A 64,028-nucleotide genomic window follows, 5' to 3' on the forward strand; every position below is an offset into this window, starting at 1 on the left:
GGGTTTTTGCTCTTGGACCAGCCAGCGTGAGGGTCTCCCAGGCCCGCACTCGGGTCCCTCCCCGCGGGACCGGCTCCAGCAGGGCACAGAGTGGCGGGAGCGGGGGGCCGCCGGCACGCGCCGGGGGCGGGGCCGAAGGGCCGGAGGGGCGGGGCTGGCTGGCTGGCTGCGGCGCTGGCGCCCGGGAGGCGCAGGGGCTGAGTCCCTTTCCACCTGCCGGCGCGAGCACAGCGCCATGGACGGCCGCCAGCCGGGGGACCGCCGGGCTGAGCCCCGCTGAGCCCACCGGGCCGGCCATGGGCGACCGCGAACGCAACAAGAAGCGGCTGCTGGAGCTGCTGCAGGCGGCGGGCACCGGCAACTCTCACTGCGCCGACTGCGGGGCGGCGGGTAAGGGCGCGGCGGCCCGGAGCAGGACCCCTGCCCTCCTCCCCTCCTTCCAGACCCGGTCCCGTCCCGGGCGCCCGCCGGACTCGGGCGTGACCCTTCTGACACCTTCGCACCCAGCCCGCGAATCTCCGACCCGCGCCCCTGGCCGAGCTCTCCACATCCGATGCGGCGCCCACCCGAACCCAGATCCCCTGACCTCCCCACTCTGGACCCCTACACTAGACCCGGACCCGGATGCCCTGACCGTCTCGATCGCCTCCCAGCCAGACACCCCCCCCCTTCCCCCCCAGACCTCAGTCCCTGACGTCTTCATCCGGACCTGGTCACCTCCCACGCTCTCGGACCCAAACATCCCCCACACCGAGGGGTCCAGGCCCACGGCTCCTGACCTTCCAGTGACCCCTTCCCTGCCCCCGGACGCCCCGGGTCCTCCCACGTTCCTGTCGCGCAGCGCGCGGACCCTGCGGACGTCCAGGGGCCCTGCGGCGCACTTCCCCACCTGCAGCTCCCCAGCTTGGCGTCCCGGGGTCGGCCCCTCCCTCCGCGCTCTCTCGGTTCCCCGGAGTTTTGTCACTTCGACTTCGTGCTCGCCGTAACTTCTCGCCCCGCATCCCTACACTCCTTCCAGGATCATCCTGGTCGCCGCCTGCCTTGGCCGGTGGGCTGACCAGAAGGTTGCATGCAGGTATCTTAGTTAACAAGGTGGCGGGGGGGGGGGGACCGAGAGAGAAAGGTTTCCCAGCCTGGGCAGCGCTGGGCAGCGTTGGGCACCGCCGCATGAATTCTAACCGCCAAGCCCGCCTCTCCCAGCACCCCCAGCCCAGCCCTGGTCTCCGTGCCTAACTCACCATACAACTCCCCTTCTACCCTCTTTGCCCCGCAGATCCTGACTGGGCCTCCTACAAGCTGGGCATCTTCATCTGTCTGAATTGCTCCGGCGTCCACCGCAACTTCCCAGACATCAGCAGAGTTAAATCCGTGAGACTTGACTTCTGGGATGACAGTACCGTGGAGGTAGCGAGGGGCGCGCGTGGACAGCCTTGGAACCGCAGAACCGGGGTGGAGGCGGTGGGTAGGGCGTCCAGAGCAGGAAACTGAGTTCCAGAGAGGAGCAAGAACTAGCAAGAGAAAACACAGCCTGTTAGAGTGCCTGCCTAGACAGAGGCCCTGAGTTCAAGGCCCTGAGCTTGTTATTTCCCTCAGTTTCCACATCTGTATTGTAAGGATACCACTACCCCTTCCCCCGGTTGCCATAAGGATTAAATGTAGGCTCAATGCAAGTCCAAAATAAATAGTCAAGTAACAGCTGCTGTTATCATTAGCTGAAGTCTTGGACTGGAACAGTATACTGATCATGGTCTGCAGTCCCCCTTCCGGCCCCCATAACCAGGAAGGGCACCATTTTGCTCTCCTGACCTATGCAAATGGATGCAATCTGGATGACTATACCGTTTTTGGCCAGAAGACCTTCAGAGAACAAGCAGTTCTAAACTGTACTGGTTGGCTGAGGATTTCAAGGACTATTGGAGGAGCAGGCCCATGTTTACAGAGAGCCCACTCTGTGCCGGGCCCTGTGGTAGATGCCTTATTCGTCGGACACATAGTTACTGTAAGCTTACTAGGTGCTGGGTATTAAGGAAAGAACAATGAATGAGATAAAGTCTCGTCCCACGGGGAGCTTACACCCTTCTAGTGCAGGGGAAAGACAGGAAACCAGTAACCAGCACATAGACCTGAAGGTTGTTTCTTTGTCCTTACAACCCCCCTGTTAAGCTTTCTTCATTTTTGCAGTTGAAATCCCCGAAGCTCACAGGGTTAAGTATCGCCCAGGGGTCACTCAGTGAATAAACGGAACAGCTGGAATGTGAAATCTGCTCTGTTGGGGTCCAAAGCCCATGCAAATCCTGGGTCACAGCCCAGCAGCCCCAGGGGAGGGGAGAAGGGTTCACTCTGCTCACAGGATGTGAATTAGCAACCTGATGTCTCTTCCCACATGGGCCCTAACCCCAGATATGCCACCTCTGTTACTGAGTGCTAACTCTTGGCCAGGGCCACTCTTGGCATGTCTGCCTCTGGGTACCTCGGGCGTCATAGGACCCCGGTGATCACCCTGACTTAAGTACTCAGTGGCGCCAACTCTGACTTCTTCCATCCTCCAGCTACGTCTATCCGCTGCAGGCTTGCCGGGACTGGTGCTGGTGGTCCTGGCCATCTGTGGAGGGGGTGGGACAAAGTACATGTGCTTTGGAGTTGGACAAGTTTGGGTTCAAATCCTAGCTCTCCACTTTCTAGCTGTGTCACCTTGAGTAAGTCACCTAACCTCTCTGAGCCCCAGTTGCCTCACCTTTAAAATGAGGATGGCGGTATTAAAATTGTTGAGGGGATGGAATGAAGTAATGGGTAAGAAGAACTGTGAAGTTCTCTGCCAGCATGAGGCGTGGTTGTTACTGCACCTCAGTGTTCTGGCCTGGGTCTTCCCAGCAGCGTGAATGACCAAGCCTGGGGTGTGTCAAACCCCAAGTAGGAGTGTCTCCTGACTGGGTCTAGGAGCCAGTGGGAAGAGTGGCCTTCTGGGTAGACCATGGTTTCATTTCACATTTCTTCATGTTCTAATATTACCCCAACTTGCTGCTGTCTTGCAGTTTATGACCCACAACGGGAACCTCCGTGTGAAGGCCAAGTATGAAGCCAGAGTCCCTGCTTTCTACTATATCCCCCAGGCCAACGACTGTCTGTGAGTGGGTGATTTCTCGATCTCACCTCCCCCACCCCTATTCCATTTGTCTGTGGTGGTCTTGTCTTGTCTTGTCTTTTCTTTTCTTTTCTTTTCTTTTCTTTTCTTTTCTTTTTCAACGTTTTTATTTATTTTTGGGACAGAGAGAGACTAGAGCATGAACGGGGGAGGGGCAGAGAGAGAGGGAGACACAGAATCGGAAACAGGCTCCAGGCTCCGAGCCATCAGCCCAGAGCCCGACGCGGGGCTCGAACTCCCGGACCACGAGATCGTGACCTGGCTGAAGTCGGACGCTTAACCGACTGCGCCACCCAGGCGCCCCTGTGGTGGTCTTTTCTATGGACCTGGTGGATCCAGAAAGACATTTGGTACTGTCATGGAGAACACGTAGACGTGGCCTAGTTCCCTCTCTGTCTTTATTGCGTGGATTGTCACTTCACTGTCTGGGACTCAGTTTCCAAGCTGTGAAATAGGGCATTTTCTCTGTGATTCCTTTGCCTCTGATGTTCTCCTAGCCTACTGGTGGTGGCTAACTTGATAGAGAAGAAAAACGCTGGTATTTTAGTAGAGCAAATGTGTTCCAGCTACTTCCTATGGAGTGTTGTGCCCAAGGCTGTCCCACAGGAACTCAGCATAGCTGCAACGCAGCTGTCTGGCCCCAGGTCCCTAAGTAGTAACCATATAAATAAGAGTAGCCACTAATATTCATTGAGCTTTACCTAGGTACTTGTGCTAAATGCTTATGGGCATGAATTTGTTTAATTCAACAACTCTGAGACAACACTGCCTTGATCTCCATGATACAGATGAAGTACCTGAAGCTCATAGAGAAAGAACTGGGACTGACTAGCCCATCTGACACCAGGGCCTGCTGTTGGGTACCATGGCACTGGGGAAATTCAATATAAGGGCAGGAAGCTGTGAAGCATCACGAGGTTTCAGGTCCCTACACGTGAAGGGTCAGTGTGACTTCAGCCTCTGCAGGACTGACTGCCTGAGGCTTAGCCTCCCTCCCAGGGACTCAGCCTCACTGCCAGGGTTGCTAGGCAGCGCACCACCCCCACCCCCAGTATAAATGTGAAGAAGGTACCCTTTGGGCAGATATAGCTCATGGGGGGTATGGCTTGCGGAGAGCAGGCTGTATTTCAGCCACCATTGTCTTCTAGTGTCAGCAGGAAGCTCTTGGCCAGTGCACAAACTATACAACTGTACTTAGTACCCTGCCATTTCCCAATATTTAAGCAACCCAGGGGCTACTGATGCAGCATGGAGTGGCAGGGGAGGCACAGTTTTGCACTCAGAAGATCCCAGTATTGTTTCCTGACTCTACCACTCTGTGGCTGTGAAAAGGTGGACAAGTTACCCAACTTCTCTGAATCATGGCATCATCATCTGTGAAATGTAGATAATGATGCCCATATCATGGCATGGTGGTAGAGATTAAATGAGATAATTTGTGTAAAATGTCTCACAGGCCACATGACAGGCTAGTTTTAACCCGTTTCTTCGGAATGCTGTCTGGTCCCTGGGCCAGCTGAGGGATGTGCCAGGCTTAACTCAAGAGGGTCTGGCTCACCTTGCCTCACTGCTGCCACTCAGCCCTTTGCTGCAAAGAGAAAGGAACAGGCATTTGATGAACACCTACTATGTGCTCAGCTTTCTGCCAGCACTACAGACACTACTTGCTGTGACTTTAACCACAGCCCTGTACCTTACCCGCTTTTAGCAGAACACTCACGGCCTCTTCCCTGTAATTCTAAAGGTCCTCAAAGTTTCCCACCTCTAGGACCAGGCCTGGGGCCTCAGTCTCCATTCCCTCTCCCGGCTCTGATCCTGTCACTCAGGATTCCATGGTGGGCTTGGTGACTCTCCTCAATGTGCTGGGTGTGAGGGCTGTGCATTAGGTAGGACTGTTGGTGGTAAGTGACAGAAACCCAGTTTAAACCAGCATGAGGGGATTTTATGGGTTCTGGGAATCAGACGGTAGGAGGGACACAGGTGGAGCCACCCTCAGGAAGGACAAGCCAGGGGCTCAAACGCTGTCAGGCCTCTCCTACTCTGTCTGGCTCTCATTCCTGCACCTTTTCCTCAGCCAGGCTTTTTTCATAGAGCTGGGAACAAGGCCACTTCCCGGTCCCCGGCCCCAGCTCTCAGCCTGACCCAGAGAGGGCTTCCAATCTATCCCTCTCTTGGTTTTGCTCCACACAGCCCAGGGCAGAGCTCTGATTGGCCAGTTCAGGCCAAGGGCCCAGCTCTAGGTCATTCCCAGTGTCTTGGAAGTAAACCTTGGAACATTTCCCTGGAAGAGGCAAAAGGGAACCAAACAGTTGAAATAAGTTTCCTGCAGGGTTCATGGAGGACAATATCTGATTAAGCTAACATTAAACTCCTACTATGTGCTGATCGTGGTACTAGGCCCTTTTATATACATTTAAACCCCTCCTAGACCCTGAGGGGTAGGTAGGTATAATATTATTGACATATTCCCAAGCTCAGAGAAGTTAAGTAACTTCCTGTTGGTCACACAACGGATAAATCGTAGAGGAGGATGAGGTCCCAGGTGGTTGGACCCCAATGTCACTGCTCTGTCCAGTGTGGCATGCCCAGACTTTGTGGGAAAGCCACAGGAAGAGGTTCATGGACTCCCCTGGCGTCAGCTTATGAGCATGCAGTGGGGGGTGGCAGTGTAGATGGTCCCGGGGAGCCGGTTGACCTAGAGGGCTGGGCTGGGGTTGGAATAGCCCAGTGGTTTTCATAGAGCCCCTTGGGGGAAATCTTTTTCCTCAGGAGACACTGGAAGTATCTAAAGGCATTTTGGGGTGTCCTAACTAGGGGTGGGGGACTATTGGCATCTAGGGGATAGAGGCCAGAAATGCTGCTAAACCAGCTACAGAACACAGGATGCTGGGGCGCCTGGGTGGCGCAGTCGGTTAAGCGTCCGACTTCAGCCAGGTTACGATCTCGCGGTCCGTGAGTTCGAGCCCCGCGTCGGGCTCTGGGCTGATGGCTCAGAGCCTGGAGCTTGTTTCCGATTCTGTGTCTCCCTCTCTCTCTGCCCCTCCCCCGTTCATGCTCTGTCTCTCTCTGTCCCAAAAATAAGTAAACGTTGAAAAAAAAAAAAAAAAAAAAAAAGAACACAGGATGCTCCCCCCTCCCCCACAACAAAGAATTAGCCCCAAGTGTAACGGTAACAAGGCTGAGAAGCCCTGGGTAGTCTGAGCAGACAGACCGTGGTGCTCCCACCCTGTGGTAAGAGGATGCACCAGACACAGTTGACCAAGGGCTCTCTCTTTTTAGGGTCTTAAAGGAACAGTGGATTCGAGCTAAGTATGAAAGACAGGAATTCATGGCCGATGGGAAAACCATCTCACCCCCAGGTAAGTTCTTTTGTGGTCTGCATTCTAATGAGTCCTGGAGAATAGAGTGTCTGAGTATCAGGGCCTAATCACGAGATATCTGCCGGCTTCACTCTGGCCACAGAGGCCAAGGTGTGGGTTCCTCTGCCTCTGAAACAGCAACATGTCAGCTGGTGGGGTTTTATGGTCTGAGTGGTGGAGAAGCATTTTTATCTCAGGTCCCCGCAGGGCCACAAGTGTGTATAGAGTCTTAGTATAAAATTGCAGGAAGACTCACCCGCTGGGCAGAGTAATTAGAAAAAGGCACCCCTGCTCCTGGTGAGGGTAGCCCCTGGTGTGGCATGAGGCTCGGGAAGGCACACGGGAGGGATTTCAGCCTCCCTTTCCACCTTTGTGTGGGGCACGACCTCATCGCTGGCCCTCGACCCCTGGCGGTTGCTGCCCAGCTGCTCTGAGTCCAAGCTGACACCGACCCAGAGTACAAAGTGCACAAAACCACTGTGAGGACCCAGCAGCAGCCGGTGTCAGCACTCCTAGCCACTAGGAGCACACGGTATTCTTCGGCCAGCGGGTGCCTGGAGGTCGCTCATTATTTCCGCCCTCTGGAGAGTTTCATTAGGCCGATGTCAACGTGAAGTCGGGCAAGACCATATGGGCGTCTTTCAGAATCATCCGTTTCTCAGGACTTAGCCTCCTTAAGGGCTTACTCTGTCTTGTGAAACAGCCAAAGAAGGAAGTTAGTGGGGGGAGCCCAAACAAAATCATAAGACATTGCGAATTTGGCTCCAGAGGGAACCCTGCGTGCTGCAGCTGATAGTGCTAAGTTAGATTTAAGAGGTTTTTAGCACAGGGTGGAGCGTTCATTCTCCCCTTAAGGAGGTAGAATCTTGAGGATGTAGGTGTTCACTCTTTCTCATCTTTGGCGGCCAAGGTAACCGAGAAGGGTTCTTGTGGAAGCGGGGAAGAGACAATGCACAGTTCCTGAGAAGGAAGTTTGTTCTCCTGGCAAGAGAAGGCCTCCTGAAATACTATACTAAAGAAGAGGTAAGAGGCCAGACCGGCGAGGGCTCCCCTCCCTGAGCCCTGGCTCCCACGCCCCCGGAGGCTGCATTTAAATCAATGGTGCTGAGCCTTATGGCTAGTCTCAGACACTGAGCGTTCAGCACTACATTCTGCCGCTCTTCCTTGGTGATGCAACTCATAGAGTCCACAAAAAAACACACCTTCTCTTCGCTTCAAATCGGATTAAGCCTTGGATGATCACTTGAATTTACTTCACCTATGCATGCACTCGAGAATTTATTTAGTGAGCACCTACTATATACTAGGCATAATTGCAAGCACTGGGGAAACAGCAGCGAACTAAACGAAGCTGCTGTTCTCACGGGGCTTTCATTCTAGTGGAAGGAGACAGGTGGTAAACCAAAACGTACATCGATATATGACATGTGAGGTAGTAGGAGGCGCTATGAAGTATAATAAAAGAGGGTGAAGAGTTAGAGAGGATGGCGAGAGCCTGGCTGGCAACACACAGTGGTCGGGGAAGGCCCCTCTGATGACATTTAAGCAGAGAAGTGAACAAAAGTGAGCAAGTCATGTGCATATGTGGGGAAAGAGTAGAAGTAGAGGGAACACGATGTGCAGAAGCCCTGAATACGGCCATGGCCATGGCTGGCACACACACCGCGTGCCAGTTAGAAAATGGCTCCTCTGAGACGGTGCAGCCCCGGGGCCCCAGTCTAGACAACCAGGAGCCTAGACTGCAGTTCTCCCTTGCACCTTAAGCCGGGGACTTTTTGTTTAGTGTACAGACTACTCGACCATAAGCCACAGCCCTGGCCTGAGTTGGGTGTGTGGTTGGTGGATTCGTAGGGCGTCAAGGAAACCAAAGTGGAATGTGCAGAGGGAGCAAAGAAAACGAGGGAAAGAGGTGAACCCATGCAGGTGAGGACCTTGTAGGGCCTAGTAAGACTCAAGATTGTTTTCTGTTTTTGTTTTTGTTTTGTTTTTGAAACAGCTTTATCAAGACATAAATTCACTGGGCGCCTGGGTGGCTCAGTTGGTTAAGCGCCCAACTTCAGCTCAGGTCATGGTCTCACGGCTCCTGAATTCGAGCCCCACGTCGGGCTCTGCGCTGTGTCAGCATGGAGCCTGCTTGGGATCTTCTGTCCTCCTCTCTCTCTCTGCCCCTCTCCTGCTTCTACACTCCCTCTCTCTTTGTCTCTCTTTCAAAAATAAATAAAGAATTAAAAAAATATATGTAAATTCACATAGTATGCAATTTGCCCATTTAAAGCATACAATTAATGGCTTTTAGTGTATTCACAGAGTTGTGCAACTGTCACCACAATCAATTCTAGAGCATTTTCATAACCCCCAAAAGAAATCCCAAACCCGTTGGCTGTAATCCTCTATCCACTCGACCCCCAGCCCCAGGTGACCACTGCTCTACTTCCTGTCTCTCTAGATTTGCCTGTTTCGGATCCTTCATACACGTGGAATATGTGGTCTTTTGTAACAGACCTCTTTCATTTAGCGTTATGTTTTTCTTTAAGTTTATTTATTTTGAGAGAGAAAGAGAGAGAGAGAGAGTAGGGGAGGGGGCAGAGAGATGCAGAAGGAATCCCAAGCAGGCTCCTCACCTTCAATGCAGAGCCCTACGTGGGGCTCAAACCCACCAACTGTGAGATCATGACCTGAGCCAAAGTCAAGAGTCGGAGCCTTCACCGACTGAGCCACCTAGGCGCCATTTAGCATATACTTTTAAGGTTCATTCATGTTGTAGCATGAATTAGTACTTTGTTTCTTTTTATTGCCAAGTGCTGGCCCATTGCATGGATATTTATTTCATCTGTTCACTTAGTTGATGCACATTTGCGTTTTCACTTTTTGGGCAAGTGTGAATAGTGCTGCTAATAAACATAGGTATACAAGTTTTCATGTAGACATCTGTTTCCATTTTTCCTGGGTCTATACCTAGAAATGGAACATACCTGGGTCATATGGTAACTCTGTACTTAATATTTGAAGGAACTGCCACACTGCTTTCCAAAGTCGCTGCACCATCATATGTTGTGAAGGTTCCAGCAATGTGTGAAGGTTCCAGTTGCTCCGCTGTTACCTGATTTTCTGCTGTAGCCACCTTGGTGGGTCTGAGGCAGTATCTGATTGTGATTTTGATTTACATTTCCTTGGTGGCTAATGATGTTGGGTGTCTTTTCATGGGCTTATTGGCCATGTGTACATCATCTTTGTAGAAATGTCCGTTCACTGCCTTTTCCTATAGTTTAATTATCTTATGTGGCTTTTTGTTATTGAGTTTTTACAGTTCCTTATTCTAGATAGAGGTCTATATTGGATAGATGATTTACAAAAAAAGTTAGGCTTTTTGGATTCTACTCTGAGATGAGAAGCCACAGGAAGGTTTTGAGCAGAGAAGTGATATAATTTGATTTAGACTTTTTACCTTTTGGGAATGAAAGTCTTGTGATGGGTGAACATTTTGTGGGGACAGTTTCTTCTTTTTCATTTCATTTATTCATTTTATTTTTTAAATATTTATTTATGTATTATTTTATTTTTTTTTAATTTACATCCAAGTTAGCATATAGTGCAACAATGATTTCAGGAGTAGATTCCTTAATGCCTCTTACCCATTTAGCCCATCCCCCCCTCCCAAAAATGTTTATTTTTGAGACAGAGAGAGAGAGAAAAAACACTAGTGGGGGAGGGGCAGAGAGAGAGGGAGACACAGACTCTGAAACAGGCTTGAGGCTCTGAGCTGTCAGCACAGAGCCTGATGCGGGGCTCAGATCTGGGACAGTGAGATCATGACCTAGGCTGAAGAAGGACACTTAACTGACTGAAACACCCAGGCCCCTCCATACCCCCCACCCCAGCCAAATTTTAATTTTTAGGTAATCTCTACACTCAATGAGAGGCTCAAACCCACAACTCCAAGATCAAGAGTCACATGCTCTTACCGAGTGAGCCAGCCAGGCGCCCAGACTTAAACTTTTTTTTTTTTTTTTGGTTCTTTTTTTTTTTTTTCAACATATGAAATTTATTGTCAAATTGGTTTTCATACAACACCCAGTGCTCATCCCAAAAGGTGCCCTCCTGAATACCCATCACCCACCCCCCATCAACCCTCAGTTAGTTCTCACTTTTTAAGAGTCTCTTATGCTTTGGCTCTCTCCCACTCTAACCTCTTTTTTTTTTTTTCTTCCCCTCCCCCATGGGTTTCTGTTAAGTTTCTCAGGATCCACATAAGAGTGAAACCATATGGTATCTGTCTTTCTCTGTATGGCTTATTTCACTTAGCATCACACTCTCCAGTTCCATCCACGTTGCTACAAAGGGCCATATTTCATTCTTTCTCATTGCCACATAGTACTCCATTGTGTATATAAACCACAATTTCTTTATCCATTCATCAGTTGATGGACATTTAGGCTCTTTCCATAATTTGGCTATTGTTGAGAGTGCTGCTATAAACATTGGGGTACAAGTGCCCCTATGCATCGGTACTCCTGTATCCCTTGGGTAAATTCCTAGCAGTGCTACTGCTGGGTCATAGGGTAGGCCTATTTTTCAGACTTAAACTTTTTAAAGGAGCACTCTGGCTACTGTTGGGTTCAGGGTGGGGCAGGGAGGGGGCAAGAGTAGAAGGAGAGAAAGCAGTTAGGAAGCTATTGCAATAATCAAGCGAGGAATCAGGGCGCCTGGCTCAGTTGGTAGGGTCAACTCAGGGTCGTGAGTTCGAGCCCCACATTAGGCACAGAGTTTACTTAAAGAAAATAAAAATAAATAAATTAAAAAAAAATCAGATGAGGAATAATGGTGGATTAGACCAGGCCGATGGTGAAGGAGGTGGTCAGAGGTGGTCTGATTTTGGAAGTAGAACCAACAGGATTTATGGATTGATTGGCTGTGAGGTGTGAAAGTAAGGAGAATCCAGGGTAGTTCCCAGCTTTTTGCCCTACAGAACTAGAAGGACAGAGTTTCCATTTGCTGAGATGGCAAAGACTTGGCTCCCTGAAGGGATGATCAGGAGGCTTTTTTGGTTTGAGATGCTTATTAGTCATCTAGGGGGAAACATTGAGAAGGAAGTTGGATATGTGAGTCTGGAAGTTTGGGGAGAGTCTGGAGCTGGAGTCCTCAGCACTGAGACTGTGTTGTTGTTGTTGTTTTTAATGTTTATTTATTTACTTTTGAGTGAGAAAGGGAAAGAGAAGCAGAGAGAGAGGGAGAGAGAATCCCAAGCAGGTTCCACGCTGTCACCTCAGAGCCCGATGTGGGGCTCGAACTCACAAACAGTGAGATCATGACACGAGCTGAAACCAAGAGTCAGACACTTAACCGACTGAGCCACCCTGGCGCCCCAGCACTGAGACTGGTTTAACAATGGGACTGGCTGGGATCACCTGGGTAGGGAGTGTGGGTAGATGAGAAAAGAAGCCCAAGGACTGAAGTTTTTTGGTTTGGTTTTGGTTTCCTATCCAAAAAAAAAAAAAAAAAAAATGTGTTTGCTGGGATAGTTTCCCACTCATCTTAATTCAGGGGGCTTTAGTGCTGCTTCTGTTGGGGGAGCATCCTCCTGTAAGTCCTGCTTGTTGTCCTGTAGGTGGGCAGTGGGGCAGCCAACCCACACCACCGTTTGTCCGCGGCTAAAGACTGTGGTGATTTTGTAGCATCCTGGGCACGGCACATCCATGAAGTGGGAGCTGGGGCTCTGCACCAGGGGGCTTCTTCTTGCGCTCCCTCTTCTCTTCCGGGGATGGGTGGAGGAGGTTCTTTGCAAGGAGCATGTTCTTGGGGGGTGGGGGGGTTGTCACCACTGGGAAGGAGCGAGAGCAGAAATCCTACAACCGAGTAGTTTAGTACTTGTTGCTGAATGACAAACCACCAAAAACTCAGTGTCTTAAAACATCAGGTTATTATTTTTTTTTAATTTTTTTTCAACGTTTATTTATTTTTGGGACCGAGAGAGACAGAGCATGAACGGGGGAGGGGCAGAGAGAGAGGGAGACACAGAATCGGAAACAGGCTCCAGGCTCTGAGCCATCAGCCCAGAGCCCGACGCGGGGCTCGAACTCATGGACCGCGAGATCGTGACCTGGCTGAAGTCGGACGCTTAACCGACTGCGCCACCCAGGCGCCCCAAAACATCAGGTTATTATTTCTCTCAGTCCTGTGGGTCGGGAATTGGGGAGGCCTTGGCTGCTGCGGTGTGCTCCGTGTGTGCATCTGCCGGCTCACTCACCCTGCTGCACCGCTGGGTGAGAAGGCCCAGGAAGCCTTCGCTCACGTGTCTGGTGCGTGGCTGCAGGTAGCCTCTGTCTCTCCATGTGCTGGTTCCGCGTTCAGGAGGCTGGCTTGAGCTTCCTTGCAACATGGCAGCTGGTCTCCCCCAAGCACAGGTGGGTGCTGCTTGGCCTCTTAAACGCTAGGTCAGGAACTACCTTGTGTCAGTCAAAGCACCTTGAGCAGCCAGCACTGATGCAAGGGAAGGGGATATAGACTCCCCCGCTTTATGGGTATAATGGCGCGTGCGTTCTGGGAGGGAAAGAATTGGTAAGGACCATCTTTGGAGATCATTTACCACACCGAGCCCTGAGACACTCCAATATTTAGAGGGCAGAAGGAAGAGACATTTCCAGCAGAGAATGTGAAGGAGTGGCCAACAAGGGCAGAAAAGGACAAGCTCTGAGCACTTTAGCCATGACCTGACTCCATTTCCTGTATGTAGGCCTTTTTATTTAAAAAAAAAAAAAAAAAAAAAAATTGTCCCTGTTGCTCTTCTAGATGGACCAGAGCAATGCCAGCAGGTCTCCAGTGTGACTGCAGCCTGGGGCCAAGTGAAACATGGTGGGGCGGGTGAAGAGTATTAACCCTCCAAGTGAGAGTCCGGGATTTCTTCTCAGTCTTCAACGTAAAGCACTGAAAAAAGTTGTAGGTGCAAAAGGCAGGAGGAGGAGAGGCAGCTGCAGAGTTAGGAGCAGCTGCTGTGATTTGGCCTCGAGGAGGGACTCATCCTTGGCTAGCAAAAGACGGTCTGTTTCCCAGTCCTCAGCCAGTTCAGTCTAAAACGGTCTAAAAACAGAATGAGTTGCCTTTGTTCTTTATTTCTTTCCCCAAAGGGAAATTGTTTAAGGTTTGTTTGTTTGTTTGTTTGTTTGTTTATTATGCGAGCAAGGGAGGGGCAGAGAGAGAGGGAGAGAGAGAATCCCAAGCAGGCTCCACGCTCAGAGCAGAGCCCGATGTGGGACTTGATCTCATGACCGTGAGATCACGACCTGAGCCAATATCAAGAGTGGGAAGTTTAACCGAGTGAACTACCTAGGCACTCCCAGAGGGAAAGTTTTTAAATTGTAGAGGTAATTCATTTTTTATGTAAAAATTTTGGGTAATACAAAAGAATAAATATAAAGAAAGTGAAACTCAACATAATAAAATAGTAATACCCAGGACACATTAAAAAAAAAACTGTACAAAGTTGGGTTGGGGTGCCCGGGTGGCTCAGTTGGATGAGCGTCCAACTTCGGCTCAGGTCATGATCTCGCGGTTTGTGGGTTTGAGCCCCGTGTTTGTGGGGTTGAGCTGTGCTGACAGCTCAGAGCCTGGAGCCTGCTTCAGATTCTGTGGCTCCCTCTCTCTCTGCCCCTCCCCCACTCATTCTCTTTCTCTCTCAAAAATAAACGTTAAAAAAAAATAATAAAAAACCTACAAAGCAAAAAGAAAAGGAGAACCCATTGGAAAAATAGGTAAAGAAAATAGACTGGCAGTTCACAGTAAAGGAAGCCAAAATGATCAATATAAGAGATGCTCAATCTCTCTGGCAGTCGGGGAAATGCAAGTTAAAGCCATAATAAGATATACTACACACTCACCAGAATGGCTGGCGTTAAAAGGGCTGACCACCCCATGCCCTGGAAAGGATGTGGAGAAACCAGAACTCCCATACACTCCTGGTGGGACTGTGAAATGATACAACCACTTGGGGAAACCATTTGGCAGTTTTTTTGTGGGTTTTTTTTGGTAAGGTTTATTTATTTTTGAGAGAGACAGACAGAGCACAAGTGGGGGAGGGACAGAGAGAGAAGGAGACACAGAATCCGAAGCAGGCTCCAGGCTCTGAGCTGTCAGCACAGAGCCCAACGCGGGGCTCGAACCCACAAACCACAAGATCATGACCTGAGCCGAAGCTGGATGTTTAACTGACTGAGCCACCCAGGTGCCCCCATTTGGCAATTTTTAATGAAGGTAGATACACACATAAGCATATAACCCACCCATTCCACTCCTAGGTATTCAACGAAGAGGAACAAAAACACACGTCCATAAAAAATATTTGTACGCAAATATTCATAGATGCTTTATGCATTAAAAAAATCACCAAAACGTGTAACGAACCCAAATGTCCATCCACAGCTGAATGAACAAATTATAATATATCCATAGACTGAATATCACTGGGCAATAAGAAGAGACAAACTGTGGACAAATGCAACAATGTAGATGAATCTAAGATAAATTATTCTGAGTAAAAGAAACCTTATGCAAGGGTGTGCACTATATAATGTCATTATAAGAAGTTGTGGAACAGGTGAAACCACTTTGTGTCGATAGAAAGGGGTATGTGATTGCCTGGGGTTGAGGTAGGGTGGGAATTGACTGCCAAGGGAGATGCGGGAAGTCTTAGGGTGATAATGATGTTCTATATTTGACTGTGGTGGTGCTAATGTGGGTATATCCATTTGTCAAAAATCAAGCTGTATTCTTAAAATGAGTGCCATTTATTATTTATAAATTCTACCCCAGTGTAGTTGATTAAGTGAAAATTGGCAATGATATCCAATTTCATATCCATCATATTGGCAAAAAATTTAAATCTGCCAGTCAAGTGTTGGTGGGGATATAGGGAAAGGAGCACTCCTCTGTTATTGAGTGTGTTATTCATTTCTATTATTCCGGATTCTATATTGAAGTAAATATTGGTACAACCACTGTGGAGAGCCGGTGAGCAGGATAATTTGGCAGTTTCCAGTAGGTCAAAGATGTATGCACTTGTGATCTACAGTTCCATTCCTAAATATATACTGCGACCTAGAGAAACTCTCACATATGTGTGCCAGGGACACAAGCTGACTGTAGCATCACTAATGATTGCAAAAAATCAGAAATAATATCTGTGAACAGGAAAATAGACTGGTAACTTTTGGTGTGGTCATTCACAAGAGCAAACTAGGTGGGTATAACTCAACATGAATAGAACTCAAAAATATAATGTTAAGCGACTAAAGCAAGACCTAGAATGATACATACAGTATGATACCATTTATGTACCTTAAAACCACAGAAAACAATACTATGTAATGTTCACAGATATGTAGATGTGTGTAAAAGTATAAAAAACATAGCTAGTGGCGCCTGGGTGACTCAGTCAGTTGAGTCTGACTTCAGCCCAGGTCATCATGATCTCACAGCATAAGTTCAAACCCTGAATCCGGCTTTGTGCTGACAGCTCGGAGCCTGGAGCCTGCTTTGGATTCTGTGTCTCCGTCTCTCTCTGCCCCTCCCCCACTTGCTCGCGCGCGCTCTCTCTCTCTCTCTCTCTCTCTCTCTCCCTCCCTCAAAAATAAATAAACATTAAAAAATTACAAAATAGATAAAAATAAAAAGTGAGCTAGAAGAATAAACATCAGACTCATGACAGTGATTGCCTGGGGGGAATACAGGAGAATGGGATAGAGTGAATAGGGGTGAAAGGGATTTTTGCCTTTATTCATAATATCATATTTCTTTTAGAAAAAGGAAGAATATTCACAAAATTAGATACTCTTTTTTGTGTTTTTAGTATTTCTAATAGTAAATATTCAAAAAAAAAAATCTTCCAGGGGCGCCTGGGTGGCTCAGTTGGTTAAGCGTCTGACTCTTGGTTTTGGCTCAGGTCATGGTCTCACGGCTTTGTTAGTTCGAGCCCCACATTAGGCTCTGTGCTAGCCAGTGCAGAGCCTGCTTGGGATTCTCTCTCTCACCCTCTCTCTCTGTCCCTTCCCGACTTGCTACTGTCTCTGTCTCTCTCAAAATAAATAAATAAGCTTTAAAAAAAAAAAAAAAGGAAAGTCTTCCAATAGTCTTTCAAGAAAACCATCGTTGAGAGTGTTGGTGTAAACATTTCTGTATTTTTATGCATGTTCAAATTGATATATATATATATATGGAATGTATATATACTTTTGTGTGTATGTGTGTATAATTTCTTATATTAGTAGGTTCCTACTATACATCCTGTTTTCTGGGACTTGGTGTTTCTCACCCATGGATATCATGGATGTTTCTTCATATAAGTAATATTGATCTAAATTATCCTATAAAAATTCGGTGGTATTTCACTGTATGAATGTACCATGATTTATTTATTTAACCCATTATCCCTCATGTATATTTAAATTCTTTTGACATTTATTTATTTTTGAGAGGCAGAGAGAGACAGAGCATGAGCAGGGGAGGGGGAGAGAGAGGGGGAGACACAGAATCAGAAGCAGCCTCCAGGCTCTGAGCCATCAGCACAGAGCCCGACGCGGGGCTCGAACCCACAGACTGGGAGATCATGACCTGAGCCAAAGTCGGACGCTTAACCGACCGAGCCACCCAGGCGCCCCATCCCTCATATATATTTAAATAACAGGTTTTCGGGGCGCCTGGGTGGCGCAGTCGGTTAAGTGTCCGACTTCAGCCAGGTCACGATCTCGCGGTCCGTGAGTTCGAGCCCCGCGTCAGGCTCTGGGCTGATGGCTCGGAGCCTGGAGCCTGTTTCCGATTCTGTGTCTCCCTCTCTCTCTGCCCCTCCCCCGTTCATGCTCTGTCTCTCTCTGTCCCAAAAATAAATAAACGTTGAAAAAAAAAATTTTAAAAAAATAAATAACAGGTTTTCTTCTTCTTCTACTACTGCCACCACCATTATTACTATTCTAAAAAACACAGCAACAAACATCTTTTGAGACACATGTTTGCATTGTGATGCAATTACTACCTTGGGATAGATTCTTAGATGTGAAACTGTGACTCAAGGCAAAATACTGAACATTTTAATAAATATGACCAAATTTCCCTCTAGAGAAGATTATCCAACAGAACATTGTTCAGTGATGGAAATGTCCTATGTCTGCCCCGTCCAATACCCTAGCCGCTAGCCACACGTGGCTACTTGAGCACTTGAGATGGCTAGGCATAAGGAACTGAAGTTTTATTTTTATTTAATCTTAATTTAAATAGTCACATGTGGTTAATGGCTGGCACAGGTCTAGAGGGTTTGTATCATTTTCTTTTTTCTTCTGTTAAATGTTTGTTTTCACGTGCGAGAGAGACAGATTGCAAGCAGGGGAGGGGCAGAGAGAAAGGGAGACATAGAATCTGAAGCAGGCTCCAGGCTCCCAGCTGTCAGCACAGAGTCTGACGCGGGGCTCGAACTCACCAACTATGAGATCGTGACTGAGCCGAAGTCGGGTGCTTAACCGACTGAGCCACCCTAGGCGCCCCTGTGTCGTTTTCCTCTCTCATCAGTTACGAACGAAAGTACTCTTTTCCTTTCCTTGCTTAGTATCAGTTAGTGCTTAACCTGTGTTCCAGACCCCTGCCAACAGAGTGGAGCGTGGGAGGGAGTGCCCCAAGGCCCCCACACCTGCCTTCATCTGTTTATCTGTTTTATTGGTTTGGCTTCCATAGAGGAACTGCTTCAGAAAAAAATCTGTGGCTAAAAAGTTTGACAAGTCCTAAGTTCAGGTCTGTCTAAGCCCCTTTCCAGCTCGGTGAAGCCAATCTGATTGAGCAGGAATGGTGGGATGACCTAAATGCAGGGAGCAGTAGAACCTCTGTGCATCTTGATATTAGAGCAAGAACATTTAAAAGCCCTGAAAAGTTACAGATTGGTTATCTGTTGGCATTAAGGCCTTGGTGAAGGTGGTGAGATGTCACCTGCTTCCTCTCTTTCAGGGTAAAGGCCCCAAAGCTGTCATCAGCATCAGAGACTTGAATGCCACCTTTGAAACAGAGAAGATAGGGAACCCCCACGGGCTGCAGATCACCTACAGGAGAGAGGGCCACATCAGGAACCTGTTCGTGTACCACGAAAGTGGGAAGGTGAGCCGAGCCGTGTGGCTACCCTAGCCTCCCGCCTGCACCCCAGGACTCTGCAGACCCGCCCCGCAGCTCCCTTGTTCAGCTGCTCTTGAGATTTGCTGCCCCAGTTTGCCTTCGTCTGTTGTCACCTTCCGGTCTGAGATGGCTGTGTGAGGAAGGCAGAGCGAGATTAGGGAGAGACACCCGGCAGGTACCGTGGGTGTGTCTGGACAGTACACAGCCACTCAGGGGAGTCCAGTTGGTAGGAGGGACTATGCCCAGGGACGGCCAATCCAGATAGGGCAGGGATTCTGAACACAGCAGGAGTGGATGGAAGACCAGGTGGCAGTGAATGCAGAGGCCTTGCTTCTCAGCAGGTGGTCCTGTGGTCCTGTACTAACAGCATTAGCATCACCTGGGAGCTTGTTAGACCGGAGTCTCAGTCCCACCTGAACCTACTAAATTAGATATTGCATTTTAACAGGCTCTCTAGGTGATCCTTAAGCACATTAAAGTTTAAGAAAGCAGGGGCGCCTGGGCGGCTCAGTCAGTTAAGCGGCTGAGCCTTGACTTCAGCTCAGGTCATGATCTCACAGTTCGTGGGATCCACCTCTGCCCTGGGATTCTCTCTCCCTCTCTCTCTCAAGATAAATAAATCAACATTTTTAAAAAACCGGCTTCTGTCAGAGAAGACCAAGCCAATAGTACAGGTCCAAGAGGATAAGCCGGGTCACAATGAGCAGAGTCATGTGACTTGGGAGTCATGTGCTAAGTGGAGGTGGGGGTAAAGGTGAGGTCTGACATTTTGTGAGTACCTGTTAATTCTGTGCCAGGCACTGTTCTTGGCTATCACTATACATCATTTATGTCTTCATTTTTTTTTTCTTAAGTAGACTCCACACCCAACATGAAGCTTGAATTCACAACCCCGAGATCAAGAGTCACATGCTGTACTGCCTGAGCCAGGCAGGCACCCCACAATACAGCATTTTTTTCTTTCTTTTTAAAAATCTTTTTAATGTTTATTTGTTTTTGAGAGAGGGAGAGAGAGAGAGAGAGAGAGAGAGAGCGCGAGCGAGCATGAGTGGGGGAGGGGCAGAGAGCCAGGGAGACACAGAATCTGAAGCAGACTCCAGGCTCTCTGAGCTATCAGCACAGAGCCTGACGCGGGGCTCGAACTCACAAACCCTGAGATCATGACCTGAGCTGAAGTCGGATGCTCAACTGACTGAGCCACCCAGGCACCCCGTTGCAATACATCGTTTCTTAACCCTCAAAACAATCCTGGAAATGTTTTAACCCTATGTCCCTGAGGCATGGGCACATTAACCCAGACTATGGTTCTTGGGTCCCGCAGTCCATTTTACCACTCTACGTGGCCCTGCTGGAAGGAGAATCCTTGGCAGCAGGAGCCAGAAACCTGACCCAGGGGCTAGATCTTCCCAAGCGGCACTAGCACTGGGATGCTGTCTTCACGCTTTGGGCAGAGTTCCCAGTGGCGCAGTCTGAGGAACAGGGGTTCGGAATCAGAAACTGGAGCCCTGGGTTTCTCCGCTCTGGGCTGTGTTACTGGGGCACATCCCTTCCCCTCCTCCATCTGTGTTTATAGATCAGAACACCCGCCTCCCAGAGGGGTTTTGAGGGTTGAGTGACCATGAACCATGAATGTGAAAGCATTTCAGTACGGTGAAATGCATTTCAAACATTAACCGCTGCTAATGATTTATTGGCACATGATGGTAACAGTTGTAAAAGGTTAAGAATCTTACGGGCAATTTCACATCTCTGTCACTTATTCATTCATGAATTCACTCTTTCCTTGAATGCTTATTGGGTCTTTGCAGTATACAAAGCACTGCTGTAGGTTTAGAGTGTGGTGGTGAACAGGGCAGAGCCGTGGGCAGGCCTCGAGGATCTCGGTCTGGGGAGGGAGTCAGATGAGGAAAGAGGCACCTGCTGATACCTTGTTGATGGGCTGTCAGTCATGCTCGGTCACACAGGAAGCACGTAAGTGGCCTAGTCTTGGGGGCGGGCAGTCAAAAAGGCATTCCAGAGGAAAGAGTTTCTATTTAAAAATTATGTGAATATGTTGAAAAAGAGGACACTCAAATCAGCTTAAAGGGAGCATGAATGGGAAATATACAAGGGTGTTTATTTTAAGGGCAACAAATCTGGCTGGGCCTCCTGAGAGATTAGAGTCAAGAACTGTGGTGTGTGTGTGAGAGAGAGAGAGAGCCAGAGAGAGCAGTGAGCCCTCTTAACAGGAGCACATTGTTCTATGACACCTGAGGTGCAAGTATAGTACTTATTTATTTCTCTAAATTCAAGGACCCCCAGGGGCACCTGGCTGGTTCGGTTGGTTGAGTGTCCTACTTTATTTTTTTATTTTTATTTTATTTTTTAACATTTATTTATTTTTGAGACAGAGAGAGAGCATGAACAGGGGAGGGGCAGAGAGAGAGGGAGACACAGAATCTGAAACAGGCTCCAGGCTCTGAGCTGTCAGCACAGAGCCCGACGCGGGGCTCGAACTCACAGGCCGTGAGATCATGACCTGAGCCGAAGTTGGACGCTTAACCGACCGAGCCACCCAGGCACCCCGAGTGTCCTACTTTAGCTCAGGTCATGATCTCCCAGTTCAGGAGTTCCAGCGCCTCACTGGGCTCTGTGCTGACAGCATGGGGCTGGCTTCTGATCCTCTGTCTCCCCCTTGCCCTCTACCCCTTCCCTGCTTGCACTCTCTCTCGCTCAAAATAAATAAATAAATAAAAATAAACATTTAAATTCAAGGACCCCTATTCCCCAAAGTGGCAAGAAATCTAATATCAACCCTCTTTCTTGACTTCCTCCCTTGGTTTTACCAGAATCTTGGGACTGGGAGACATGGAGGAGAGCCCTGGTTCTTGGTCCATGGTGGGCTCTCTGCTGTTGCCCTGTGTCCACAATGGATGCCCGGGGCCACCCCTCTGTGCCAATCACTATACGAGGGCTTTTGCTGAGGTGCCCAAGGTCTCTGATACTTACAGTTTCTGGCCCCTCCCATTTGCCCAGTTGTAGAGCATCTGAAAGCTTGGGTCTGGCCATTCTCTTCCCTTCAGTGCCCTAGCCTCTCTTTAGAGAGGCATAAATAGAAGCTGCAAACTCATGCCTGCAGGAGCCAGGTAGGTAATTGAAAAGTGAAGTGGATGGGGCACCTGGGTGGCTCAGTCCATTAAGCATCCAAGTCTTGATTTCAGCTCAGGTCATGATCTCATGGTTTGTGAGATGGAGCCCCTCGTCAGGCTCTGTGCTGACAGCATGGAGCCTGCTTGGGATTCTCTCTCTCTCCCTCTCTCGCTGCCCCCTCCCCTGCTCGCACACTCACTCTTTGTCTCAAAATAAACAAATAAACTTAAAAAAAAAAAAGTGAAGATGGCTAGAAGGCTATAAAGCAGGAAAACCTGTATAGAGGATTGAAACATAACTTCAGGAACCGAACAAACACGTATACAGGTTGGATTTGGCCCCATGGTCTCCAGTTAGTGACCAAAGTGAAGGTCTGGGTGAGTCTTTTCTGGAATGGCCCCATTCCTTTGGTGTCTGGGAGCTGAGAAGTTTAATTCCCAGGGCAAGAGAGCTCTGAACTCTGGAATACTAGGCCAGTGTGCTTGGCTGGCAAGAGAGAAATGGTAATTATGTTGCACTCCTGGGAAACCATAGTCAAATGAATTTCTCAATCACTGTATTACATCAAGGTGTAGCACTGCAGCTATTTGAACAATCTTTCGGCTCCCCCATTCCAAATTCTTGGGAGAAGGAACCTGGTAAGCCCAATTTAGCCTCTACCTTAGCCCAGCCCTGGCCCAGTTGCTGTGGCCAAGAAGGGGAGGATCTTAGCTGCAAATGTGGCTGCAATTTTGGGTGAGCAGTGAGTGGGTGAGAATGGGTGGGGTGGTTCTCACAAAAGCAGGGCTTGGACTGGGCAGAAACCCATCACAACAACTAAACTAAACTTGGGGATGAGTAGAAGCTCTGTGTGGGGGGAGGGAGGAGGGGTGGGCCGGGCAGAATGTGCGAGGACGAATAACATGATTGGGAGGGTTGCAAATGGTTTTGTATGGAGAGAGCTCAGAGGGCAAAGGAGTCATACTTAGATTTTTCTCCTGAGGGTGGCAGAGAGGGCTCTAAGCTAGACACGGTTGCATTGTCAATGAGAAAATTGCTCTGAAAAAAAAAAAAAAAAATCACTCTGGCTGTTGTGGGGGGGCACCCATTGCAAAGCAGCAAAGCCAAGGCAGAGCCTGCTAGACAGGTGGTTCACCAGGTGAGCGACGATGGTGGCCCACACTCGAGGATGCATTCCCCCAGTGTGATACAAGTCCAAGCCGGCTTGGGCCCAAGTTACATGAGCATTGCTACCGGAGGAGAATCCCCAGGTGCACCTGCCCCCACTTGGGAGCCGGATCTTCAACATCTGAGGACACTTGCTCCTCCAATTGTGTCCCACTGGCCAGCATCACATCACCAGAAAGCTTGTTAGGAATGCAGGATCTCAGGCCCCACCCACCCCCTAAACCCACTGGATCCAAAGCTGCACTTTAAAGAGACCCTCAGGTGATTCTTATGCATATTAAGCCATTGCGGAACTCTAGTGCAGATCACTTTCCTCCTCCCCCGGGGCTCTGGAGGTCTCCAAGTCAGAGGGTTCCCACCTGCTGGGGAGGGAGCGTCTGGGCTCTGTGATCAGCCCACTGGCCGCTGAGCAGAACTGAGGGTGTGTGCATGTGCTGAACCTGAAGACCCAGCCGGCTTCCTGCCAGCGGACTCAGCCCCCCTCCCCCACTCCATCTCACAGGCTGATGTCCTCATTTTTCTCCACAGGAGATAGTGGACTGGTTCAATGCCCTCCGTGCAGCCCGTCTGCAGTACCTAAAAACGGCCTTTCCTGAGCTCCCAGAGTCTGAGGTGAGCTAAATGTGGACCCCAGCCTCTGAGTCTCTTCCCTGTCACCTCTTTTCCTTGTCTGCTGACCCCCCAAATACTCAGAGGCTAGACTAGCTTTGTTTGTGGACAGGACCTCGAGATTTGGGGGTGGATACCTCAGAGGGAAACCAAAGACTCTTTCTTCAGGGGGTTTGGCCTCACACATGGCAAGGCAGCCTCCAAAATGCAGGTGAGACTCTCTCTTAGGGATGCATAGCCACTGTCCCTAGTGTCAAGGGGCTTGGGATTGGGGCATCTCTTTCTGACCCCTCCTCCCACTGAAATGTGCAAATGATCCTTCATGTGCTGCTTTCAAAGTGCTTTGCAGCCCCTTTTATCTTGTATTCCCTCGTATCCAGTAATCCCTTGTAGCAGCCAGTGAGATGGGGTAATCATTCCCATTTTATTGATGAGAAACTGAGTCCCAAGAAGGTCAAGTGAATACCCAAAGGTGCTCTTCCCATTCGAGTGTCCTCCCTTTGCCCTTTTGTGTTCTGGTCTCGGGAAGGTGATGGGATCTTCTCCATTACAGTTCTGACAGGAACAGTCTTCCTTCTGTGGCCAAGGTAACTGTGACCCTGAGAACTTCATTTTGGTTGTCCTCAGACATGTAGGGCATCTGTCTGCATCTCTCAGGTGTGTGGGGCAGAGGATGCTGCCTCGAGCCAGGAGGCTTGGGTTCTCAAGGATGCCCTGTCACTAACTCGCTCTTTGACAGCTGCTGGTTATGGCACTTCTCCAAGTATCGGTTCCCACAGCTGTAAGACGGTGGTTGGTCTGGGTCATCTTCAGGGTTCCTTCCAGCTCTGAGGTGCTATGGGCTGGTGTCTGCTTTAGGCCCTGCTCTTAGAGGATTTTGTAAATGATGGGGGTGGAGATGCCATATTAATCCTGGAACTTTTTTTTTTTTTTGAGAGAGAGAGAGAGAGAGATGGAGAGAGACAGAGGGAGAGAGAGAAAATCCCAAGCAGGCTCTGCGCTGTCAGCACAGAGCCTGATGTGGGGCTCGAACTCACAAATAATGAGATCGTGACCTGAGCCGAAATCAAGAGTCAGATGCACGACCAACTTAGCCACCCAGGTGCCCCCCCCCTGGTATTTTCTTATTCCAAACTGTTAGACCCTCCTTGAAAGCTTAGATTCTCCTTAATTCCACGGTTTTCAGGGAGCTAAGTTTTGGAAATGGGTGTCCACTCCAGGCTTGGTGATGCACCGAGATCACAACTCCCTGGGAGCGATTCCAGCCAAGGGTCAAGACCTTCCGGGTCTGCAGAGTCAGCACCCAGCATGGGTGAATGCACGCTCTGCGAGGAAGGCGTCGTGGGTGCTGCCTGCTGACTGGAGATCTTGTAGGACAAAGTGCAGACTCTCAGCCTGAGTCATTGGGCTGACTCTCCAACTTTGCTGACCCCTGCAGAGGAAATTGGTCTTTGGCCAACTCCTCAATGTCCTCTTGCCTCCCCTCACCCACTGTTGATCTCCACCGCCTCCCCCCTCCCCCCCATCTCTCTGCTGCCTTAACTCCTGCTGTGCCCAGGTATGTGTGAGGTTCTGGACAACTGCCTGGACCTGCCTCAAGCTTAGGGATGCAGAGGTCAGACAGCTGAGAGTTCCAGTGCGGAACGTGGTTCTAGACTAAGAAACGTGTGGCCTCTGAAGTCAGAGAAGCTGATGTGTTACCTGGGACACATCACCTCACCTCTCTGAGCCTCGGTCGCTCCTCTGTCACCATGGGGACAGCGCCTACTTTCCAGGGCTGTTGTGAGAATCGAGTGAGCCAAGGCTTCTGAGGTACAGCAAGCAGCACTCCATCCATGTGATCTGCCTTCTTCTGGTTGTTTCCCTAGGCCTAGCCCAGCCTTGCCCTGGCTCAGGTTCAGACTATTAAGCAGCTTGGGACTCTCTTTTCCAAATGAAGGAACTAAGGCCTGCAGAATGTATTTTAGGGAAAGGGGAGTTTATTTTCTTCACAGTTTTCTTCCTTTCAGACCTCCCAGACTTTACTTCCCCTTTGTCCCGTCCTGGGCTCTGGAGCTCTGGAGAACCCCCTCTGCCCTCGGAAGCCTGGGCTGTCATTGGAAGCCCTAGGCTTGCCAGTTTGACCCCCTAGGGTATAGGGGGCCAGCGTTAATTCCTGGAAACCTCTCTGAGCATAGGTTGGCAAGCCGGAAGGGCTCCTGGAGATCACACAATCCAGTCTCCTTATTACTCAGGGGACATGGGCCCAGAGAGGGATAAGGTCTTCCCAAGGTCATACACCTTGTCAAGGTCAGAACTGCAGCTAGATCCCAGGTCCCCCTGCTCCTAGTCCAGAACTTTCCCTGCTTGCCTACTCTGCTACCATCTCCTGTGCGTCTGCGTTAGAATCCCCAGTAAGGACCAGGTCTTGGCCGGGGGCCTGGCCAGGGGGCTCTGACATGTTTATGCTCAGTGTCATGGTGAAGTGGCGGGAGAACTACGAGTGTCTGTCTAGCGTCTGGCAGCCCTAGGTGTGAATCCCAGCTTTCTGTCCTACCAGCAGCCTGACTCAGGGAAAATCCCCAACCACGTCTCTGGGGCCTGGTGTGTTCAGATGTCCAGCGAAGATAAAAATATCCACCTCGTGGGGCGCCTGGGTGGCTCAGTTGATTAAGCCTCCGACTTCGGCTCAGGTCATGATCTCGCAGTTCATGAGTTCGAGCCCCGCATCGGGCTCTGGGCTGACAGCTTAGAGCCTGGAGCCTGCTTCTGTGTGTGTGTCTCTCTCTGTCCCTCCCCTGCTCATACTCTGTCTCTCAAAATAAATAAAACATTTACAAAATTAAAAAAAAAAAACCCACCTCACTCGGTGGTTAAGAAGGGCACCCAGAGCCTGACACAGAGTAGACCCTCAGAATATGCCCCCTGATGACACCGGGAGGGTCTCCTCAGAGCCTCGCCGATGTCTACCTCTTGGGGATACTGAAGGAATCCTTAGACTAAGTCCTTAAACCAAGATTCGGCTCTGCCGGTAAGCTCTGCAAACATCTGAGATGCTGTCGTCTGCCTCTGGTGAAATGTTAATATTGCACCCATCCCACGTTCCAAATATAGCCCCGTGAACCACGAACACACATCCTTCCCCATTCCAAACTTCCTCTTTGTTGGGGAGCCTTGAGCCCCTGGCATGTGAGTCAGGGGTTCAGTGTATGTCTCTCTTCCCCCAGCTCGTGCCCCTCATCACCAGGAACTACCTCAAACAAGGCTTCATGGAAAAGACGGGCCCAAAGGTACATTTCACCGCTCTCTGTGGGACTCACAGGGCCCTGGTTCCAGTAGGCAGTAGGGCAGGATTTGGGAAGTAGGAAAGTGGGGACCTAGGGGGGTGGGAAGAGGAAGGGAAGTAACCCAATGTTTGTGAGTTCTTGGGGCCAAAGACCGAGTGGAGACTGGTGAGCTGGTATGTGGTCCAGCATCGTGCTGGCGCATCTCCCGACCCGTGGGCATCCCCTCCTTTATCAGCATCACCGGCAGCTTCTTTCTCCTTGGCTCCATCTAATTGAGCTGACTCCTGGGAGAGCAGAGCTGAAAAGGGACTCTTTGGGGGACAGCTTTTGCATTTGCCAGAACCCTCGTGTGCTTGGTTCTGGGGACCTACTGGGACCGTCCATCCAAGTGAGACAGGGGCTCGTGATTGGTCTGAGAAAACACACCTCTGCACACACAGGGACACACCCCTCCCCAGCACACACCCCCTCCCTCCAACTCAGCCCCTGCTCTTTCACTGAACCTGCCCCAACCCCCAGTGTTGCTCATCTGCACTCATCTGTGAAGGCAGGGAAGCCTGGCCGCTCCTGGACCTCCCTTGGAGGCCTGTGGTGAGGGTATCTAAGCCCCCTCCTGGGTGCTGAGAAGGGTGAGGCTCCAAGCCAGGAGTCTGGCTGGTGAGGGTCCTGGTGGTTGGAAGGGGAGGAAGAGGGGAAGGGAGGAGGAGAAGGGAAAGCAGAGGGAGCCCCCTAAAACAAAACAAAACAAGACAAAACAAACTCCCCAAGCAGCAGCAACTCAATGCTTTTTGATTTTTTAAAGGTGTACTATGTTGACCAGATGGTTGTCAAGACTGCGGTGGAAGGGGTTAGGCAATCGGTGTGAAAGGAAGCCCCTGGGCAGCTTAACAAGGACTGGAAGGGTTGCGCATTGTGTTTTCTGCCTTCACCAGCCAATGGCACAGCCAGTCCGCGGTGATTCTTGCCGGGGGCTTTCTTTCCCCTGACCTCGGTTGCAATTCCGTCAAGGCCAGCACTTTCAGCATTGCTGAGCAGTGACTACTTCTGATTTCCCCAGCTTCCTTTTTCTGAGACTTCTTGTCCACAACCTGAGAAGGAGGAGGGCGCCTCTTCCTACCCACAGCAGCACCCAGAGGCACGGGGCGCAGCTGGCAGGGGGTGAGAGGGTGGGCAGAGCCTTCAGGGAGGAGCCCTGGGGTGTCTGAGGGGGCGGGGACTGGCCAGCTCCCCAGGTGTAGCCCAGGCCGGCTCTCTGACCTCTTTGCTCCCCCCACTCGGCTGACCCTGGTATGAGGTTCCCTCTTTTGCAGCAGAGAGAACCTTTCAAGAAAAGGTGGTTTGCCCTGGATCCCCAGGAGCGGAGGCTGCTCTATTACAAGAACCCACTGGTAAGAGCCACTGCCGGCCCCTCTCCAATGCACCCCCAAGCAGAGGAGGGGTCAGTACTAGCCGGGGACCGTGGGGGAAGCTACAGGGCTGGAGAAGCCTAGCGAGGGACACACCTCCACCTTTGCTTGCCTCCAAGTCATCTCCCGGGCGTGGAGCTATTCTCTCTCGCCTTGCTGGAAGTCATGTATCCTAAATGCTGCCAATGCAGCTAAACAGGTCATTTCTCGTCCTCCAGTTTCCAGTGCTCACTTGTCACCAGGAGGCTAGTGGTTAGGACTGTGGGCTTTAGAACTTTCAGCCCTGCCACTTAGTGGTATGCCTTGGGCAGAGCACTTAAATCTCTGTGCCTCAGTTTCTTCCTCAGAGGTTGCCATGAGGATTGTATGAGTTACTTAAGGTAAACCGCTTGAAATCTTGGGGCATATAAGCTGCCCATAAATGTCAAGTATTATTTTAACAGATCACATGTGTGATTTATGTTTTTTTTACCCTTTCACATTCTGGGTCCCACCAAACAGAAATCCCTAGCAGAGACCCCTGCTATGCACATAAAACACCTCTTTCTAAAATAGAGCTGGGGAGATGGCAGGGCTGCAGGTGTCTCTCTGCCCCAGGTGTGGCCTCTGATGACCACACGTCTTCTATTTCCAGGATGCCTTTGAACAGGGCCAGGTTTTTCTTGGGAGCAACGAGCAGGGGTATGATGTATATGAAGACCTGCCCAAGGGCATCCGAGGGAACCGCTGGAAAGCTGGCCTCACCATCATCACCCCTGAGCGGAGGTTCGTCTTCACCTGCCCCAGCGAGAAGGAGCAGCGGGAATGGCTGGAGAGCTTTCAGGATGTCCTCTCCCGCCCCCTGACGCCCCTCAACCTCCTCGGTAAGACACACGCACGGCCTGGGGTTGGTCCTTTTGGCCAAAGGCAGAAAGGGGCCTCGTGGGGTTCAGCCGTGAGCCCTGAAGCCGAGGTCATGGCTTTTCCCATTTTCTTCTCTTCCTGCCAAAGAAAAGTACAGACAGTGCACATTATTATCAGAAAGCCCTCTCCATCCGTGCAAAGTTCCTCTGTGGGGAGCCCTATCCCAGAACCGCTGTGTCCAGGAACCAGCAGCTTCTCTCTCTGTCCACCCTCCCCCACCCCTCCCAGTCCCTCTCCTCCTGAGAAAACCCTGGCCTATTATTATTAGCTAAGGTCACACCCACTGGGCAGCCCCCGCCCCCCAGTCTTGGGTTCCTCCCTACCCACAGAGGGAAGGCTATGTTTAGCACCCTTCTTTTCTCTGGATCCTCCCTTCTGTCTGCTTCTCTCCTCCTCCCCTTCACCCCAGATGTGTTAGAAGTAGGTTTCTTTGTGGCTGACAGCTCTGTGAAAAACGGGAAGACATTCTGAGTTAGGGCAGGAAACTTCTGGCCCAGGGCCTGGTTTGGGGGCCAGGGAGAACTTCTGTGTTTTTGAAAAGTACAGAGTGAGTGAGTGGGTGACCCCACACGGGCACTTAGGAGAAACACTTGTGCCCTTTGAATCTGACTAGTATAAAACACACACTCTTTTCACTGTCCAAAATCTTTTTTTTTTTAATGTTTATTTTTTATTTTATTTTTTTTTTAATTTTTTTTTCAACGTTTTTTATTATTTTTGGGACAGAGAGAGACAGAGCATGAACGGGGGAGGGGCAGAGAGAGAGGGAGACACAGAATCGGAAACAGGCTCCAGGCTCCGAGCCATCAGCCCAGAGCCTGACGCGGGGCTCGAACTCCCGGACCGCGAGATCGTGACCTGGCTGAAGTCGGACGCTTTACAGACTGCGCCACCCAGGCGCCCCATGTTTATTTTTTATTTTTGAGAGGGAGACAGAGGCAGAGAGCACACACAAGCAGGGGAGGGGCAAAGAGTGAGAAAGGGAGACACAGAATCTGAAGCAGGCTCCAGGCTCTGAGCTGTCAGCACAGAGCCTGATGCGGGGCTCGAACCCACGGACTGTGAGTTCATGACCTGAGCCAAAGTCTGGCGCTTAACTGGCTAAGCCACCCAGGTGCCCCTTCACTTTCCAAAATCTTAAAACCGAGAGCCTAAGAAGCGGACTTGGAAGTTGTTGGTGAAGGGCGTCAGCTGGTGCTTCCTTTTCCCCATGGGCCTGTGTGTCTGAGTCTCGAAGTTTCTGTGTCTCTCACTCTCTGCTTTTCTCTCCTTCTCTGGTGTGTGTGTCCCCTCTGTCTCGCACCCTTTTGGTCGGTGTTTCATTCTTGTTCACTGTCATTGTGCTCTGTCCCCTCGCTGTCCCTTCTCTCCAGTAGGACTGCATTGCCGTGGTTATTGGCTCAGCTCTCTTCTTGTTCCTCTGACAGCTGCATCAACAGAGGGCAGCCACGGCCGCAGGTGACCCATTAGCTGAGGAGCTGGCCACTGGTCACCCGGAGCTTGTGGTGGGAAGGACAAGTTCTCACCTTGGCCTTGGTTGCCCAGCTGGAGGGCCCCATAGGCAACAGCCATCGCCGGCCATGAACTCTGCCAAGACTGAAGCTTTGGCCTTTACCTGTTGGCTCCCCAGGCCTTCCCACTGCCCAGCCCTGGGGGTCTTGGGGCTCTGGCACATGTCCTCAAGGCCCAGGACATCTGAAATGAAGGCACCGCAATGGAAAGCCACCCACCGTGTCATGCAAGTGGCATTTTTGCTCAAAGAGAAAAAAAGTTTAATCTGGATCTAACCATGAGGAACTAATCAGACAAATTCACATTAGAGACATTCTCTGAAACAGCTGGCCTGGACTCTTCAAAAGTGTCAGTATCATGAAAGATAAAGTAGTGAGGAAAGGGTTCTAGATTTAAAAAGACTAAGGAGGCAAGAAAATGCAATTCATGATTCTTGACTGGATCCTGGATTTTTATGATTTATTTTTTTAAAGATTTTTATTTGTAAGTAATCTCTACACCCAACGTGGGGTTCAAATTTACAACCCCGAGATCAGGAGTTGCACACTCTCCTGACTGAGCCAGCCAGGCTCCCCTGGATCCTGGATTTTTACAAAGCAGCTACAAAAGACATAATGGAGATAACTGGGGAAGTTTGAACATGGATGTATACTAGCCAAAGAGTGTTGTAAAACTGATAATTATGTTGTATTTGTGTAGATTGTTCTTGTTCTTCAGGGATACGTGCTAAAGTGTTCAGGGGTAAAGTGTAATAATTTTTAGTCTACAACTGTCTCTGAAATGGTTTGGCAAAGAATAAGTGTATGTGTACATGTATATATAGAGTATAGACATATATATATGTATATATATAGTGTATATATACATATAGTGTGTGTGTGTGTGTGTATATATATATATATATATATATATATATATATATATATGGTAGGAAATATATATACAGGGAAAGAGCTAGAGAAAGCGAGCCACTGTGCAACATGTTAGCAGCTGATGAATCCAGGTGAAGTAGAGATGAGTCTCTATTGTCCTTTTTGTGCAAACTTTCTAGAGATTCAAAAGTGTTCAAACTTAAAAGTTGGAAGTGGGGGAAACTTTTAAAGAGACCATCCACTTCTCACTCTTCAAAAGCACTGTTTTTTTCTACATGAATCAAAAATGTCCGTGGGAAAGTCCCATCTTTGTGCACATCTGAGAAGAAATTAAAACCCAGATTAATAAACAGAACAAAACAAAACTTTCTGGGAAGAAAGAAGCAAGCCAAGGAGAACCCCACTGGACCCCAGGGCAGAGAGAGAGCCATCCAGTCGGCGTGCCAGCTCTGGCTTTGCCACTAACTTGAGATTGTTGGACACCTCACCTTCCTACCTATGTGCCTTGGTTTTTCGCTTTCAAGTGAGGAAGTTGTACTAACTATTGAAATGCGATGCAAGCAACACATACTTTTGAGCAGCCCCCCGGTGCCAGGTTCTGTGCCAAGCCCTGGGAACAGGGCAGGAACCAGATGGTACCTGCTGTCACAGATTACAGGCTTCTGGAAGGCAACTCTTATACAGGGTGGGACAATGGCACGCGTGTCCAGAAAGGAAAATACAGGCTGCTGTGGGAGCATGCAACACAGCGTTACCCCTAAGGACGGGGAGGGGAGGGCCTCCGTCCTCTCCAGAAAGTGATGTTAAGTTGAAACCTTAAAAGTATTTAGAGGTTAGTCAAAGGGAAGAGGGTGAGGAAAACGCTTGTCTGAGGGAAGAAAATGTTCAAAGGCCCTTAGATGGCAAAGAGGAACCGAAAGAAACTTGGAAAGGCTGAAATGTTAGAGAAATAGATCACCGAGGTCCCAGCTCTATGATTCGTTGTCCTTCAGGTGACGTGCAGAAAGACACTTAGTGTTCTCTCTTCATTTTGGTGGAGAACCAGAGGGCTGGGAGCATCTTATTCTCTGCTTTTTGTGGGGGTTTCCTATGGACCCCCCAGAGGGCTAGCAGTTATTGGAGTGTCTTTGTTGAGGCTTCCTGACAGCCCAGACATGATGTGGGTGCTCCCTCTTCTGGCTCCTAAAGCACCTTGAAAATGTCTGTTTCAACACCTGCTGGGTTGTATATTAAGGGTCTGCTTTTTTTTTTTTTAATTACCGGTGAGCTCTGTCTAGAGAGGAAGAAAGAAATACACACGCAGCAACACAGCTAGCTACCTGGCGTGAAGAAGGAAAGTCACATGATCAGACTTGAAATTGAGGAAAACAACACAGCAGCGTAGCATAGGAGTAGGAAGCAGAGAGACCAATTGGGAAGCCACTGCAGTAATCACAAGCATCATTGTAATGTGTAATTGTGGGCCTGCACCCCAGCTCTCCTTCCCATCTCTTCTTTCCTAAACCTCCTTCTCTTGTCCAGAAAAGAAAACCATACCTCTTACCCACCTTAAACCTTACTGGAGTACATTACTTGAAGGCATAAAAATCACTGGGATGCCAAATAAAGAAACCATTTGGGGGTGCCTGGGTAGCTCAGTCGGTTGAACATCCGACTTCGGCTCAGGTCATGATCTCACGGCTCCATGAGTTCGAGCCCCGCGTCAGGCTCTGTGCTGACAGCTCAGAGCCTGAAGCCTGCTTCAGATTCTGTGTCTCCTTCTCTCTCTGCCCCTCCCCTGCTCACGCTTTGTCTCACTCTGTTTCTCAAAAATAAATAAATGTAAAAAAAAAAAATTTAAGAAACCATTTGAAAGAGTGACAAGCCTTTTTTTTTTACATTTTATTTTTTTACATTGACGTTTATTTTGTATTGTTCTATAAATGTTGATATATATATATATATATATATATATATATATATATATATATATATATATATATATATATATATGGCCTCATACCACCCCATTCAGAATAAAGAATGGTTACATCACCTTAAAAACTCCCTAGTGTACCTCTTTCTAGACACACCCTTCCCCTGCCCCCTGGCAACCACTGCTCTGTTCTTCATCAGTCCAGATTTATATTTTTGGAGATGTCATATAAATGGCATCATTCATATGTAATTTTTTTTTTAATTTTTTTTTCAACGTTTATTTATTTTTGGGACAGAGAGAGACAGAGCATGAACGGGGGAGGGGCAGAGAGAGAGGGAAACACAGAATCGGAAACAGGCTCCAGGCTCTGAGCCATCAGCCCAGAGCCTGACACAGGGCTCGAACTCACAGACCGCGAGATTGTGACCTGGCTGAAGTCAGACGCTTAACCGACTGCGCCACCCAGGCGCCCCCATATGTAATTTTTGAGACTGGCTTCTTTCATATAACGTCCCTGAGATTCATCCAAGTCATTGCATGTATCAACAATTCTTCCCCGTTGTTCCTGAGTAGTATTGCATTGGATGGACGTACCACAGTTTGTTTACTCAATGGAATAGTACTCAGCAATAAAAAGGAGCGAATTGTGGATACACACAACAATATTGGAGTGAAACTGCCAGGTCATGTGGTGGATGTATGTTTACCTTTATAACAAACTGTCGAACTGTTTTCCAGAGCGGGCCATTTCACATTTCCGGTAGCAACGTATGAGAATTCTAGTTACTCTGCCCAGAAGTCCAATGGTCTGTTGTGCCACAGAACCAGGCAGAGAGTTCCAGTCATTCTGTATCTTCACCAGCACTTGGTATTGTCAGTATTCTTAATTTTAGTAGTTTCAGTAGATACGCAGTTGTTATCTCCGTGGTTTTCATTTGCATTTCTCTAGCGGTTGATGATGCTGAACATCTTTTCATGTGCTTATCTGCCAACTTTATATCTTTGGAGAAGTGACTGTGCCTATGTCTCATTTTTCAAAAAAATTTTTTTTTTATTTTTGAGAGAGAGAGAGAGACAGAAAGAGAGAGGGAGAGGGAGGGGCAGAGAGAAGGGAGACAGAGGATCCCAAGCAGGTCTGCGCTGACAGCAGAGAGCCTGGTGTGAGGCTTGAACTCATGAACTGGGAGATCATGATCTGAGCCAAAGTCTGACACTCAACTGACTGAGCCACCTGGGCACCCCCATATCTCATTTTTTAATTGCATCATTTTAATTGCATCATTTAATTGCATCATTTAATTGCAAAAAAAATTCTTTTTTGTTTTAATTTTTAAATTTAGAGAGCGTGACTGTGAGTGGGGGAGAGGCAGAGAGAGAAAGATTGCTCAGAAGTCTCCATGCCCAGCATGAAGCCCATGGTGGAGCTTGATCCCACTACTCTGGGATCATGACCTGAGCTGAAATCAAGAGTTGAATGCTCAACTGAATGAGCCACCCAGGCACCCCAGGGGTTCTTTATACTTTCTTGATGCTAGTCCTTTGACGAACATGGGATGTGCAAATATTTTCCCCCAATCTGTTAACAGTTTTTCCCCATTCTCTTAACAGTGCCAGTGAAGGCTTCTTAACGCAATGAGGTCAGGGTTTACGACTTCCTTTGTTTTTTTGCAGATTTTTGTTGGTGACAAAGTTTGGCATTAAAAATGGGGTGTTTTCCCCAGGCGGCTGCTTAAGATGGAGGAGGGGCAGGTCCTGGGGCTCAATGGCGGGGGCCATCTCCTTGGCCACCTGGAAGCCACTGTGTCTAAACAGGTGCTGCTGGGCTGGAAGGTTGTAGTGGTGCGCTATGAGGGCATCAGCACTTCTGGCAATTTCTACTAAAACATTAAGTACCTGGCTTTCCTCCACAAGCCGCTGAGCCTCAACCCATCCCATGGCCCATCCCCAGAGCCCAGCCGCATCTTCTGGAGGACAGTGTAAGGCACGCTGCCCCACAGGACCATGGGAGGCCAGGCTTCCCTGGACCGCCTCAATGTGTTTGATGGGATCTTGCCACCTTATGACAAGAAAAAGGGGATGGTGGTTCCCGGTGCCCTCAAGGTTGTGCGTCTGAAGCCTACACGAACATTTCCTTACCTGAGCACCTGGCTCATGAGGTGGGCTGGAAGTACCAGGCTGTAACAGCCACCCTGGAGGAGAAGAGGAAGGAGAAGTCCAAGATCCATTACGGGAAGAAAAAGCATCTCATGAGGCTACAGAAACAGGCCAAAAACAATGTGAAGAAGAAGACCGACAAATACACAGAAGTCCTTGAGGCCCACGGACTCCTGGTCTGAGCCCAATGAAATTGTTTATTCCTCAATAAATAAGTGAGGGAAGGAATGAATGAATACACAAAGAAATAAATATTAAAATAGGGTGCTTGGGCTTATATTTGGATATTTTGAATTCACATAAAGTGGAGTGGAAATAAGGATGATGTACATTTAATGACTTCTTCCCCTGACAAAATATACTTTGTCCCTGAAGGAATCCAGTAAGGGCAAAGCACTGATAGATGTTAATGGCAGTCATACTGCCATTTCGTCCAGTGCACAAATTCAGGAACTTGTCCTTTCCCATCTTTCTTAACATTGGAACCCAGTGTCACAGTGATGTGGATTAGCACATCTGTTTGAATTTAACAATGATGTCAGACTCTCCGACAGAAAATGAGCCTTGTTCATGGGTCTTTACATCTAGGGCTGACTACCCACCCCTACCCCTTTTCTGGTAACCATTGCATGTTTTTGCACGTAACTTTTAGGAAGTGTCCAAGAAGACGTTTGAAGAGCATTGGTTAATCTGCTCTTTCAAGAAACTTAGGTGTCTCATAGAGAAGAGAAGGAGAGGTGGCTAGAGGATGCTTCTCTCAAAGATTTTATTTAATGAAAAACATTTTTTTGAACGTTTATTTATTTTTGAGAGAGAGAAGAGAAAGAGAGAGTGCGAGCGAGGGAAGGACAGAGAATGGGAGACACGGAATCCAAAGCAGGCTGCAGGCTCCGAGCTGTCAGCACAGAGCCTGACCCGGGGCTCGAATCCACGAACCGTGAGATCATGACCTGAGCCGAAGGCGGGCGTTTAACCTACTGAGCTACCCAGGTGCCCCTTCAAAAATTTTATTTTTTAAGATGGAAAATTTGAGCATGTGTCTTTGGTATTGTGTCTATATTTCAGAAAAGACGGGCGTGGAGGAGCTGAGTTTACTACAAATGAGGAAACCATGGAACACAACCCAGGCAATAATATATCAACCAGGATAGGCAAAGTAATGCTGCCCCCACTAAATCTCAGTAAGCTTAACGTATGCCAAGTTTATTTTCCTCCTTTACTGCATGTTCTAGTATGGGTCTGCAGGGGGTCTGCTCGTCTTGGACACTCAGAGACCCAGGTCACCAATTGATGGCCTCATTTTCACAGTCAGGGCATTTGGCAGAAAGGGATACAATGACTTACTAGCTCTTTAAGCTGATGGAAAAGTAACAAGTACTCTGCATATTTCAAGTGGGCCAGAGAAGTGTTAATCCCACCAGGTGCTGGAAAGAGCTGGAAACTTCCATGAGTGGCATAGTACATAGTTCTATTGACTACTACTTGTCATTTCCGGTACTGGAAATAGCCACAAACTTGTATTATCTTGTACCTACTTTGGGATCTGGCGAGATGGGGTGAGGTAAAATATGAGACACTGTTAGCTCATTTCAACAAACCAGAGAGATGGGGGTTCTGGTCTCTGGCACTCAATTATTGCCGTGTAAACCTGAAAGTTCCTTTGTGTTTGGGGGGGAGGATTTGATGCTCTTCCAGCTCCAACGTCTTCTTGTTGCAGTGAGCCTGGAACTGGAATAAGAGGAGCCAAGGAAGCGAGTAAGCCCAACCAAGGCCCAAGCGCGCTACCTCAAGAAAACAGGCTTTCTAGAATTTTGGTCCGGATGCCTGTTGGGTAATGTGCTTTCAGCCAGCAGGGAGCGGTACGGAGCCAGCGGCACAGTTCTGTATTGCAATAGCGATTTGAAAATCGCTAGGGGTCACTCAACTTTGAGCGTTAGAATCATCTCGGGGAGGTTTTTTAAGAATACCGGCGCCGAGCTTCCCCCTAGACGATGAAATCCACTCTTTGGGAGTGGAGCCCCAACATCGGTATTTTTAAAGAGCTCCCCGGCTATGTGCACCGGGTAGTCTTTAATTCTTTACTACTTGGAGGCTGGATGACATCCAGTGGGTGCATTCTCACAAATAAGTTCTTGAACCGAACCCTCTCTTTCTTCTCGCAAGAGTTGTCGGGATTACGTTTTAACGGGCGGGGGTGGGGGTGGGGGGGTGGTGGCGGGGCAGGCATCAAGCTAAAGGGTCTCTAGGACATCAGCGTTTCCTAGCGCTCGGGAGGAGCTGATCTCCACGCGCAGGTGGCTGTGACTCAGGCCAGCTCGGCCCTAGGGCGCCGCTCGCCGGGCGGGGGGAGGGCCGAGGTCCGCTCTCAGCGGGACCGAAGTCAGGAAAAATGGGTGGACCCAGGCGGGGAGTGGAAGGTCGAGGGAGGAGCGGAAAGAGACGACGACGCGGGCAGGCGGTCCCCGACGCGGCCCCGACTTCCGCGGCCCGGCGTCTGGGGGCGGCCTGGTCACCATGGCGGGCCTGGACCCCGGCCTGGCCATCCCCGTGTGGCTGGCCGAGGACGACCTGGGCTGCATCATCTGTCAAGGGCTGCTCGCCTGGCCCGCCACGCTGCCCTGCGGCCACAGCTTCTGCCGCGACTGCCTGAAGGACCTGTGGGCCGCCGGCAGCCCCGGCCGCCGGCGCTCCTGCCCCACCTGCCGCGAGGGCGCCGCGCAGCCGCCGCAGCTGCGGAAGAACACGCTGCTGCAGGAGCTGGCCGACAAGTACAGCCGGGCGCTGCGCGAGCTGAGGGAGGCCCCCGGCGCCGCTCCCGCCCGGGGAGCCGCCGCCGGCGCCGCGCCCGAGCCCGCGCGCCCGCCCCCGCGCCGCGCCGCCCAGCTGTCGGTAGGGAGGCGGACCCGCGCCGCCGTCGCGCCCCTCGGCCCCGCGCGCGTGCCCGCGGCCCCCCGCTCTGACCCCTGCCCCGGCCCGCCTGCTCTCACCCTGGGCCCTCCCGCTCTCGGGGCAGTTCGGACAAGTATTCGCACGCTGGGAAAAAGCCGCCTCCTGACACCCCGGCCGCCCGGCCGCTCTAGCTACTCCTCAGCACGTTGCCACTTCTTTCCAGTCTTTCCGCAGTCTGTCTCTTTGAACATTTTTATACGGGGTAAGATATAGCCCAAGACCGGTCCGCTTAACCATTTTTTAAAAATGTACAGTTCAGTGGCGTTAGTGATATCCACAGTGATGGGCAACTATCACTTTCTGTTTCCAGAATGTCAGCACCACAAACACTCTTGCACCCCTTAAGCAGTAAGTTCTCATTCCATCTCCCTGCAATTCCTTGTAACGTCTGGTCTGTTTTTTTTGTCTCTATCATTTGCCTACTCTAGGTATTTCATATACGTGGGATCGTATAATATTTGTCCCCTTGTGTCTGGCTCCTTCCACTTCCCGTAGTGTTTTCAGGGTTCCTTCATGTTGTAGCGTGCACCTGAATCTTACTCCTTTTTGTGGCTGAATAATATTCCATTGCGTGTATGTACCACATTTTGTTTATCCATTTGTACACGGATGGCCGTTTGGATTGTTTCTACCTTCTGATTATTGTGAGTCGTGATGCACTGAACATTGGTGTCCAAGTAACCCAGCCCTTCTTCTCCGTTCTTTTGGGCAAATACCTAGGAGTGGACTTGCGGGTTTGTACGGGAATTCTGTTGAACTTACTGAGGAACACAGCCAAACCATTTTCTACAGCAGCAACAACATTTTACATTCTATTGGCAACATCCTGATTTTTCCACATCCTTGCCAACGTTTGTTGGCAAAATAACAACATTTGTTATTTTTCATTTTATTTTTATTCCCCTCTCCCTCCTGCCACTTTGTTTTTAGTATACCTTTCCTGTTAGGCATGAAGTCCTAGTGGGATCTGCATTTCCGGAATGATTAATGATGTTGACTGATCATCTTTTCATGGGCTTATTGCTAATTTATGTATCTTCATTGGAGAAATGTTTATTCAGGTCCTTTGACTTTTTTTTTTTTTTTTTAATTGGGTTGTCTTTGGGCGCCTGGGTGGCTCAGTCAGTTAAGCGCTGGACTCGGTTAAAGCTCACATCAAGATCTCACAGTTTGTGAGTTCAAGCCTGGGGTCGGGCTCTGTGCTTACAGCTTGGGATTCTTTTTCTCTCCCTCTTTCTCTGCCCCTCCCCTGCTCACACACACACTCTGTCTCAAAATAAATAAATAACTTAAAAAAAATTGGGTTGTCTTTTTCTTGTGGAGTGTTAGCAATTCTTTATAAATTCTGGATATTAAGCCCTTATGAGGTATATGACTTGCAAATATATTCCCCCATCTCGTGGGTTGCCTTTTTACTTTCTTGCTAATGTCCCTTGATGCACAAACGTTTTAAGTTTTGCTGATGTCCAGTGTATCTATTTCTTCTTTTGTTGTTCTTGTTTCTGGTGTCGTATCTAAATCCACCACCAAATTCTGAGTTAACGAAGATTTATCCCCGTATATTCTCCTGAGAGTTTTATGGTAATAAGGCTTGTTTTGAGGTTGCTGACCCATTTTGAGTTCGTCTTTCTATATGGCATGAGGTAGGGGTCCAACTTTATTCTGTTGCATGTGAAAATCTAGCTGTCCCAATACCATTTGTTGAAGAAAGTGTTTTTCTCCATTGAGTGAACTTGGAACCCTCATAAAAAATCAGTTGGCCATAGATGAATGGGTTTATTGCTAGACTCCTAATTCTAGTCCATTGGGGTTTTTTGGGGGGCAGGGGAATCTATCCCTATGTCAGTACCACATTGTTTTGATTAATATAGTTTTGTAATAAATTTTGAAATCAGGAAGTGTAAGTCTGTCTGACCCTGTTCTTTTTCAAGATTGTTCTGGCTCTCCCTGCAATTCCATATGAATTTGAAAATTGATGTTATCATTCTGCAAACAAGGCTGTTGGAATTTTGAGAGGGATTGTGTTGAGTATGACATCTTTAACAATATTAAGTCTTCTTCCAAAAACATGGACTGTGTTTCCATTTATTTAGGTCTTCTTAACTTTCTTTCAGTGATGCTCTGTAGTTTTCAAAAATAGAAGTTATTTCATCTCCTTGGTTAAATATATTCCTAGGTATTTTCGTCCTTTTAGGTACTGTTATACATGTAGTTGGGTTCTTAATTTCTTTTTTTGCTGCAGGGGTATAAAAACACTATTTTTTGTGTGCTGATCTTGCGCCTTTCAATGTTGCTGAATTCGTTTACTAGCTCTAGTAGCTTTCTTGTGTATTTTATTTATAAGATCTTTAGGATTTTATTTATAAGATCATGTCATGTGAGTAGAGAGCATCTTTTCTTCTTTTCCAGTTGGGATGCCTTTTGTTTCTTTTTTTTTTTTAATGTTTGTTTATTTATTTTTGAGAGAGAGTGAGCGAGCACACAGGTGCATGCACAGGGGAGTGGCAGAGGGAGAGGGAGACAGAGAATCCCAAGCAGGCTCTGTACTGTCAGCTCACAGCTAGACATGGGGCTCAACCTCAAGAACTGTGAGATCATGACCTGAGCCGAAATCAAGAGCCAGATGCTTAACCCACTGAGCCACCCAGGCACCCGATAGATGCCTTTTATTTCTTGTCTAATTGCTCCGGCTAAAATTTCCAGTACAATGTCAGATAGCAGAGGTGCAATCAAGCATGCTTGTTTTGTTCCTGCTCTTAGAGCCTTAGTCCTGCTCTTAGTCTTTCACCATTGAGTGTGATGTTAGTTGTGGATTTCTCATAAATTCCCTTTATTATGTTGAGGAATTTCCTTTCTATTCCTGGTTTTCTGAGTGTTTTAATCATGAAAGGGTGTTGGATTTTGTCAAATGCCTTGTCTGCATCAAATGAAAAGATTATGTGGTTTTTATCCCTTCATTCTATTAATGTATAACACACTGGTTGTTTTTCTTAAGTTGTACCACTTTGCACTCCTGGGGTAAATTCCACTTGATCGTGGTGTATTATCCTTTTAATACGCCACTGGACTTAGTTTGCTAGTATTTTGTTAAGGGCTATTGGTCTGTGATTTTCTTGTGATGTGTTTGTCTAGCTTTGGCAACAGGGTCATGCTGGCCTCACTGAGGAGTTAGGAAGCGTTCCTTCCTCTTCTATGTTTTGGAAGACTTTGAGGACTCTTGTTAATTCTTCTTTAAGCATTTGGTAGAATTCACCAGTGAAGCCATCTGGTCCTAGATTTTTCTTTGTTGGGATTTTGATTACTGATTCAATCTCTTTATTTGTTATACCTCTGTTGACATTTTTCTGTTTATTTTTAAGTCAGTTTAGGTAATTTGTGTTTCTAGGAGTTTATCCATTTCATGTAAGTTATCTAATTTGTTGGCATAATAAGTTCATAATATTCTCTTAAATTTTATTCTGTAAGGTCAGTAGTAATGTCTCCACTTTGCTTTCTTTCTGATTTTGGTCATTTATGTTTCCTCTTTCTTTTTCTTTATCAGTCTAGCTAAAGATTAGTCAGTTTGTTGATTTTTTTCAAAGAACCAACTTTTGTTTCATTCATATCTCTATTGGTTTTACATTCTCCATTTTATTTATCTCCCATAATCTTTATTATTTCCTTCCTTCTGTTAGCTTTGGGTTTGGTTTGCCCTTTTTTCCCCCTGGTTCCTCAAGGTATAAATAAATGTAAGTGATTGATTTGAGATCCTTCTTCTTTTTTTTTTTTTTTTTAAATTTTTTTTTTTCAACGTTTATTTATTTTTGGGACAGAGAGAGACAGAGCATGAACGGGGGAGGGGCAGAGAGAGAGGGAGACACAGAATCGGAAACAGGCTCCAGGCTCCGAGCCATCAGCCCAGAGCCGGACGCGGGGCTCGAACTCACGGACCGCGAGATCGTGACCTGGCTGAAGTCGGACGCTTAACCGACTGCGCCACCCAGGCGCCCCTCCTTCTTCTTTTTTAATGCAGGAATTTACAGTTATAAATTTCCCTCTGAGCCTTTTCCAGAGTTCTGACATAATTGGTTTTGACAGTGTCTGTTCTGTGATGTTTCTATGTGGAGGGAACACAAGGTATATTTATATTTATATTTATATTTATATTTATATTTATATTTATATTTATATTTATATTTATATTTATATTTATATTTATATTTATATTTATATTTATATTTATATTTATTTTATATGTTTACTTATATGTTTACTTATATGTTTATTTATATGTTTGTTTATTTTGAGAGAAAGCACGTGAGTGGAGAGGGACAGAGAGAGAGAGGGAGAGAGAATACCAAGCAGGCTCTGTGCTGTCAGTGCAGAGTCTGACGTGGGGCTCAATCTCATGACCATGAGATCATGACCTGAGCTGAAGTAAAGAATTGGACACTTAACTGACTGAGCCACCCAGGTGCCCCAGAGGGATGTCAGGCTTCTTGGAGATGCAGAAGGTCCTGGGTTAATTTCAGATTTTGAGGTTCCAACATGATTTAAAAAAGAAAAGTATCAGAACAAAGTTATAAAAACTGGTTTATTGACAGTTGGATGATGAACACTGTGTATTTCTGTGACTTGACATAGGACCCCTTGTGGAGGGAATGCAATTCCAGACTTCATCCTTTGAAGTCTGAGCCCATCCTGCCTCTGATGAGGGCCCCCAGGTCTTGAGGTTGTTCCAGAATGTTGGCTGCAGAACTTACTTCCACTCCCAGCCAGGCCGCTGAGCAAATCAAGGTCTTTAAGTGGGGTTGTTTAGCGCTCTAGTTTGAATGTTGCCTTAAATGTATAGGGCGTATGGGGTGCCTGGGTGGCTCAGTGAGTTAAGCGTCTCACTTCGGCTCAAATCATGATATCACGGTTCGTGGGTTCAATCCCCACATCGGGCTCTGCACTGACAGCTTGGAGCCTGGAGCCTGCTTCAGATTCTATGTCTCCCTCTCTCTCTGCCCCTCCCTTGCTTGTGCTCTGTCTCTCTCTCTCTCAAAAGTAAATAAACATTAAAAATTTTTAAAAATGTACAGGACATCAATAACCAAACAAAAGGAGCTTACATCTATGCATCACTTGAAAGTTTCCTCAGTCCCTGCACAATGATCAATTAGGTTGAGTCTCTGCACTGTTTAAGAGGAGAAGGAGGAAGGATCACTTTTACTTTGAAAGGAGTGGTAAGGACACAGGATGATTCTGGTGACACTGGACCTTAAACCTCTCTAGTTTGATTCCTTCCACTGCCCCTGTCACCTTGCTGGCTGCACCCACCCTGCCAAATCTCCAGGCTCTCCATTTCCTCTCTGACCTCCTCTGCAGAATGACCCCTCTCGTCCCTTCACGCTTCACTCTCACCACCCCCCACCCCACTCCTGTGGATGGTCTCTGTTTCCCTGTTATGGCCACCAAATGATCAGTAGGCACGCAAAAGGTCTAGGAAGTGTATCTCCTTGTCCTCTGGACATCTACGTCACTTACTTGCCTGCTTCCTTTATCCGGTGTTTACAACTTCCCTGTCTGGAGCTGCTTCCCGGGTCCAGCTTTGTGTTCTTCTTTGTTCTTTTAAAGGCGGCGGCACAGAAGAGCATCACAGAAGCTGGGCATGAGCTGGAAGAGTTGGTGGAACAGCTTGTAGACCTTGTCAGGAGTCTTCAGAGTCAGACACACCTCCCGGAGCCCGGACCAGACAATGAAGGGAGCAACCAGAGCTTGGTAGGCACCCAGCCAGGAGGGGGAAAGGGTGTGCCGGGGGCGGGGCTAGGGACAGCTTCCAATTGGAGCAACATGAACGTGTTTGGAAGTTGAAGGATGCAGTAAGTCTTCATCTGTTACCATTTTCCTACTGTCGAACATGTTTGAGCAGAAGCGTGGAATGCTGGAGGCAAGGCGGGGGAGCTTCTGGTGGGTCAGGTTCCATCCTTAGCCCTGTACCTAACCAGCTCTGAGATCCCCAGTGACCTCTGTGCAAATCCTGCAGATAGTGTCGTCCTCATCTTCACTGACCTTTCAGCAGCCTTTGGCCACACCTTCATTCCTGAAGCTTCCTCAGCTTCTAGGACAGGATTGTTCTGACCTTCTGTTTTTCTCTGGCTGGCGTCTTCTCCGTCTGTCTTGCAGACTCACTCTCTTTTCCTCTCCTCAGCAATGAAGTGCCCAGATTGCTCAAGGCTGACTTGTACATCGCTTTTTCTTCCCCCTGCGTGGTCTTTCCCACACCATGGCTTTAATTACCACCCTGTGAACACCCTAGCTCCAGCCTGGACCTTTCTCTGAGCTATGGTCTGGTATCTTCCTTCTCACCTTTTCCTCTTGGTATCTCAAAGGTACACCGTACTTAAAGTGCCCCAAACTGGGGTGCCTGGGTGGCTCAGTTGGTTAAGCACAGCACAGAGCCTGCTTCAGATCCTCTGTCCGCTTCTCTCTCTCTGCCCCTCCCCGCTTCAAAAATAAATAAATAAACTTATTAAAAAATGTCCCAAACTGTTTCCATCTCAATGACTGGGCCTGTTATATCCTTCTAAGTGCACAAGCCAGAAACCTGGGAATCCTGTCACCCCTTCCCTCACCAGCCTAAACATCCCTAGAATCTGTTGACTACTCTTGAGCTTTCTGGAGACATCTCTGATCAAAGCCTCTGATCATTTCTTGCCTGGATTGCCACAATAATTAATTACTCCACTCTGTTCGCACTGGTCTGCTCTCCTCATGGTCCTCTCAAACACAAATCTGATTTACAACATCTCCAGCGCCATCTGTTTGTGGGGGATTAAGACTCAAATCCCAGCAGTCCTCACAGAACCAACAGGGCCCTGTGGGACTCCTGCCCTTGTCTGCCTCTCCTGTCTCCTTCCATCTGGGTCCCCTCACCCTCCTCACCCTGGGGCTCTTCAAGCTGCAGCCACCGTGGCCCACATCAGTACCTCCAGGGTGTCATGCTTCTTCCCACCAGCAGGGTGCGCTCCATGGAATATTCTTCTTTCATCCTGCCACCTAGGTAATGCCTGTTTATCCTTCAGACCTAGCTAGATCATCACTTTCCGGGAGAAACCTTCACTGATTTCCTCGAACAAGTCTCCCTATTAGAGAGGCCCTTATGACTTCATTTGTAACAGTTATCACAAGTTGGAACTTGATAATGATTGGTGCCATAATTTATTGCTGTTTGTTCTCCCTCTTCCCCTACCCTGGACTCTAAGCTTCATTAGGGTAGAGACCTTGATGGCTTTTGTTCTTTTGTTCACTCTTGTATCCCCAGGCCTACCACAGTGCGGGACACATAGTTAGGTGTTCAACAAATGCTCATTGAAGGAGTGAATATACAGGTCTTCAGGGATGCAAGGTGTTGGGGGGAGAAAAGCCTGAGGGTCTGACTTTCCCCCTTGGCATTGCTGCTGGCTTGTATTCTGACCTTGGGCAAAAAGAGCTCTGGTATAAAAAAGCGCTCAAGTAGGGGCGCCTGGGTGGCTCAGTTGGTTAAGCATCTGACTTCGGCTCAGGTCATGATCTCGTGGTTCATGGGCTCAAGCCCTTCATTGGACTCTATGTTGACAGCCCGGAGCCTGGAGCCTGCTTCGGATTCTGTGTCTCCCTCTTTCTCTGCCACTCCCCTGCTAATGCTCTGTCTCTGTCTCTGTCTCTGTCTCTCTCTCTGTCTCTCTCTCAAAAAAATAAATAAACATTAAAAAAAAGTGCTCAAGTGATGGGAAAATGCAGGTCGATAAAATTCACTGTGGCAATTTAGTTCACCTCCATGAGGTGTAACTGTAACTTCTTTTTGTATTTATTATTATTATTATTTTTAATTTTATTTTTTACATTTACATCCAAATTAGCATATAGTGCAACAATGATTTCAGGAGTAGATTCCTTAATGCCCCCTACCCATTTAGCCCATCCCCCCTCCCACAACCCCTCCTGTAACCCTCAGTTTGTTCTCCATATTTATGAGTCTCTTCTGTTTTGTCCCCCTCCCTGTTTTTATATTATTTTCGATTTCTTTCCCTTATGTTCATCTGTTCTATGTCTTAAAGGCCTCGTATGAGTGATGTAACTTCTTTTTTTAAATGGGAATAGCAAACCCACCTTGGAAGGTTGTTTTAAAAATTAGAAGTAAGCCATGGAAAGTACTCAGTCCATTGGGCTGCTACTTTATGAGTGGTAAGAAGAGTGGGATATGCAAATAGGATATGCAAAGTTGGGAAGGAAAGTCAGGGACCAAAGGTGGGAAGGTGGGAGCAAATGGGAGGCTGTGTTGGGGAATGACAGGTTAAAGACAATCAGGGAGCATAGGTTAGAGGCCCGAGAGAGCTGGGAGGACCTGGATGGCGGCAACATGTCTATGCTGGCTCTTGAGAAGAGAGATGATATAATGGTAGCCTCTTGGAGAAGATTATTCTGGCCTCTGAAGCTTATCTTGGTGACTATCTGTATTATTTATTTTGTAAAGCCCCTATAGGATGGGCTTACAAATTTTAATACTTTTTTTGGTATTACTTAAGAAATCCATGTTTATTGTAGAAAATACTAGAAAATACGCAAGCAGTTTATTTTTTATTTTAAAAAAAATTTTTTTTCAACGTTTATTTATTTTTGGGACAGAGAGAGACAGAGCATGAACGGGCGAGGGGCAGAGAGAGAGGGAGACACAGAATCGGAAACAGGTTCCAGGCTCTGAGCCATCAGCCCAGAGCCTGACGCAGGGCTCGAACTCATGGAACGTGAGATGGTTACCTGGCTGAAGTCAGACGCTTAACCGACTGCGCCACCCAGGCGCCCCTACGCAAGCAGTTTAAAGAAAGCAAATGAGGGGCGCCTGGGTGGCTCAGTCGATTAAGCGTCCGACTTCTGCTCAGGTCATGATCTCGTGGTTCGTGAGTTTGAGTCCTGTGTCAGGGTCTGTGCTGATGGCTCAGAGCCTAGAGCCTGTTTCAGATTCTATTTCTCCCTCTCTGTTTGCTTCTCCCCTATTCTTGCTCTCTCTCTCTCTCTCTCTCTCTCTCTCTCAAAAATAAATAAACATTAAAAAAATTTTTTTAAAACAAAGAAAATGAACATCACCCATAACCCCACCACCCAGAAATAACCACTCTTTAATATTTTTGCTGCCCTTTGTATTCTTCCAGATTCCTTTCAAGGCATGTGGTTTGAGGGCCTAATTATGTTTTTAAAAATTTGTGAGGGGGCACATAGAGAATTAGAGATGTCAGAATCAGAATATGCTATTTGATGCATACCTTAAGAGACTTGAATTAATTAATTTATTTTGGATGATTCATCAATAGTCTTTCCTTGGTTTCTTCAAAGCTCGTGACTCCCCACACACCCGAGAGAAAACTGCGAGACATTCTGCATGACTTAGAAGAAATCCGGGAAAAATTACGGGAAAACTTGACATGGAAAGAGGCCCTTGAAGAACAACCACAGGGTAAGGTGATTTTATTTTGTGGAGTATTAAATATGGAAGTTGGGGGAAATGACAGAGTGTTCCAGGGCTTTGTTTTTGGGGGATAGGATCCCAGAGCCCAGCTGTGTTATTCCTGTGGTGCTGTAAATGAGGCAAGAGTGGGCTGAGGTGTTTTTGTGGCTGGATATGTTTTTTGGATATGACTGGCGGTATGATGTAACACAGGCCTTTAAAAAATAGAAACTCATTTTCTGAGACCTATACATCCAGAACCTAGACCTGATTTTGCTAGCTTACTGCTCATCTGTGTTATCTACCTGAGGAGATTCAGAAATAGGCTGTTTTTTTGGGGGTCTGGGTGGGTCAGTCGTTTGAGTGACCAACTCTTGGTTTCAGCTCAGGTCATGCTGTCGCGCTCTGTCTCCCTCTCTCTCTGCCCCTCCTCTACTTGTGCTGTTTCTGTCTCTCTCAAAATAAATAAATAAACTTTTTTAAAAAATTAAAAAAAGGAAATAAGCTGCTTTTTATGTTTAACTATTAAATATCTTTGATAACAAAGCATACGATTTTGTAAATCGTCCTTGATAAGTTCTATTAACATATCATCTCTGGTGAGCGTGCTAATAATAAACAGTAAAAGCATAGAAAGGAACCTTTCTGTTTGACTTTGTACATTCTCTGTTGTAACCCTAGTCATGACTGAAGAACTGTTAGTTCACGCCTGTCCCTTAGACATTAGCTCTGGGCTCCCTCTCTTCTGCCTCCTGGTCTGGCCACTGCCAGCTTTATATGCTTTAGGGACATGTCTCTTATAACGACTTTTATATTCAAATGATCTTGCTCTGCTTAAAAAGTTATTTAAAAAAATTAAAAAAAAATTTTTTAATGTTTATTTATTTTTGAGAGACAGAGAGAGAGCGTGAGTGGGGGAGGGGCCGAGAGAGAGAGAAAGACCCAGAATCTGAAGAGGCTCCAGGCTCTGAGCTGTGAGCACAGAGCCGGATGCGGGGCTCGAACTCACAAGCCTTGAGATCATGACGTGAGCTGAAGTCAGACGCTTAACAGACTGAGCCACCCAGGTGTCCCTAAAAAAAATTTTTTTAATGTTTATTTATTTTTATTTAAATTTTTTTTCAACGTTTATTTATTTTTGGGACAGAGAGAGACAGAGCATGAACGGGGGAGGGGCAGAGAGAGAGGGAGACACAGAATCAGAAACAGGCTCCAGGCTCTGAGCCATCAGCCCAGAGCCTGACGCGGGGCTCGAACTCACGGACCGCGAGATCGTGACCTGGCTGAAGTCGGACGCTTAACCGACTGCGCCACCCAGGCACCCCAAATGTTTATTTATTTTTGAGAGAGAGAGAGCATAAGTGGGTGAGGGGCAGAGAGAGAGGGAGACACATAATCTGAAGCAGGCTCCAGGCTCTGAGCTGTCAGCACAGGGCCCAATGTGGGGCTTGAACCCACAAACCACGAGATCATGACCTGAGCCAAAGTCAGAAGCTTAACCTACTGAGCTACCCAGGCGCTCCAGAAAGTTATTTTGTATTTAGGTGGAGAAACATGATCCCTTGGGAGAAGTGTCTCAAGGGAACCAGTTAGAGCACACTTTATTAGTTGCTCCAAAAATTATCTGAGAAATAAGTGTCCTCTTGGCTCCTGTGCACCCCTAAGTTTAGATTAGGTTCCTTAATGATCTTATTTACTTACATAAATTTAAAATCAGAATTTTAGTAGTACCTGGCTGGCTCAGTCGGTGGAGCATGTGACTCGCTCTTGGGGTTGTGAGTTCAAAGCCCATGTTGGGTGTAGAGATTACTTAAAAATAAAATCTTAAAGTAATTAATTAAAATGTTTAAATTTTGGTGTTAAATTTAAAATTTTTAATTCAGCAATCAAAACAATATAAAAGCACACAGTGAAGGTCTGTTTCCCACCCTTGCCCAATTTGCCGATTGCAGTTTCAGTTAACTGCTTGTAGTAGTTTCTTGAGTGCCCATTCAGAATTTACTTACACAAAGTAACATTTTAAAGCACTTATGGCATTCGGTGGGGAGGTCATGGATATTCTGGGTGTCAGAGTGATGCCCTGAAACTGTATTAGCTAATTTATTTGATACATATGCATCTAACCCTTCCCATGTGCCTGGTACTATGCTTGGTGCTTGGAACATGAAGATGAACAAGGTCTCTACCGGTGTTAGAAATAAGTCCAACATCCCAGTCAATGGAGGGACACGGAAACTCGGAGCATGGTGAAGCCAGGCTTTAATCAATGTTCTTGCAAGAACAGGTGTCTGATGGACAGGCACACTCAGGGCAGTTACAGCAGACAATGTATCTCCTGACGTGCAGGTCCCTCCCCTGATTCCTCAGCACTCATTGGCTGAGTACTACAGAGGTTACAGCCTTACCCGGATGGCGCCTATGCCAATGTCAGGCAAAAAGTAGTCTGATTGGAACAAATGTACATTCCCTGAGGTGACGCAGAGACTTTCAGTCCCTCCTCCCTTTGTTCTTTGGTGCATGCTCATTGCAAAGCCTGCGAAAATAAGCCCATGAGCTGGAGAGGGGAAGAAGAACCAGGACGTGAAGTGTCTAAGGGTTTGGGACTCCATGGTGTGTGTGGGGGGGGGGGGGGGGGGGAGGGAGGTCATACATATTTCCAATAGGTTGTAAACCTATTTTAATGAGACAGCACAGCTTTTATTTGGTGTTTCTGAAAATGAATCATCTCCCTTACTTCTCACACCAGCAAGGAGCTTAAATCTTACCAGGGAAACAGGCAGTAAAAAAAACTCACCGTGAGAACATGGGGCTGAACATAAGGATGTGGGACACATGGGGTGCCTGGGTGGCTCAGTCGGTTAAGCATCCAACTTCAGCTCAGGTCATGATCTCACAGTCTGTGAGTTTGAGCCTGGCGTCAGACTCTGTGCTGACAGCTCAGAGACTAGAGCCTGCTTCTGATTCTGTGTCTCTCTTTCTCTCTGCCCCTCCCCTGCTTGTGCTCTGTCTCTCTCTCTCAAAAATAAATAAACATTGAAAAAAGATTTTTTTTTAACGATTTGGGAAACAAAGGTAACTTACAGCCCACTGACAAGTCCTTGAAACAAGCATAGTGACCTTCCTCTGGGAGTTCAGCTGCCTCCATGCTGACACTTTGCTAGGGGCAAAAGGCAGTCTTAGCTTAACATTATCCCAACCCTCCAGGAGCCTATAAGTCTACTTTAACATATGGGACATTTAACATTCCTTTGGAAACCTCCTTTATCTCTGTCCCCCCAATTATATGTTAGCAGTCATCCTCCAAGCATAAGGAGCATAATATACATCTGAAGGGTTTCATGACTGAGGTTTTACTAGACAGTAATAAATGACTTTTTCCTAACAACAGCTAGCCCCCTCAAGGTCCTGCAAACCTTGCTTCCAAAATTCCTTAGAGACTTACTCTATCCCTAACCCCCTCCCAACTTGAAGGTATATAGTCAGCCACCCCTCACAACCCACGTACAGCTCTTTCTGCCCACGGGTCCTGTCCCCGAGCTTTAATGAAACCACCTTTTTGCACTGAAAATGTCTCAAGAATTCTTTCTTGACCGTTTGCTCTCAACTCCACCATTTCCACATCAATACCTGAGCTGGATGTCCTGTCTGATTCAAGTCTGACACTACAAAAAATCTCTGTGCCCTGATCACGATGTTTGAATAATTCTATTTGCCTTTTTTTTTTGATAAGACTTTTTCCCCTTCCCAATGTTTTGATTCCTTAGTGGAACTCCAAGAAGGTCCATCTTCCTCTGCATGCCCGCTGTCTGACCACAGTCACCCTGCCCCCACGAGGACCTCCCGGTTTGCTCAGTGTAAGTATGTAGTCTGCTTAAAACTTGGCTTTGGCCTGGGGCGCCTGGGTGGCTTGGTCGGTGGAGTGTCCGACTCTGACCTGATTTTGGCTCAGGTCACAATCCCAGGGTTGTGGGATCGAGCCCCGTGTTCTGTGTTGGGCTCTGTGCCCAGAGTGGAGCCTGCTTAGGATTCTCTCTCTCTCCACCCCTCTCCCCTACTTGGGCTCTCTCCCTCTCTTTCAAAAAAGAATTAAACAACACAAAACAAAACAAAACAAAACTTGGGGGTCTGCCAGTCCACCTCCCAGCTGCTGGGCCTGTTTTTGGCTCAAAGGGGAGCTGATTACAAAGACAAAAGGGATGAAGACTCCCAAATTCCAGGCTAAAGTGGGGAAATAAAAGTTAAGATGGGAAGGGGGGATTGTTACTAGAACCATGATAGAAGACTGCAAATTGATGTACCAGTTTTAATGCCAGTGTAAGTAAACTTTATCACACTCAAAGATACAAAGCCTCTGGGTGGCTCAGTCGGTTGGGCGTCCGACTTCGGCTCAGGTCATGATCTCGCCATTCTGGAGTTCGAGCCCCACGTTGGGCTTTGTGCTGACAGCTCAGACCCTGGAGCCTGCTTCTGATTCTGTGTCTCCTCCTCTCTCTCTGCCCCTTCCTAAATCACACTTTGTCTCTTTTTCTCTCTCTTTCTCAAAAATAAATAAACTTAAAGAAAAAAAAAAGCTACAAAGCTATATTTTGCTCTTAGGGTGAGAGCTAATCATATCCTTGTTCTTTTCCTCAGGGGCTGTCAGTCCGACCTTTGACCTTCGGAGCCACTGCTGTAGTCTGGAGGTGTCCGAGGACTGCCGGGTGGTGACTGTATCTCGCTGCCCGCAGACCCATCTCTGGAGCCACGAGAGGTTTGTGACCTGCCAGGTCTTATGTTCCCAGGCCTTTTCTTCAGGGCAGCAGTACTGGGAAGTAGACACTCAGCACTGCAACAACTGGGCAGTTGGGGTGGCCTCCTGGGGGATGAGGCGCAACCAGACCCTGGGAAGGACCGAAGACTCCTGGTGTGTAGAGTGGAAGGGGACTGGCCAGCTCTCTGCATGGCACATGGTCAAGGAAACCATCCTGGGCTCTGACAGACCTAAGGTGGTGGGCATCTGGCTGGACCTGGAAGAGGGCAAACTTGCCTTCTATTCGGTGGCCAATCAGGAGACACTTCTGTACGAGTGCCCCGTCTCTGCCTCCTCCCCTCTGCACCCTGCCTTCTGGCTGTATGGCTTAAATCCTGGAAACGCTCTGACTATAAGGCCAGTAAAGGTGTAAAGGTTCCCTGGGTCTTAAAACATGGTGATCTCCCGGTTTCTCCCTCTGATTTCAAGCAGCTGGCCACTTCCCAAAGATCCCACTTCCAGAGCTAATGGATGAGCAGAAGAGGGCTAACTGTAGGCTTGGGACATTGAAACTGCACATTCCCCAGAAAGCATTGACCCTTGACTGGCTCCTGGGAGGTAACTCCTAAGCCCTTGGGATATCCTGCCTGATAAGAGTGTCTGTTTACCTGAGGGCCTCGGGCCAGGAGCTATCACCTTGACCTCTGGAGGGGCTGGAGACTCTGCCTGGGTGCCTGACCCCAGTAAAAGCCCTGGGCTCCACGGCTGGGGTGAGCTTCCCTTTGTACATTGCCACACACTGTCGCTAACTGTCACTAGGAGAATTAACCTCGTCCTTGTGACTCCGCAGGGAGAGGATAGTTGATCTCTTGGCTCCTGCCCTGTGTGCTGTGCCTTTTACTACTGCTGATTTTAATCTGTATCCTTTCACTGTAATAAATTGTAACCAAGACTACAGTCACTTTGCTGAGTTCTCTGGGTGCTTCTAGTGAATCACTGAACCTGAGAGTGGTTTGAGGGACCCCCAAACTCAGGGCAGATTATTAGTTGCTGTGTAATACCATGGCCACGAATGCAGTGGTTTTAAACAACACACAGCACCTCACAGTTTCTGTGAGGAGTGAGGCACAGTTTCTGTGCCAGGAGTCAGGGCACTGTTGAGACAAGGCCTCTGCTTGGGGGTCTCACAAGCTGCAGTCAAGGTGTGACCCAGCACTGTGGTGTCATCTGAGGCTCAACTGGGGAAGGATCTCCTTCCAGACTTACATGGTGGTTGGCAATATTCAGTTCCTCTTGGGTTGTCAGACTGAGGTCCTCAGTTTCTTGCTGGCTGTTGGCTGGGGACCACCCTCAGTTCCTCACCCCTCACGTCCTCAAAGCCAACAAGGAACAGAAGATCTCCTAGCCATATGGACTTTAAATCTTGTATAATATAATCACATACACATAATCACATACATTCTATTGCCTTTGCCTTATTCTGTTGGTTAAAAACAAGTTGCAAGTCCTGCCCACACTCGAGGGGAAGGGATTAAACAGGGCAGGAATACCAGGAGGTGGGGGGTCATAGGGGACACCTGACAGTCTGGCCAGCATAGGGTGTCATTTCATTCTTGATTTCCCCTATTTTTTTCCACGTTTATTTATTTTTGGGACAGAGAGAGACAGAGCATGAACGGGGGAGGGGCAGAGAGAGAGGGAGACACAGAATCGGAAACAGGCTCCAGGCTCTGAGCCATCAGCCCAGAGCCCGACGCGGGGCTCGAACTCACGGACCGTGAGATCGTGACCTGGCTGAAGTCGGACGCTTAACCGACTGCGCCACCCAGGCGCCCCATTGATTTCCCCTATTTTTAAAAGTCATTTTATTATATAACACAACAGATACAGAAAACCATAAAAGGGGTGCCTGGGTGGCTCAGTTGGTTAAGTGTCCTACTCTTGATTTCGGCTCAGGTCTTGATCTCACAGGTTCCTGAGTTCAAGCCCCACATTAGGCTCTGCACTGACAGTGTGCCTACTTGGGATTCTTTCTCTCTCTCTCTCTCTCTCTCTCTGCCCCTCACTCTCAAGGTAAATAAAAGAAAACTCCATAATACATGTGGAATATAACAAATTATTATAAACACCCTTATGAAGTACACTTTAGGTCAAGAAATAAAACCTTCCTACCCACCCCAGAAGCTCCTTCACGTGTCTTGTCCTGATCACACAGTCCTTCCTCTGCCTGAAAGGAATCTGACATTTACAGTAATCACTTCCTTAAATTTCTTTATAGTGTTAGCACCCAAATAAACATCCCTGGCCACAAGAGTCTTGCCCATTAAACAACAACAACAACAACAACAACAACAACCAGATGTGTCTTTTTCTTAACAGCTTTGTTGAGATATAATTCACATACTATAAAACTCACCTATTGAAAGTATACAAAGCGGGGTGTCTGGCTGGCTCAGTTGGAAGAGTGTGCAACTCTTGATCTTGGGGTTGTGAGTTCAAACCCCATGTTGGGCGTAGAGATTACTTAAGTAAATAAATAAGTAGATAAATAAATAAATAAATAAATCTTAAAAAAAATAAAAAGTGAAGTGTACAAATCAACCTTTACTGTGGAGTTGTGAAACTCTGATTGTATTTTAGCCTTAGAACATTTTCGTCAGCCCCAGAAAGAACCCTCTTACCCATTAGCTGCTGATCCATCTGTCTTGTCGGTCTCTGAATCTACATATCTCCCTCTCCCTTTACTTTCCTTGCAATTCATCTGTAGGACCCCAAGCTGAACTAGCACCCATTTTGAAGACGTGGAAATTCAACTCTGCTGGACTGGGTTTAGCAGAAAGCCTCATTGCACAAACCAGCCAGGCAACCCTTGGCAGTGCATTTAAGCCCTTCTTTCTCCTGTACGATGGAAGTAATAGTTATTTGCCCTTCCTTATCTTCCTCAAAGGGTTGCTGAAAAAATTAAAGTAGTAGGTGAGGAAATTAGAAAAATGCCGGGACAATGATAACCACGGCAACAATGACAGAATCATGGCAGCCTCTAATTCACCTTGGCCTCTCGCATCTTGAGACTCACATTCAATTTACGTACATATCCTCGAAAACAGGGCCAAGCAAAAATTCTTCTATATGTTCTATTAATTTGCTTTCTCACAAACCAGGGTTAGTGGTTTGTCCAGGGCCAGTCAGCTGACAGAGCAGGGACCAGGCCGTTTCTCCCCTGTCAAGTCTCTAACCTCAACACCCTCTGATGAGGTCCTGTGCTGAGACCTGGCCTTCCAGTCTGATGGGACACAGCTAGCCCTAGGGCCACGAGGTGCTCTTTTTTTGTGGTTGTTGGTGGTGGTAATCCTCAGTATAGTGGCCTTGGGTTGTCTGAGCAAGGGACAGGGCCTCTCTCTTGGTGCCAGTTGACCATTAAAGGTCTTTCTGTTTTCACTTTCTGCATCACTCACCTTTTATCTTCTCACCCAGAGTCACTTTGATGTTTGCCCTTTAAAAGTACCAAGATTGTGGGGTGTAGCTCAAGTCATGATCTCATAGTTCATGAGTTTGAGCCCTCACATCTGGCTCTGTGCTCACAGCGGGGAGCCTGCTTTGTATCCTCTGTCTCCCTCTCTCTGCCCCAGCTCCCCCATCAAAAATAAACATTAAAAAAAATTTTTTTGGGGGGGGGCGGCACCTGGGTGGCTCAGTTGCTTGAGCCTCCGACTCTTGACTTTGGCTCAGGTCATGAGCTTACGGTTCGTGAGTTTGAACCCCATGTTGGGCTCTGCACTGACAGTGTGGAGCCTGCTTGGGATTCTCTCTCTCTCCCTCTCTCTCTGTTCCTCCCCCCACTCACACTCTCTCTGTCCTAAAATAAATAAACACTTAAAAAAAAAAAGTAGAGAGGCACCTGGGTGACTTAGTCGGTTGAGCATCCAACTTCGGCTCAGGTCATAATCTCACGTCCCGTGAGTTCGAGCCCCACATCAGGCTCTCTGCTGACCGCTCAGAGCCTGGAGGCTGCTTTGGATTCTGTATCTTCCTCTCTCTCTGCCCCTCCCCTGCTCATACTCTGTACCCCCCTCTCTCTGTCTCTCTCTCTCTCACCCAAAAGTAAATAAACATTAAAAAAATTTAAAAAAATTTTTTTAAGTTGAGAATAAAGGTTCGCACTCTACTTCTTTGCTTTTGTCTCAAGTTTTCTGTCAGCATAAACTTTCCAGGACACTGTGAAAAGTGGTGCCCTTCCTCAAATGAAACAAAACAAGAATCCTCCAGAATAGAAATAATGAAGCTGAAATGCCAGTGGCTGAAGGGCCTCTCACTTGGATCTATGCCACATGGGGGAAGGAATCATCCACACAGGGATCCACCTGGAAAGACTTCCTGTGGGGATGGAAAGGCTAATGGGCAGAGCACTGGGGACTCCTGTGGCAGCGTCTCACCTTCTCTGCAGGTGTTTCTCTCAAAAACTTACGTTTTCTTGTAGACTTGTCTCTTTTATTCTAGGGGTTAGGGAGAAGGCAGTAATGTCAGTGACAAGGGCCACCTCTATCTCTTCCTCTCTCTTCCCCTCCACTTCTCTCTCTCTCTCTCTCTCTCTCTCTCTCTCTCTCTCACACACACACACACACACACACTTCACCTGCTGGTGAGACACCTACTGGTGTGTCCGTTGTTGGGGTCCAGGGCTTTGGGTTCCTGGAAGAACCACCTACCAAGCAGGAAGCCGCCACCTTCTTAGGGTCACAGCAACCTCTAATACAATTATATCTATCTGTCTCTTTCTCTTCCTCCCTCAAATACTTTTTTTTCTGGAAAAGTTTAATTTGAAGACTTTATTTCCTAGCTGATTGCAGAAACAAACCACAAAATGCAACATGCTGCTCTTTGGAGGTACTTCAGGCTCTCTTGCATTGGTCAAGGGAAAAATCCCTTCCCCAGGGGCACTTGAGGCTTTTGACAGGAAGGGAGAATCTTCCTTGGTATGTGCTCAGCTCCATCATCCCCCACTTCTGCCTGAGCCCTCAGCCCCAAACCCAAATTTATCTTCATTCGTAATTGCTCAAACCTTAATCACTGCAATGCGTATCTGGCTGGTTCAGTCAGTAAACCAGAGTGTGCAACTGACTCTTGATCTCGGGTTTGTGGGTTCGTGCCCCATGTTGGGTGTAGAGATTACTTAAAAATAAAATCTTACACACACACACACACACACACACACACACACACACACACACACACACACACACACCCTAATCACTGGGACGCCCGAGTGGCTCAGTTGATTAAGCCTCTAACTTTTGATTTTGGCTCAGGTCATGATCTCACCATTTGTGGGTTTGAGCCCTGCATCAGGCTCCATGCTGACAGTGTGGAGCCTGCTAGGGATTCTCCCTTTCTCTCTCTCTCTGCCCCTCCTCCATGCATCCCTGCGCACTCCCTCTCTCCTTCTCAAAACAAACATTAAAAAAACCCACCCTAATCATTACATGAGTGTTTGTCCTTCCAGAGGAGTGCAATCTTCTTTAATTATACTTAGGATTAGGCCAAAGATTTGTTTCAATTTGGGATTTACCTTCCTAGCCAGCCATAGGCTTTCCAAGCTTCAGCCTTTTATGTGCCACGATTCTTGTTACCCTTGCATTATCTCCTGCACCATTTTTTACTTAATATTTTTTCCTAAACCAACTCTCTGACCCCTCTCAGGTACATTCATTTCCAAAGATCATTTTGATCTTAGCCAAAAGGCCGAGAAGCGATTCAAAAGGAAACTTAAAAAGTTACGTAAATGGAAATCAGGGTCATGTGTCTTAAATAAAGGGGTAATCCTAAATATATGTTTCAAGGAAAACAAAACAAGGTGACTAGCCTGGTTCTGTCCTCTAGGGCTCTGATCCTGGGATTCGTCACTTGCTTGCGTGCTCTCTTGCAAGAGGAGATTATCACGTGTTACAGACTTCCTGAGGCTTTCATTTTGGCTTAATTAGGGTAGAAACCATAATAGAAAAGGGGAAAAACTTTCTGGCCACAGGGGTCATTGTTTCTAATGTCCCTGCACCATCTACAATGACCTCTTGTTCCACTACTTTGGGAAACCCGGTTCTAAGAGATTGGGCTAATGCGGTCTGGAAGACTATGTCTTCCTTCCCTGCCCAGTGAAATCTTTTTCACCTTTATATTTCAAAACAAATATGCCCTGGGGGAGAAAACCTTATGCCTTTGGTCAGGACACAATGTCTTGGAGTTACCATAGGATCTTTTCTTCACCACCTTCTGTACAGTTAGTCACCAAGTAGTGACACTGGATTCTGCCTTCTCAAATCATTCCAGCTCCGGCCCCTCCTCTTCCCTCGGCGTCTTCTCTGGCGCAGACTCTAATCGCTTCTCTCCCAGATTATTTTAATCCGAGCCCCTCTGTCTCTAGTCAGAACCCTCTTCCCATCTGTTCTCATTCTGCTAATTTGAGCTTCCCTGAAAACACAAATCAGAGGTTACTCCTCCATTGAAAACACCCCCAGTGCAGGGTGCCTGGGTGGCTCAGTCAGTTTAAGCGTTCGACTTCAGCTCAGGTCCTGATCTCATGGTTCGTGAGCTCCAGCCCCACTTCAGGCTGTGTGCTGACAGCTCAGAGCCTGGAGCCTGCTTCGGAGTCTGAGTCTCCCTCTCCCCTGCTCACACTCTCTCTTTCTGTCTCTCAAAAATGAATAAACATAAAATTTTTTAAAAATAAATAAATAAATAAACTTAAGAAAAAGCAGACCCACTAGTACTAAGAGTGACCAGGAAGGCCACTCGGGCTAAAACCATGGTCATTTTCCTAGGAGCTCTCTGGGGATATTTGCATTTTTGCTGGGTTAAGGCATGGCGTTGCTTGGGAGATCATTTGTTAACAGTGCCCTGTAGGAAGAGCTGACGACGGGAGGAATGGGACACCATCACACGAGTCTTGTTGGTTTTGGCCAAGGAAGGAAAAGATTATGAGATGCTACCTATTTTGTGGAAGGGTTTGAAAGGTTTGGGTACCTGGAGAATGATTTGGAGGATTCTGGTGAGAAGAAAGAAGGGTGCCCAAAGATGAACTACCCGGTCCACCACTTGTCTCCCATAATAAATCAGTGATGTTCAGTACTTTGCCCCTAGCACCTAGCTCAGAGCCTCACACCTCCTGGAGACAATAACTACTTGTTAAATGACTGAATAAACATAATATCCTACATCAGTGCCTCCATGAAAGCATATTGCTATTCTTCTAAATATTTCTATTAATTTTATTTAAAAGATCTAATTATTGGGGTGCCTGGGTGGCTCAGTTGGTAAAGCATCTGACTTCGGCTCAGGTCATGATATCACAGTTTGTGAGTTCGAGTCCTGCGTCAGGCTCTGTGCTGACAGCTCAGAGCCTGGAGCCTTCACGCTCTGTCTCTCGAAAATAAATAAATGTTAAAAATTTTTTTTAAAAGATCTAATTATTAAATTAACTTTGACATCGTACAAAAGATGATGGTACTAAAAATTAATTCATAATCGTTACACGTTTTCCCTTCTTTGTATTCTCAGCCAATATCTATGTTCATCCATTAGTTTTAATTACCCGGTGGACACAGGCGCATGCTTGTAAAAGTTCAAAACTACACAAATATAGAGGATAAAAGTTGCGTAAATGGATAGATCATAGTTCGTTTTTATATAGCTGTAATTCTATATGTGGTTTTAGATTTCTATTTTTTCACTTACTTTGTAAATCCTTTTCCATGTCTGTAATAGTCATTAGTTTTAATGACCCGAAAGTTCTCCAGTTTATTTATTTGTAATCTCTACACCAGTGTGGAGCTTGAACTCATGACTGTGAGATCAAGAGTCATGTGCTCTGCCAAGTAAGCCAGCCAGGCACCCCATAATGACAGCAAAAGTGCTAATAATTTTATGTCATACTTAATTTATTCCCCTATAATTACATGTTTTCCATTTTTAAGTACTGTGTAATGTTGCTATAAATAGAATATGTGTAAATATATATATATTTCTTCTTTTGAATTATTTTCTTGAAATATATTTAATTGTGATTTCTTGGCAGAAATAAACAGATATTATACATTTACTATTCTATGGAATTTTTGGTTTTGCAGAAACAGCCTGTGGCCTAAAATTTTTTGAGAATGGTTGATATCTATAATAAGTCAGCAAAAATTTTAATGTCTTTACAGTGATCAAAAGTTATATTAAATGCACTTTTGCCTTTCAGACTTTACAATTTGAGTGGGCAGGCTAACCAATTTGCCCTTGGAAAGGTAATGCATGTCAGCAAATGAATTCCAAATTAAAAAATGCAGTGAAGGGTGATATGTGAGCGTGTGATCTGTTAGGCAATGTGATAAATGCTTTATCTAGGTTTTATTTAATTACCAAAAGAGCCCTATGAGATAGCTCCATTTTGCAGACGAGGTTTAGGTTTTTCAGAGAGGTTCTGTAACTTGTCCAATGTTGCACAGCTAATAAAGTGTTGGAGATGAAGTGTAGACTCCAGAGCCCATGCTCCTACCCATTCCATAAGGGAAATTAGACCACTTGTGGGAAGGATGGATCTGAGAGGCTTCTCAATTCCAACTATCTCTTAATTGGGGATATTTGTTTTACAATCTGTATTTGAAAGGAGCTTAAGAAAATTATGAAGTAAACTGGATGCAACTTCATCAATACATGAGGGCTTTTTTTTTTTTTTAAGTATAGTTGACATACAATGTTACATTAGTTTCAGGTGTACAATATAGTGATTCCACAACTCCAAATTATGCTGTGTTAAAGATGAGGATCCTAGGTGGAAAAATTTCCTTTCCACATGGCTAACTATCAAATGCCTTTTAATAAGTAGTTGTGTGGAGTGACAGACCTTCCAGCCAAATCAAGCAAGCAGAACCCGTGTCCTCTAGAGACCTGTCCATGTGACTATGCAGAGGACATGGATGTTTGAACAATGAACCAAGAGCAAATGCATTACAAGGCAAGATAAAATATTTACTCTGTATCAATCAGGCATTGGACTTTTCCACCAGAGCAGGCTTGAGAGGAAAAAGAAGAAGTCTTCCTGGAAGCAGTGGGAGACAAAAGTGAAGAATGGATGATGGATGCTACTTTGGGTTTAACTTTAGAGAGCAAAGATAGAAGGTCTGAGATAGAAGGATGGATGCTACTTTGGGTTTAACTTTAGAGACCAAAGATAGAAGGTCTGAGGAGTGGGGCCAATTCCAGTCCAAGTTTTACTGGCCTCTTGCCTGGGACTATGTCTAACTCACCAATCAGAGGCCAGCCTCTTATTTCACCCGATGTTGGTCATCTTCTGCCCACTGGCCCAGGGTGTCCCACTGTCCTGGGATGCAGAGACAGGCTGTGTGGCAAGTTCCTCCTTTGATGGGCATAAAATCCGGATCCTGTTATCTCCTGGCAAAGGTACTGTGTTCAGACCTCCCTATGTCCCCTGCACAGTTGAGGAGGCATCAGGTTTGTCTTGTGATGGTAGAACTCCTTCCTAGCAGCATTCTGGAGGAAAATTCCATCAATGCCTTCTAGATTTCAATGTGTCCTCTTGGCTTTATCCAATATACTTAATACATAGTAATCAGTCTGCAATATCCCAACAGTAAATTCCACTGCCAGTAACTCCATCCCCTGGCTTGTGTTTCGCTGCAGTGCGTCATCACGTGGCTCTTACTTAGGCTCAGACACGTGTGCACAAGTCTCTTTCTTCAAAATTCACTTTGTTTATTCAACACTTATAAATCACTGACCATGTACCATGCACTATTCTGTTTTTCTACTATAGTAACTCATTTAATCTTCACTACAATTCCATGAGGTGTTACTACTATTTAGCAGATGAGGCACAGAGAGGTTAAGCAATTTGTTTGATGATGCACAGCTAGCAAAACTGGCAAAACTGAGGTTCAAACCTAGGCAGGTGGACTCCAGGGTCCCTGATCTTAACCCCTGAACTATGCTGTCTCCAGGAGACCTTCAGAGTGATCCCTGATGGATGTCTGTTAATATCATGAGAAGGACATAAAGCTCAAGGGAGGGCAAGGGAGGCATAGCCTCAGAAGTATAGCTGATCAAGAGATGTAGAGGTGTTTTAAGAAGAAACTTACATTGCCCAGGAGGCCCAGACACCCTCTCCCCAATTTAATGAGTGTTGGTCTCCGTTTGTGCCAAACCATTAATTTTTGCCTGCTGACAGTGGTTGCGGATTGCCTTCTTTCTGCGGCCCTTAAGTCTGGATTTTTAAGTAGGCTTTATTTACAAAGGAGTTTGCAGTATTAACTGTGTGATGTTCTCCTGCCAAATAAACTCTTCTTAGTCCTCTGCCTTCCAGACATTTCAACTAATAGAAATGCCAAAGCCATTGCCCAGCACACATGTACAACACCATGAAGGTCTTGTCTCTCATGCTTCTGGAGAAGGTGCACAGAATTCACATTGTAATCAGCTGGCAATGCTGTTGCAGAGCTCCTGGGGTCAAGATTCTCCACAAAGGGTTGCTTGGAGCAGGCAGTGCCCTAAAGAATTTGCCCGCCTATAAAGGGCCTTTGTCCTTTGTCATCCGCTATTTGTGTAATTTATTTTTTTAAGGAAACATTTTTTTCACATGTATTATTTTATGGGATCCTCCAAACAATCCCATAAGGTAGAAGTTTGGGAAGAGATTATAGTCTTCATTTGGGAGAGAGGAAACTAAGGCACAGACAGGTGACTTGCCCAGGGTCACTCACTAAGGATGGCAGAGCCAAGGTTTAGTCTCAGCTCGACTGCCTTTGGCAAGTCGCAGTATCTCTCTGGGTCTTGCTTTTCTTACCTGTAGAGTAATGGTATTGGAATAGGGGCTCTGTAAGTGTCTTTTCAACTCAACCATTGTGTAATACTGAAATTCAGAAGAAATCCTTTTCCCTGAAAGATCTGGTTATCAAGACTCCTGAATTTCACATTTCCATCTGTCTTATTTGTGTCCATCCTGGGATAGGACTTCATTATCTCCCGGTGAGCAGGGAGTGTATCTCTCCTATCTCCCTCCTTATACTATAGAGCGTTTTTTTGGAAGGGCTCTCTCTCCTATGCTCCGTAGGGACATCATTATATTAAGGAGGCAGAATACTGTTGTAAGTGTAACAATGTATATGCCTAAAACCTGTGGCTTGTAACTTTTCAGTGCCCTTGATGATTATAATGATAGCTGAAATCAATACAGCAGGTACCATGAGTCAGGAGCCGTACCAGATGGTTGACGTGTATTATCTTATTCTTCAAAACCACCCGAAGACATACGTATTGTTATCATTATTGCCACATTATGG

General features: G+C 47.3%; 2 protein-coding genes and 1 pseudogene across 4 annotated transcripts; all 3 read left to right on the forward strand.

The window, feature by feature from the left end:
- The first annotated feature begins 248 nt into the window (after positions 1-248).
- On the forward strand, positions 249-35,166 carry ADAP2 (ArfGAP with dual PH domains 2). Of its 3 annotated transcripts, none has more exons than XM_030295843.1 (11): positions 249-390; positions 1,274-1,404; positions 3,033-3,124; positions 6,422-6,501; positions 7,412-7,524; positions 18,478-18,624; positions 23,464-23,547; positions 26,751-26,813; positions 28,121-28,198; positions 28,851-29,079; positions 35,093-35,166. In XM_030295843.1, the coding sequence occupies exons 1-11, from the start codon at positions 297-299 to the stop codon at positions 35,104-35,106; spliced, it is 1,125 nt and encodes a 374-aa protein (XP_030151703.1). In that variant the 5' UTR covers positions 249-296; the 3' UTR covers positions 35,107-35,166. The 3 variants fall into 3 exon arrangements, with proteins under 3 accessions (XP_030151703.1, XP_030151704.1, XP_030151702.1); XM_030295842.1 differs by lacking the exon at positions 35,093-35,166 and adding an exon at positions 30,547-31,397 and having other exon boundaries at positions 251-390; XM_030295844.1 differs by lacking the exons at positions 18,478-18,624; positions 35,093-35,166 and adding an exon at positions 30,547-31,397.
- On the forward strand, positions 35,144-35,773 carry LOC115501024 (annotated as a pseudogene).
- Positions 35,774-38,001: 2,228 nt separating this feature from the next.
- RNF135 (ring finger protein 135) lies at positions 38,002-53,655 on the forward strand. Its single transcript, XM_030294944.1, has 5 exons — positions 38,002-38,464; positions 44,123-44,266; positions 47,858-47,978; positions 51,734-51,823; positions 52,602-53,655. Exons 1-5 carry the CDS (start codon positions 38,090-38,092, stop codon positions 53,129-53,131), a joined length of 1,260 nt encoding a protein of 419 aa, XP_030150804.1. The 5' UTR covers positions 38,002-38,089; the 3' UTR covers positions 53,132-53,655.
- The last annotated feature ends 10,373 nt before the right edge of the window (positions 53,656-64,028 follow it).

This window comes from Lynx canadensis, chromosome E1, assembly GCF_007474595.2.
Source record: "Lynx canadensis isolate LIC74 chromosome E1, mLynCan4.pri.v2, whole genome shotgun sequence".
Lineage (NCBI taxonomy): Eukaryota > Metazoa > Chordata > Mammalia > Carnivora > Felidae > Lynx > Lynx canadensis.

Bases quoted from the DNA above. Each gene is read 5' to 3' on its own strand.
- ADAP2 (XM_030295842.1), top strand. From the start codon at position 297: ATGGGCGACCGCGAACGCAACAAGAAGCGGCTGCTGGAGCTGCTGCAG. The intron at 391-1,273 runs GTAAGGGCGCGG...TTTGCCCCGCAG, and splicing joins CGCCGACTGCGGGGCGGCGG to ATCCTGACTGGGCCTCCTAC. The intron at 3,125-6,421 runs GTGAGTGGGTGA...CTCTCTTTTTAG, and splicing joins CCCCAGGCCAACGACTGTCT to GGTCTTAAAGGAACAGTGGA.
- RNF135 (XM_030294944.1), top strand. From the start codon at position 38,090: ATGGCGGGCCTGGACCCCGGCCTGGCCATCCCCGTGTGGCTGGCCGAG. The intron at 38,465-44,122 runs GTAGGGAGGCGG...GTTCTTTTAAAG, and splicing joins GCCGCGCCGCCCAGCTGTCG to GCGGCGGCACAGAAGAGCAT. The intron at 44,267-47,857 runs GTAGGCACCCAG...GTTTCTTCAAAG, and splicing joins AAGGGAGCAACCAGAGCTTG to CTCGTGACTCCCCACACACC.